At 32.0% G+C, this 72,089-nt stretch overlaps 1 protein-coding gene and 3 long non-coding RNA genes across 4 annotated transcripts; all 4 read right to left on the minus strand.

Annotated features, from left to right (window-relative positions):
* Window positions 1-20,590: 20,590 nt before the first annotated feature.
* On the minus strand, window positions 20,591-23,692 carry LOC127717968 (uncharacterized). The gene is made up of 3 exons (XR_007989493.1): window positions 23,563-23,692; window positions 22,806-22,873; window positions 20,591-22,497 (listed from the first exon to the last, which is right to left on the minus strand). It is a non-coding gene; the product is annotated as an uncharacterized LOC127717968 (long non-coding RNA).
* A 2,076-nt stretch (window positions 23,693-25,768) lies between these two features.
* On the minus strand, window positions 25,769-33,095 carry LOC127718723 (uncharacterized). Its single transcript, XM_052224779.1, has 6 exons — window positions 32,658-33,095; window positions 31,290-31,367; window positions 27,991-28,101; window positions 27,364-27,385; window positions 26,628-26,659; window positions 25,769-25,935 (listed from the first exon to the last, which is right to left on the minus strand). Exons 1-6 carry the CDS (start codon window positions 32,986-32,988, stop codon window positions 25,769-25,771), a joined length of 741 nt encoding a protein of 246 aa, XP_052080739.1. The 5' UTR covers window positions 32,989-33,095.
* Window positions 33,096-33,527: 432 nt separating this feature from the next.
* On the minus strand, window positions 33,528-39,069 carry LOC127717980 (uncharacterized). Its single transcript, XR_007989506.1, has 3 exons — window positions 38,988-39,069; window positions 35,245-35,295; window positions 33,528-33,564 (listed from the first exon to the last, which is right to left on the minus strand). It is a non-coding gene; the product is annotated as an uncharacterized LOC127717980 (long non-coding RNA).
* Window positions 39,070-53,689: 14,620 nt separating this feature from the next.
* LOC127717975 (uncharacterized) lies at window positions 53,690-58,783 on the minus strand. Its single transcript, XR_007989501.1, has 2 exons — window positions 56,239-58,783; window positions 53,690-55,441 (listed from the first exon to the last, which is right to left on the minus strand). It is a non-coding gene; the product is annotated as an uncharacterized LOC127717975 (long non-coding RNA).
* Between the last annotated feature and the right edge of the window lie 13,306 nt (window positions 58,784-72,089).

Raw genomic sequence — 72,089 nt, forward strand, 5'->3', positions numbered from 1 at the left:
TAAAGAAAATAAATGGAAGTAGAGGCGTGGAGTCTTCCCCAGTCGATTTATGGGGACACGAAGATAAACCTACAAAGACAGAAAAACAGGCCGACGTGGAACATGATATTGCAGTTGTAAAAGAATTGTTGAAAAAAACACAAGCATTGTATGAATTAGGCACTGACACTCTTGTTTTCGTCAGAGAAAATAAATAATACAATAAAGATCTGAAGACTAAATTTCTGGAAACAATGCAGTTATTATGCAAAAGACTTAAATCGTTACGTCTGTGCTTACTTAGCAAACAACAAGGGCTTACTAAATTAAAGAACAAAGCAGAAAAAGAGGGATTTTCGGACTGGAAGCAGTCAAAGTACGCATAAGCAATAAGTGCAACAAAAACCAACATCGCACTTATTAAAGAATGCATAGATGGAATGATGAATGTAATCGATAAACTTTGTCAATTTTGCTCCGTTTTAAATGATTCGGAAAGAAATTTTAGATGTGACACTTTGATTACGATGAGCAAACAAGAAAATCTCAAATGCTTGGGGATGATCTCAGAAAACGAATTTATAGAAATAACCAGTAGGACAAAATTCATCAAACAACGATCCGATGATTGGTTTAAAATTCGCAGCCAGGCTAAGGTTACGGCAAGTGAACTGCATCATGCACTAGGACTAGGGACACTACGTCAGCAACAAGATCATTACGATAAAGTCATCTTAGAAAAACAATTGACTGACAAAATAGTAACGAATCAGATGGAACATGGCAAAAACAACGAAATAAACGCAGTAGCAACTATTTGTGGTAAGATCCTTCCAACTTTATACCCAACCACTATTTTCAAAGAAGTTGGATGTAATGTCAATTGGAAGGACGCTAAGCCTTTTGTTGTTGCCAGCCCAGATGGGGAAGGGGACGAAGGACAAACAAAACGTTTCTTGTTCGAAATCAAATGTCCATATGCATCTGAATGGAAAGCACCTGTGCATTACAAAATACCTGATTATTATGTTCCTCAAATCCTTTGTCAAATGGGTACTTCAATTGAAACTTTGGGATATCATGTTAAAGAATCTTTGTTTGTATCTTGGTCGATGGAATCTACCACATCATTTCATGTTAAATTTGATGGTCTTTTATGGGAGATGATGGAGAGAGAAATAATAAAACACGACCTACGAAGAAGAGACCAGAGTCTAAGGTAATCAAAGAGAAAATAACTTCATTCTTGTCGAACAATGTTTCGTTTTTAGGAGAGTTCAAGTCACTAAAGGCCATACCATGCAATGAAGAAAATCATGAAACCAGTTCTGGAATGTACTATTCTCATAAAATGGACATTCAAATCAGGTCGAACATTGATCTGCGTGAGGTACAACTATATGCTGAAGAAACTGAACGTCTCATAAAGGAGCATTTTAAATTAGACACAGAGAGACCAAGTGATATTATAGTTTTTATGCTCAGCGACCTTGAGAGAACATTTGATCCACAAAAACCATATGTATATCCTGTGGCATATGGATACAGCTCCAAAACACTGAAAGTTGACACGGTTAGGAATATGCTCGACTATCTGAGAAGAGAATTGATGTCTTATAATATAAACGTTCAAGTTGAGGCTTTCGATGGACAATTCATCAAATTAGCAATCGACGGTAAAGACGGTTCATCGTTAACTCTGCTTCAAGAAAGGAAAAAACACTGGAAAGAAATTTGCAAAATCACAGCGAATGATTTGGCAAGACCATATTTAGAGGTAGGCAAACTGCCATGTGTCGTAAGAACATTTGATGACGCGTGTAAGCATTTGGAAGTATCAGTTATGAATTTGACCTCATATAATGAAAAGATTACTCATGAACCTATTCATGTAAGCGGAATTTTGCAGCATTGCTATGAAGAAATATGTACTGATATGGCGATAAACTTATTCAGGGAAGCATTGACCGTAAAACTACAAGGTCAGGAATTACAGTCTGCAAGAATTTCCGACATAGATACAGATAGTGAACAACATGATATGGGACTCGAACATGATAATAATCTTCCTACAGCGGGTCTGTATCTACTATGCGACAAAGACTACTCAGAAATCTTGCAATTTCTGACCAAAAATGCTAGCATCCGGAGACAGGCAACGTGGAAGCTTATGGACCTTAGTACATTCAAAAAGTGCTTCGAGACTCATGATTCAATCAACAAAAATTTCACCAAAAATGAGCTTCAATCGTCCTATAGAGTATTTGTTCCTAGAGATTCGGCTAAAAGTCATTCGTTGATTATTTCATCAAAATCAAACAAAGACTCGTACATTGATTTTTTGGCAAAAGCAGCAGCTTGCTCTTCCCATCTGTCACCGGCAAGGACTAGAAGTAAACACAGGAATCCAAAGAAACTCAAACAAATTATAATGGATAAATTTCGGACCATCAAAAATGAGACACTGAATGTGATTGCCGCCCATGTCAGATGGACGGAAAGAAGTCAACACTGGAACGACAACAATTGTTCCCCAATGCAAACGGAGGAACTTAAAAACATCGGTTTTCAATCTAAATACGACTGGTTTTCGACTCCTGACAAAACTGAAGATAAGTTGTTGGTCCGATTTTTAGATCATCACCACTTGTTGACAAATTGCCGCATTCATTGTTGCAAAAAAGGCTACAAGGAAATGGATATCAAACCTTCTGCATGGCATAAGGTTGCAGTTGCGAGCAAAGAAAATGGCTCAGGATTAAATGTAGCGTTCGTGGAGGATCTAGTTGATACACAAAGTAATTCCATCGCACAACTGACATTCAGCACAAAGGTCGAAGAAACCATGCAAAAAAATAACGACATACACGAGGCAAATTTCTGTAAACTCATTCGAGAATGGTATGAAGCAGTCGATGAGAAAGGGATTAAAGCAAAAGATCGAGTCATTAGGCTGCTTAACCTTCGAGAGTTCCTTTTAGAGAATTGTTCCTCCTCTCTGAATAGATTTCCACCACCTGGATCTCACATTTGTAGTATGCCGTCAGGACTGTTTTCTGGATTACTCATAAGTTGTGAAAGACTCATTCAACTTTACCGAATTTCAAAGTCTGGGACATACAATGTCAGAGCCATTGGTAGTCTTGATAACGAGACATTCTTTTCTTCATTTCGTGATTTGGATTCTAGGGGAGCCGGGGTATTACGGACAACCGAAATTCCAAAAGCGATGAGCATAGCTTGTGAAATATTAACAACTCGTCTTAATCCAGACAGGTTAGTTCTGTTTTTAATGATAGAAATCTGACAATAATGTGTAATTGCAAAATAAGACACGTATTCTTCTATATAACATAACTATGCTTTTATGTAAGTTTGAATGTTCCTCTAGTATCTTTCGCCCCTCTTTTTCAAAATCTATGTATGCTGCATAAAATGTTATTCCATTCTCTGAATTCTCAAGTTTATAATACAAGTGTGCCTTATGCATCGTGTAAATTTCAAAGTTCACAGTTTGATGTTTTCAATGGATTTAAGTTCAAAAGCAGATTGTCAACATTATAATACCTAAAAACCACAAAATAGAAAATTAAAGCTGGGCAACACAAACCCCACTACAAAAACAGGAGTTGATCGCAGGTGCACCGGAAGGCTAAGCTGATCCTGCTCTACATATTGCTACCGTTGTGTTGCTCATGTTAGTACAAACCAGTTGATAAGTCTAATTTGGTAGGTCACAACTGCAAAAATATATATAACAACAGCTTCTTTATTTCAAATCAAATATACCTATATTTTAGGGGATTTTATTTCACAACAACAAGGAAACCCCCAGTCTATACTGCTCATTGTCTTGAAGATGTGTGTGAGGAGTCAACTGAACACAGCAAGGACGAAGCAGAGATATTTGGGTATGTTAAAATATACTTGAGACGAAAGCATGAAACAATTGTACTTCAGTTAATGGCATCCTTACAATAAATCCGTTGGATGCCTATTGATTGATAAATTAGTCTAGGCGACATGAACTTTATAAGTTATAATTCGCATTGAACTACCTTTCAGACCTTCGAGTTATCTTACATCTGTACTTTGTGTCCTGTTTTTGTTAATCGTTTTTTGCGTTTTTTGTATACCGAAAGAGGCAGTCTCTTCTTAACTGATTGTTACAGAAAGTTTATATACCGGTATTATACTGTTATACCACTGTCTAAAGTTAAGGGAGGGCTGGGCGTTTAAAACTTTTTCAACCTCGCCTGTGTTAAGTAATTTGATCTATGGTGAATAGTTGCCTCATTGATAATCATAGCATTAATTCTTATTTTTATACTCATATTTATATTTTTTTCTAGGAACCATAAACCATTTGACTTTCCAAGAACAACAACTGCTAAAAGGAAACGTGCTACAATTAGTTCATATGACAACTGTCCTCATGGAGCTCAAGGAATACGTCAATATCACAGAAAAGATGAAAAAAAAATTTTGCCGCACAAGAGAGCCTGCCTGAATGTAGAATGAAAAATGCGTCATTTTAATACACATGATTAAAGGATGAAAAAGACTGCTGCAATTTTGAAATCAATTTATTGTTAGTCAATTTATTAATCAATTATTGTAATTGCATTTGCTAATGTGTCTGTTATAGCTCCTCAACCACGCGTACCTTTTGCCACAGTTACATATCAGTTGTTGTTGTCCGTGTTTGGCCTTATAGTGTTCGTCATTGGCTCTTTTGGATTTAAACAAAGATGGGCATTGGTCACATGCGATTTTATCCTCCTTTTTACAGTCGCTTACGTGACGTACATATGTTGTTCTATATGAAAATGTTTTAGAACATTTTTCGCATTGAAAAGGTTTTTAGTTCAAATGCTTTCTGTTTCTATGTCCCTCGTAGTCAGCTTTATTAAAGAAATTTACATTGCAAATTTCGCACCTAAAGAACTTAGCTGATCCATCATGAACCTTCATATGTCGTCTTAATCCAAACCTCGATGTGAAATGTTTTCCACAAATATCACATATCAATGGATTAAGATGTCCTTGCTGGTGGTCATCAAGGCTCCATTTTTCTGTGAACTTAGAGGGGCAAAGCGAACAAGAATAATGGTTTTCATGTTTTTTCAAATGTCGTTTTCTATGTTTGTTATTTATTGAAGACTTACACAAGCCACACAAACTAGTAAGAATTTCTGGAGACGCACTCTTTTCGTCGACATCATTATTATTACAATCAGTGTTTCCTTCTTTGTCTTCTCGGTTATCGGTCAGCTCTGGTGAGTCACAGTCAACAACAAAGGTACTATTCGTGTCTTCCTCGAAGGATCCATCTAGTGGAATGCAGGTTTCAACATTGAAACTTGTTGAAGCATCTGAAATTGAAATACAAAATATATTAGTACTCTATATGACAATAGCTAAACATGTTAAGTATGCAAAACATTCAAAACCTAACCATGACTGAGTGGGCGGTCAAGATTATCGCCACGGAAATGAGACATGCGATGCTTAAGGTGTAATACCACCATTGATTTTCCCCTATTAGTCTTTGTTAAATTTGCACTTTTCAAAAAATTGTGCAGAATTTATCTTTGTTTCAAATAAAGAAATACTTGGCATGAGTAAAGTTTTATCCTGTCCAGTACTATAGAAAAAATTTCACATAACATTTCATTGCATATAAGAAAATAACCATCACTGGAAGTTAACCAATCAAATTTTCCCCCTTTTTTAACCTGTGTACAAGCTTTAGTAACCATGTAACCTCAAGTTTCCAAAATATTCTATAGAAACCCCAAATAAAGAAATAATGGTGCTTTGAAATACCCAAGGTATATGTTTATGACTCAGAAATGTTTTACTGCAATGAAATGTAGGATCAATTACCTACAACTGTCAAATTCAAGGGAATATTTTTTTTCGACCTATTTTCGTATGCAACCGGATGTGACGTACTATGATTTGGTGGTATTACACCTAAAGAAGACTTTTTTGTTGAATAAACTGAATGTGACTTTTTTCCTTTGTAATACTGGTTATTTCAAGCATTCCTGTCAAGTTTTGTCATAATCAGTTCAATAGTTTGAGAAAAATCTAGTATAATGTAAGACGACATCTACAGCGATTCGAGCAAAATTTCTTCGAAAAATTCAAACCAAGCCGCATCATGATAGAATATAGTGTGGACCAATAAATGATCAAATATTTATCTCATCTGCCTACAAACAGTTGAATATGATACAAAAGATGACTTTAGGATGATAAATACTACTAATGGACCTCTTATTCTTCCTTATAAAGTCTCTTTTGGTCCATTTATACCTCTCATTTCCTCAAAATTTCTACTTTTTAGGCCAATAAATAAACATTTTGGGGTAACTTTCACTCATTTATGATAGAAATGTTATTATAAATGATTAATTGAAGTATTCAAGCTGCTTGAACTATCCGTATAAAAGTTTACTGTCTCCAAGGAGGTTTCAATAAGTCCTTGCGTAAAACTTAAATTTACGCCGCGTTCCAGAGAGGGACATAAAAAACTTCTCTTTTGGTGAATAATTTGTTGTTACTGCTTTAAAAATAATTTCATTTACTTAAAACTATATATTTATTAAAGTATTTCTTAGGAAAAATTTTCTAGTATAGCAGAATATAAGAAATAAGGAGAAAAAGCTCCCCAAGACTCTAAGTATGGCTTGTTCTGTCAACTAATATTCATGGTAAAGTCCTATTTCAAGGAAATTTTCTCATAAAATGTATTTTGGAGACTCAATCCACTCAGAATATTTCATTATTTGTAATATTTCACTTAAATAGCAAGAAATTTTAACACATGAGAGTACTCACAAGGTCAAAGGTGCATGTACAGCTTCCCATATTAGGTGTAATACCACCATTGATTTTCCCCTATTAGTCTTTGTTAAATTTGCACTTTTCAAAAAATTGTGCAGAATTTATCTTTGTTTCAAATAAAGAAATACTTGGCATGAGTAAAGTTTTATCCTGTCCAGTACTATAGAAAAAATTTCACATAACATTTCATTGCATATAAGAAAATAACCATCACTGGAAGTTAACCAATCAAATTTTCCCCCTTTTTTAACCTGTGTACAAGCTTTAGTAACCATGTAACCTCAAGTTTCCAAAATATTCTATAGAAACCCCAAATAAAGAAATAATGGTGCTTTGAAATACCCAAGGTATATGTTTATGACTCAGAAATGTTTTACTGCAATGAAATGTAGGATCAATTACCTACAACTGTCAAATTCAAGGGAATATTTTTTTTCGACCTATTTTCGTATGCAACCGGATGTGACGTACTATGATTTGGTGGTATTACACCTAAAATAGCACTTTACCAAAGGTCATTAACTTATCATAGTTAGTTCGCCTTAAACTGGCCTATAAATCACACACTTTACCATGTAAACTAACCTCGTCCACACTGTTTTGTTAGATGTATTTATATTTGTACCCATCTGCTGAGATAAGCTTTTTTCAACTGATTCTATAGTGTGTTTTTATGTTGTATTGTTACACCATTGTCCGAGGTTAGGGGATAATTTGGGTTTAACCCCGCCACATGAAAAAATAAACAATAAAAGCGCGACATTTTTAGTTGCAGTCGGCCGACGCAAAAACGTCCAATTTTGCGCATAGGAATATTGAGCGCCGCCTAATCACATTTTGGCCATAAAGGCACATCTGGTTGTCCTATTGTAATTGTGTGGTTTTTGTTTGTTGCTGTTGATCATATGCGTTGTTTGTTTATTGTTTTGTATAGTTCTTGTTTTCTTCTCTTGAACCACAGTCCAAGTATTGGGGGAAGGTTGGGCGCCTACTAACATGTTTAACACTGCCACATTCTGTATGTGCTTGGTTGTCGTTTGTTGCTGTGTTACAAACATGTATTTGTTTTCCGTTTATTATTTTGTACATTGTTTTGTTAATTATCCCTTTAGTTTTCTCGTTTGAATTGTTTTACATTTGTCATTTCGGGACTTTTCATAGCTGACTATTAGGTATGTGCTTTGCTCATTATTGAAGGCCGTACGGTTGTTAATTTCAGTTCCATTTGATCTCTTGAGAAGAGTTGTCTTATTGGCAATCAAACATATCTCACATCTATTCTATAAGCCAAAGTTTCAAAGTCATTAGACCGATGGATGGGGCCAAATAATTTTGATGGAAATGAGATGTACCAATGCTACTTCAACTGCATTGATAGAACATCATTGGTTTCCCTTATCAGGACCTTATCTCGAACTTTGAATAGTTTTTAACACCGCCGCCGACGCAACCGCCACTAGAAACAGGACACCTTAGTTTCAGCCCTCGCTACTGCGTTACGGTGAGACAAAAATTAAACTGTTTCTAGCAATATGCATAAGTTTGAAAATCATATCGCTCAATATCAATTTACTTTCCAGCACACAATGACGCCTTATTTTTAGGGTTTTCCCTGCTCATAAAATATATGCATATTCTATTTTGAATAGCTATAAAACCAAGTTAAAAGCACCATTTTCTTCGAAATATGACTGCACCAAGTCAGGAGTATGACAGTTGTTTTCAAGTATTTCATTTGGTTGTTATAGTCGAGCTTTTGGTTTTGAATTCTAGTCCGCATCATTTTCGGGGAATTTTGTTGCGTCAAGTACAGAAAAAAGTCTATCTCATAATTTGTTACAAAAGAACTTTAACATACATTATCATCATAGCACAACCGTTTATACAGAGCTAAAAAAATCAACAATATATACAAGTTGTCACGTTTGCTTACCCATACAATTTTGTAAACAATGATATTGTTCTTCCTGAAATTACACTATTTTTAAAAGGTTTTGTCATGTTATCATAAACCATAAAAAAAAAGACTTTTCTGAAGACATTTTTCTTACCTTCAAGATCTTCTTTCTCCATGAAAACACGCACGTACACACACGTTTGTGTAAGAAGCTATAATCATAAGCACTCTCAATTCATGCTTTTATGGAGGCTCAGCATAACAATTAGAATATTTGTGGCTTTCAAATATATCCATTGTTAAGGCTGATAAGATAAAATGAATTAATGAAAAGATTTCAAGATAATTAAATAGAAACAAAACAAGCCTTTTTAGTTGGTCGTGGGTGCTAGGAAAATGTTTTCAGGGTAAAATTAATATCTGATGTAAACAAAATATTTTCACAATCATCAGCATTAAATTATTTACTTTCAACCTATTTAAGATTTCAAATCAATATCTTCAAGCAAGAGAGAAAAAAAGTGTGGGAAACAGACCGACAGATGGCAAACCTAAAGTCCTCTCTGGCTCTGCCGGTAGTGGACTTATAACATGCATAAAAAACGGGAGATACACTATCTTTTTTCATCGATTATATATGATTTTATCATTAGTGATAGATATAGCATCCCAAGCTTTTTATTATAATGATAACACGGTATAGCCCCTTTCAACAGAGTTTTGCAGTTCTTCTTATGTTGTGCTATTACACCACTGTCACACATAAGAGCGAGCTAGGGTTGAGCGTTTTCAAACTGGTTTAAACCCGCTATCTTTCCAACGTGTCTTAGTTGCTGTCTATCCTATTTAATCTTTTTAAATTGTTTTGTACATAATTCAGGCCGTTTTTTTTTTATTCGTGTTAATTGTCTGTTGGGGCCTTTTAAAGCTTACTATACGTTATGGGTTTGGCTAATTGGTGAATGTTGTTACATCTATGAAATTTGATGTCTGGTTGATTGGTGTCTCATTGGCACTCATACCACATTTTCCTTTTTATGCAAGGTATATGATATATTGGACAGCATTTTGATAGTAATCTTCTCCATTATATGCATATTTACTTATTTCATAAAAAAACAAAATGAACAAAACAGACTTAATTTTAGTCTTCTCAAACTATTATTCCCCCAAATATATGCTAGGGGTCTTTCCTATATATTACACAAATGTTCTGCCTCAATGATCTTGAATATTTGCCACTTTTTCTTCCAACATAAAGAGCACAGAACCAGGACATATGAGCACAGAACCAGGACATTTTTTATAATCACCAGCACATCGACAGGACATAATCGTTTTGCAAATTTCCACGACTTTTGCATACAAAAATCGTTGTATTATACCTAGCGAGGTACGTTTAATGTGCAAGAGAAGAATTACACAATAGATCGGTTGTTTTACTGTCGTTCTGATGCAATGTAAACAAACCCACCAGCACAGAATCAGGACCCACCAGCACCAGTCAGGACCAAATCACCAGCACAGAACGTTTTCTCACAGGACAGCCTTACCCACCGTGTAAATTGTACATTTTATATCTCATCGTATATTGACGCGTTTCAAATAATAAAGAATTTTTATGAAAATAAAAATTGGTATCTATGATTTAGGATTTTCTACTTTAATCATTGAGTGGATGTATGTGTAACTGTATAATTTGTTTTACATTAGCTATATGTATTAATTCCTGGTGCAACAAAAGTTTCCACTCGGAAGTATCTAGAATCCACCATGATGACGGCCATTTAGGGAGCAACCATTTAAATTAAAAGAGGGGGGGGGGGGGTAATTGATTCGCGAACCGCGCTGAAGTACGTCCATTATTCATTTTTCATTATTCAAAATTAAATAATGAATAATGAAATAGTTCATTATTCACTTTTCAACATTTAGTGATGAAGAATGAATAATGAAATAGTTTATATTTCAGTATTCAAGTTGAAAAGTGAAAAGTGAAATAGAAAATTATTTTTTTGACTGTGACACTATATCCCGTATTTCTGAATTCGTCATTTTGATGTTCAATATTCAAATTAATATAAGAAAACAAAATCAAAACACTCTTTGAAATTTCTATCTTTATTTATTTATTTAGTTTTTGAGGATAAACTAGTGGTTTTCCCTAACTATTTTCAACTGAAATTCCTTGTTCGTCAGGACGACCTGAATACCAAAACATATATAAAATTTAAAATACTATACATTGTATTATTTTTATTTTCACTGGACCTTTCCTATTCTTCATCCCCTGATTATAGAGGTGACTTGTCGATTGTGCTGCAATGCCTATTAGAGGGGTTACGGAGGACCTTAATGCCAAAATACACGTGAAAATTAAGAAATAGCCAATTTTGAATAAGGGAATGGATATTTTGAAAAATGAAATGGACTGTTGCGACCCTTCAGCGCCTAATTAAATATATATCTTATACGTCATTCGAAAGCTTTCGAAATTTCTTAATGTTCACGCTTATTTCGACATTTAGGTCCTCTGTAACTCCTCTAATAGGCGTTGTTCCTCTATCGATAAATTTCAAATGGTGTTTAAAGTTTCTCTTTAATTAGGTACTGCAGGGTCGCAGCAGTCCATTCCATAATTCAAAATATCCATTCCATTATTCAAAATTGGCTATTTTTTTTATTTTCATGAGTAATTTGGCTTTTAGATCCTCCGTTTCCCCTCTAATGCGAATAGCGGTGCATATTGGCTATAACCATTTTGTTCCTCTATCGATAAGTTTTCAAATGATGTATAAAGTTTCTCGGTAATTAGGGGCTGCAGGGTCGCAGCAGTCCATTGCATAATTCAAAATATCCATTCCATTATTAAAAATTGGCTATTTCTTAATTAGCATTCGTATTTTGGCATTTAAGTCCTCCGTAACCCCCCTATTGTAACACACACTGATTCTAACAATTTTGTTCCTCTATTGATAAGCTTTCAAATGGTGTATAACGTTTCTCGGTAATTAGGGGCTGAAGGGTCGCAGCAGTCCATTTCGTTATTCAAAATAAGCTATTTCCTAAGGTTCACGCGTATTTCGACATTTAGGTCTTCTGTAACTCCTCTATAATAGGCGTTGTGGAACATATTGACTATATACCTTTTGTTCCTGTATTGATGAGCTTTCGAATGACGTATTATAAGATAAATCTGTAATTAGGCGCTGAAGGGTCGCAGCAGTCCATTCCATTATTCAAAATTGGCTAATTCTTAATTTTTACGCGTATTTTTGCAGTAAGGTCCTCCATAACCCCTCTAAAGGGCATTGCGGCACAATAGACAAGTTACTTTTATATTTAGGGGATGAAGAATAGGAAAGGTCCAGCGAAAATATAAATAATACAATGTATAGTATTCTAGTTTTTATATATGTTTTTCTATTCAGGTCGTCCATACATTAAAACAGGGAATTTCAGCTAAAAATAGTTAGGGAAAACCACTAGTTTATCCTCCGAAACTAAATAAATAAATAAAGAAAGAAATTTCATAGAGTGTTTTGAGTTTTTTTCTGATATTAATTTGAATATTGAACACCAAAATGACGAATTCAGAAATACGGGATATACATTTAGTGTCACAGTCATAAAATTAATTTTCAATCATTATTAACTTTTCAACTTTAATACTGAAATATAATCTATTTCTTTATTCATTATTCATCACTAAACGTTGAAAAGTGAATAATGAACTATTTCATTATTCATTATTTAATTTTAATAATGAAAAATGAATAATGGACGTACTTCAGCGCGTTGCCGGGGTATGGTTTATTGATTTGTTTATATAGCAGTCCAGCATCGATCCCTTACTATCCTGACGGGATACTAAAGTTTTCTGATTTTTGGGATACGGGATTTTAATATCCGTATAAACAAGACACACAATTGACATATATGTCAAAGACCTACAATTTTAACACACACAATCATTTTTACAGAATCAGTACTGCGGTTATATGTAACGAAATAAAATTCACACAAAACAAGGTAGGCTGTATGAGTTAATAATTGGCGTTTAATTTTGTAATCTGCAATATAAATGAGTGGGTTGGGTATATATGTACTTTCGAGGTTACTCCCTTTCCCTTTTGATTGCACATACCAAGGATTTGTATAGTAAGGTCTTCAAACTATACAAATCCTTCGTATATGTAAGCAGAAGGGTAGGGGCTTTGTTTATATGGATATTAAAACAGAAACGTCAGAAATTTTAGTATCCCGTCAGAATCATCATAAGGGTATTTAGTTTAAAAGATGTGTCCGATGACCCCGCCTGTACACCAAGATGACCGACATTGCTATAAATAGAACACAGGGGCAAAAATGCAAGTTTTGTCCATTATTTTGAAAACCGTTTTAAATAGAGAAAATCTGACAACAGCAGAAATGATCAAAATAATGAGCTCTACCAAATGTCTATATACGCCAAAACTGTGAGACGACTTCTCATGGGAGTTTTTTAACTGTTATTGCCCTGAAACGAAAACATTTAAATTTATTTCTTATTTTTGCCTATTATCTTGAAAAACTAATAAAAAAGAGAGAAACTTAAAATTGCAAAAATGACCAAGTTCTAAAAATAAGTCTAATATATATATAGACGAATCGTCTTGGGACTCCTCATTAAAGTTATTGCCCTTTGATAACGATTTTTACAATATTTGTGCGTTTTTTATCTTATATCTTAAAAATTATAATAGATAGACAGAAACTTAAATAAGCAAATATGATCAGCAAGACCGGATCTACAATTAAAACATATGACGGAAAGTTTTCGACGACTCCTTATTGGAGATATTATCCTTTAAGTATTGATTTTTACCATTTTTTTTTGCGTTTTGCCTTATATGATAAAACTGTAATAGATAAATAGACACTTTCAATCATACAAATGAACAGCAAGGTAAGATCTACGAACAAGTCAAATTTTGCCGTTTTAGTTATTAGCCTGTCACTCTTTATAGGAGTGATATCCCTTAAATGAGGACTTTTTTTAACCTCTTTTGTGTTTTGAGCGAAAAACCTATGAAGATAGAGAGAAACTAAACAGTCTAAATGATCAGCAATACAAGATCGACAAAACAGAGTTTTTTGTCTTGAATTCTATTCCCGTCTACAATGTTGGATAATGTCCTTTGTTGATTATTCACATAGACCAAGGTGAGCGACACAGGCTCTTTAGAGCCTCTTTAATTGTGTAGTTGAATTTCCCTTGGAGTTCGGTATCTTTATTATACTCTTTATATTATTCATAAACGGTATTAGAGTCAAGTGAGTGAAACTCTCTCCAATTAATTTGAAGAGTTTGTTTTGATGAAGTGCTGTTACACAACTGTCGTACTATCGAGCGCTAACAATCATAATTAACCCCGCCGCATTATGTGTGTGCCTGTAACATCTGTTCAATGGATTGTCCTGGTTGTTGTTTGTCATAATTGTTTTAATATGATCTTCTTTTTGATTGATTGTTTTATATTTTGTCTCGTCAAAGCCTTTAATATAAGAATAAGAAGATGTGGGATAATTGCCAATGAGACAACTCTCCATCAGAGACCACATGACATAGACGTTATCAACTATAGGTCACCGTACGGCCTTCAAAATGATACCGCATAGTCAGCTGTAAAAGGCCTAGATTTAATCCCGCTGCAAATGTTTGCACCTGTCCTGTCCTAATTCTGGAATATGATGTACAGTAGTTGTCGTCTGTTTATGTAGTTCATACGTGTTTCTCGTTTCTGGTTTTTATATTGATTAGACTGTTGGTTTTCCCGTTTTAATGGTTTTACACTAGTAATTTTTGGGGCCCTTTATAGCTTGCTGTTTGGTGTGAGCTAATGCTCCGTGTTGAAGGCCGTACCTTGACCTATAATGGTTTACTTTTATAAGTTGTTACTTGGATGGAGAGTTGTCTCATTGGCACTCATTCTACATCTTCCTATAACTAGAATTGACATCTGTAACTAACGGACTCATTTCTGCAAAAAAGAAGGAACGAAATAGAAATATTATATACAGCAGATAAGGACAACAACTGAATAAGAGGCTCCTGAGTTGGGATAGACACATACAGAATGTGGCGTGAATAAACATGTCAGCGGACACCCAAACCCTCCTCATAAACTGGGACAGTGGTGTACAGTAACTGTACTATATATGAACAAACTATAAAAATCAGTTGAAAAAGTCATGTGGTCTCTGATGGACGGTTATCTCAGTAGCAATTATGTATCAAATACAATATTTAATGTGGCAATCCTTTAATAAATTTACAACTTGTTGAAAAGTATTTATTTACAGCATATTTTATACAAACAACACCTGTGTAATATCTTGAAAGACATGTTAGATTAATCTTTCTATGTATATCTCATCTTTTCTTTGTTTTGGGATACTTGTCATGTAACGAATGCGTGAAATAGAAACGGAAGGAGCGTTTAGTTATATCAGGGTGCAACTTTATAGAAGGCGGGGAATACTAGAGAAACCAAAGAGAACCCAAGACCTTATTGAGGGAGGAAAATGGTATATCTGGAAATGTTTTGATTTCTTATCTTAGATATACAATTTGTTCAAATTATGTTATTATTTGTAGGGTTTATCCAACATTGGGATAGTGATTGATACGTTAAGTGCTACAGTATAGATATATATAGATATAAGAAGATGTGGTATGAGTGCCAATGAGACAACTCTCCATCCAAGTCAAAATTTATAAAAGTAAACCATTATAGGTCACAGTACGGTCTTCAACACGGAGCCTTGCCTCACACCGAACAGTAAGCTATAAAGGGCCCCAAAAAATTATTAGTGTAAAACCATTCAAACGGGAAAACCAACGGTCTAATCTAAAAAAAAACGAGAAACGAGAAACACTTATGAACCACATCAACAAACGACAACTAATGAACATCAGATTCCTGACTTAGGACAGGTGCAAACAAATGCAGCGGGTTTAAACGTTTTAATGGTACCAAACCTTCACCCTTTATCTGAAACAATAGTGTAACATCGAAACATAGAAAGACACACTATAAAATATCAACTGAAATAGCTTAACTCAAACAAAGGACATATTAACACCATTGAACATACACTGAACAAATAAATTTGACCTATGACACACTGTAAATACAACATAAATAAACTAAGGGAGGAATAATAAAAGTAACATGTTATATCAGTAAGAAATGTTAAACAATTAAAGAAAAACAATATGCTCGAAAAAAATATCAGCCATTTGCAAAAACTTTAAACACAGGTAAATGAAAATAATTTTGTTGTTAGGTATAACCATTTAAATTAAAAGAGGGGGGGGGGGGGGGTAGGGGGGGTATTTGATTCGCGAACCGCGTTGAAGTACGTCCATTATTCATTTTTCATTATTCAAAATTAGATATTGAATAATGAAATAGTTCACTATTCACTTTTCAACATTTAGTGATGAAGAATGAATAATGAAATAGTTTATATTTCAGTATTCAAGTTGAAAAGTGAAAAGTGAAATACAAAATTATTTTTTTGACTGTGACACTATATCCCGTATTTCTGAATTCGTCATTTTGATGTTCAATTTTCAAATTAATATAAGAAAACAAAATCAAAACACTCTTTGAAATTTCTATCTTTATTTATTTATTTAGTTTTTGTGGATAAACTAGTGGTTTTCCCTAACTATTTTCAACTGAAATTCCTTGTTCGTCAGGACGACCTGAATACCAAAACATATATAAAATTTAAAATACTATACATTGTATTATTTTTATTTTCACTGGACCTTTCCTATTCTTCATCCCCTGATTATAGAGGTGACTTGTCGATTGTGCTGCAATGCCTATTAGAGGGGTTACGGAGGACCTTAATGCCAAAATACACGTGAAAATTAAGAAATAGCCAATTTTGAATAAGGGAATGGATATTTTGAAAAATGAAATGGACTGTTGCGACCCTTCAGCGCCTAATTAAATATATATCCTATACGTCATTCGAAAGCTTTCGAAATTTCTTAATGTTCACGCTTATTTCGACATTTAGGTCCTCTGTAACTCCTCTAATAGGCGTTGTTCCTCTATCGATAAATTTCAAATGGTGTTTAAATTTTCTTTTTAATTAGGTACTGCAGGGTCGCAGCAGTCCATTCCATAATTCAAAATATCCATTCCATTATTCAAAATTGGCTTTTTTTTTTATTTTCATGAGTAATTTGGCTTTTAGATCCTCCGTTTCCCCTCTAATGCGAATAGCGGTGCATATTGGTTATAACCATTTTGTTCCTTTATCGATAAGTTTTCAAATGATGTATAAAGTTTCTCGGTAATTAGGGGCTGCAGGGTCGCAGCAGTCCATTGCATAATTCAAAATATCCATTCCATTATTAAAAATTGGCTATTTCTTAATTAGCATTCGTATTTTGACATTTAAGTCCTCCGTAACCCCCCTATTGTAACACACACTGATTCTAACAATTTTGTTCCTCTATTGATAAGCTTTCAAATGGTGTATAAAGTTTCTCGGTAATTAGGGGCTGAAAGGTCGCAGCAGTCCATTTCATTATTCAAAATAAGCTATTTCCTAAGGTTCACGCGTATTTCGACATTTAGGTCGTCTGTAACTCCTCTATAATAGGCGTTGTGGAACATATTGACTATATACCTTTTGTTCCTGTATTGATAAGCTTTCGAATGACGTATTATAAGATAAATCTGTAATTAGGCGCTGAAGGGTCGCAGCAGTCCATTCCATTATTCAAAATTGGCTAATTCTTAATTTTTACGCGTATTTTTGCAGTAAGGTCCTCCATAACCCCTCTAAAGGGCATTGCGGCACAATAGACAAGTTACTTTTATATTCAGGGGATGAAGAATAGGAAAGGTCCAGCGAAAATATAAATAATACAATGTATAGTATTTTAGTTTTTATATATGTTTTTCTATTCAGGTCGTCCATACATTAAAACAGGGAATTTCAGCTAAAAATAGTTAGGGAAAACCACTAGTTTATCCTCCGAAACTAAATAAATAAATAAAGAATGAAATTTCATAGAGTGTTTTGAGTTTTTTTCTGATATTAATTTGAATATTGAACACCAAAATGACGAATTGAGAAATACGGGATATACATTTAGTGTCACAGTTATAAAATTAATTTTCAATCATTATTAACTTTTCAACTTTAATACTGAAATATAATCTATTTCTTTATTCATTATTCATCACTAAACGTTGAAAAGTGAATAATGAACTATTTCATTATTCATTATTTAATTTTAATAATGAAAAATGAATAATGGACGTACTTCAGCGCGTTGCCGGGGTATGGTTTATTGATTTGTTTATATAGCAGTCCAGCATCGATCCCTTACTATCCTGACGGGATACTAAAGTTTTCTGATTTTTGGGATACGGGATTTTAATATCCGTATAAACAAGACACACAATTGACATATATGTCAAAGACCTACAATTTTAACACACACAATCATTTTTACAGAATCAGTACTGCGGTTATATGTAACGAAATAAAATTCACACAAAACAAGGTAGGCTGTATGAGTTAATAATTGGCGTTTAATTTTGTAATCTGCAATATAAATGAGTGGGTTGGGAATATATGTACTTTCGAGGTTACTCCCTTTCCCTTTTGATTGCACATACCAAGGATTTGTATAGTAAGGTCTTCAAACTATACAAATCCTTCGTATATGTAAGCAGAAGGGTAGGGGCTTTGTTTATATGGATATTAAAACAGAAACGTCAGAAATTTTAGTATCCCGTCAGAATCATCATAAGGGTATTTAGTTTAAAAGATGTGTCCAATGACCCCGCCTGTACACCAAGATGACCGACATTGCTATAAATAGAACACAGGGGCAAAAATGCAAGTTTTGTCCATTATTTTGAAAACCGTTTTAAATAGAGAAAATCTGACAACAGCAGAAATGTTCAAAATCATGAGCTCTACCAAATGTCTATATACGCCAAAACTGTGAGACGACTTCTCATGGGAGTTTTTTAACTGTTATTGCCCTGAAACGAAAACATTTAAATTTATTTCTTATTTTTGCCTATTATCTTGAAAAACTAATAAAAAAGAGAGAAACTTTAAAATGACCAAGTTCTAAAAATAAGTCTAATATATATATAGACGAATCGTCTTGGGACTCCTCATTAAAGTTATTGCCCTTTGATAACGATTTTTACAATATTTGTGCGTTTTTTATCTTATATCTTAAACATTATAATAGATAGACAGAAACTTAAATAAGCAAATATGATCAGCAAGACCGGATCTACAATTAAAACATATGACGGAAAGTTTTCGACGACTCCTTATTGGAGATATTATCCTTTAAGTATTGATCTTTACCATTTTTTTTGCGTTTTGCCTTATATGATAAAACTGTAATAGATAAATAGACACTTTCAATCATACAAATGAACAGCAAGGTAAGATCTACGAACAAGTCAAATTTTGCCGTTTTAGTTATTAGCCTGTCACTCTTTATAGGAGTTATATCCCTTAAATGAGGACTTTTTTTAACCTCTTTTGTGTTTTGAGCGAAAAACCTATGAAGATAGAGAGAAACTAAACAGTCTAAATGATCAGCAATACAAGATCGACAAAACAGAGTTTTTTTGTCTTGAATTCTATTCCCGTCTACAATGTTGGATAGTGTCCTTTATTGATTATTCACATAGACAAAGGTGAGCGACACAGGCTCTTTAGAGCCTCTTTAATTGTGTAGTTGAATTTCCCTTGGAGTTCGGTATCTTTATTATACTCTTTATATTATTCATAAACGGTATTAGAGTCAAGTGAGTGAAACTCTCTCCAATTAATTTGAAGAGTTTGTTTTGATGAAGTGCTGTTACACAACTGTCGTACTATCGAGCGCTAACAATCATAATTAACCCCGCCGCATTATGTGTGTGCCTGTAACATCTGTTCAATGGATTGTCCTGGTTGTTGTTTGTCATAATTGTTTTAATATGATCTTCTTTTTGATTGATTGTTTTATATTTTGTCTCGTCAAAGCCTTTAATATAAGAATAAGAAGATGTGGGATAATTGCCAATGAGACAACTCTCCATCAGAGACCACATGACATAGACGTTATCAACTATAGGTCACCGTACGGCCTTCAAAATAATACCGCATAGTCAGCTGTGAAAGGCCTAGATTTAATCCCGCTGCAAATGTTTGCACCTGTCCTAATTCTGGAATATGATGTACAGTAGTTGTCGTCTGTTTATGTAGTTCATACGTGTTTCTCGTTTCTCGTTTTTATATTGATTAGACTGTTGGTTTTCCCGTTTTAATGGTTTTACACTAGTAATTTTTGGGGCCCTTTATAGCTTGCTGTTTGGTGTGAGCTAATGCTCCGTGTTGAAGGCCGTACCTTGACCTATAATGGTTTACTTTTATAAATTGTTACTTGGATGGAGAGTTGTCTCATTGGCACTCATTCTACATCTTCCTATAACTAGAATTGACATCTGTAACTAACGGACTCATTTCTGCAAAAAAGAAGGAACGAAATAGAAATATAATATACAGCAGATAAGGACAACAACTGAATAAGAGGCTCCTGAGTTGGGATAGACACATACAGAATGTGGCGTGAATAAACATGTCAGCGGACACCCAAACCCTCCTCATAAACTGGGACAGTGGTGTACAGTAACTGTACTACATATGAACAAACTATAAAAATCAGTTGAAAAAGTCATGTGGTCTCTGATGGACGGTTATCTCAGTAGCAATTATGTATCAAATACAATATTTAATGTGGCAATCCTTTAATAAATTTACAACTTATCGAAAATTATTTATTTACAGCATATTTTATACAAACAACACCTGTGTAATATCTTGAAAGACATGTTAGATTAATCTTTCTATGTATATCTCATCTTTTCTTTGTTTTGGGATACTTGTCATGTAACGAATACGTGAAATAGAAACGGAAGGAACGTTTAGTTATATCAGGGTGCAACTTTATAGAAGGCGGGGAATACTAGAGAAACCAAAGAGAACCCAAGACCTTATTGAGGGAGAAAAATGGTATATCTGGAAATGTTTTGATTTCTTATCTTAGATATACAATTTGTTCAAATTATGTTATTATTTGTAGGGTTTATCCAACATTGGGATAGTGATTGATACGTTAAGTGCTACAGTATAGATATATATAGATATAAGAAGATGTGGTATGAGTGCCAATGAGACAACTCTCCATCCAAGTCAAAATTTATAAAAGTTAACCATTATAGGTCACAGTACGGTCTTCAACACGGAGCCTTGCCTCACACCGAACAGTAAGCTATAAAGGGACCCAAAAAATTACTAGTGTAAAACCATTCAAACGGGAAAACCAACGGTCTAATCTAAACAAAAACGAGAAACGAGAAACACTTATGAACCACATCAACAAACGACAACTAATGAACATCAGATTCCTGACTTAGGACAGGTGCAAACAAATGCAGCGGGTTTAAACGTTTTAATGGTACCAAACCTTCACCCTTTATCTGAAACAATAGTGTAACATCGAAACATAGAAAGACACACTATAAAATATCAACTGAAATAGCTTAACTCAATCAAAGGACATATTAACACCATTGAACATACACTGAACAAATAAATTTGACCTATGACACAATGTAAATACAAAATAAATAAACTAAGGGAGGAATAATAAAAGTAACATGTTATATCAGTAAGAAATGTTAAACAATTAAAGAAAAACAATATGCTCGAACAAAAATATCAGCCATTTGCAAAAACTTTAAAAACAGGTAAATGAAAATAATTTTGTTGTTAGGTATACGTGTATATATATATATATATATATATATATATATATATATATATTGTCAAAATTACACACCATATAACCATGTTTATGCTTTAAACAATAATTTCAGCCAAGCAAACTGAAATAGGTCTTAAGTTACATTCAAGTCAAGGTATGTTTCTTTTGCATTTTCAAAATAAGTTTTCTTTTACTGATTGATTGATTTATTGATTGCTTGGTGTGTAACACCACTTTCAGCACTATTTGCTTTTTCGTGGAGGTTAAGTTCTATCGACTGAGAACGCAGGAATGTCAGGAGAGACAATCGGCAGGACAACGACAATCCTAGTTCAATAAACAAACATTCTCAGTGATACAAGAGTTGGATTACCTAGACCACTCGGGCCCCTTCATGATGCTTAAGATGTCCAGTGGAAATATCTTTTTTCTTTTCTTTTAAGCACAATTTATATGTCAAATATAACCAGAAGAGCCAAAAAACCTAGTGTACATAAAGAGACAAATGAGGAAAAATGTTTCAACAATATGTCCACTATCTGTACATAACAAATAATCCAATGTTTTCATGAATTGTTATAGTTAAGTAGTAAATAACACAAATAATAAAAACGTGTTTTGTTTTGATTTGCTGAAGGTTCTCTTTATTCTTTTACCAACGATCACAGGAATAATGTTATATCCTTAACTATGCACTGCACTATGGAGGAAAGTCATTACTGCCGCCAAAATACATTCAGTTATCTTCACCTTCACTACTTGACGACGGTAAAGGCTCTGCTCTGATTGAATGATCAATTTCTGAATAAACTGTTCTATCATCATTGCCATGAATAATAAAACGATGTGTTGGATGTTTGACATCAAACGAAACCTCAGCGTACTGCATGTTTCTTCCATTGGTCTGAAAATAGTGATTATAACTAAGAAATCAAAAGATTTTTGCAATAAAAGCAATATTTTGGGAATTATCTATACAAAGTAAAATAATAACTAAAGGTATACAAATGACATGTTGACTAATTTTGAAGCGGACATCACGCATTGGGATTATGTTTTTGAATTGCATGTAATCGAAAAGGAGAAAAATCTTGATTGATTAACAACTATAATGTAAATCCTGATTGGAAAAATTTGCGCTATCTTCTATAACTGAGTAAATTAAGCATAATATTACAACTGTTCATTAAAATTTAAATCAATTATTCTTACCTGTGAGTCGACACCTTGAGACAATTTAGCTCTACGAGTATGTCTAGTTTGTATTGCTGATTCTGTTGCTGAAGACAAAAATAGCATATGGAATTCCTTTTTGATATTTTTTAAATTAAATTCTATCAAGTATATGATGATATATATCTAAATCCGTTTACAATCCTTATAAAATACAATCACCATTTTACCCAGATCATTTCTTATTATTACACTACACACGTTGCCCTTTCTAAATTTAATTACATATGTTGTTGAAAACCCAAACATTACCCTTGATTTACTGAGAAATCGTGCGTTTCAATTTTCAAAAAAATAAAATAAAAATGAATTGATCAAAAATAAAAACATATGCAAAAAGGGATGTGTAAACCTTATACTCAATTCCAAATTCCACATAAAACTATCTCCCAATAACAGCATTCACCAATTGAACCTAACCATTGCAACACACATATCAAGAGCTCTTAAGAATAATTGATTGTTTGATTGTTGCTGTTTAACCTCACTTTCGGCACTACAATGTATTATATGTAGGTTGAAGGAAAGTGCAAAATATATATTTCTTTTTTTTAAGTTTCTCTTTATATAACTGCTTTTTGATTCATGTTAGCTGATAAAAATATGCCAATCAAAGATTTTTTAAACAATCCAATATTTGATCACTTGAATATATGTTCATTCAGACCGTACATGTATGTTATTATTTGTTTGAAATCAAAGCAAGATGAATATAAATCTAAATAGTATATTTTACCGCTGACACCGTTATATCCTTCATCGGTATGTATTTGAGAGGATGACAAAGCTTGATTTCGGCTAATTCTATTATGTCCCTGTCTATTGCTTATTTCAAGAATTTCGGATGCATGGTACATGCGATTTTCAACCGATTCACCTAATTTCAAAGAAAAGAATTAACATTGGTGAATAAGTATAAAATAAAACATGCAAACCTTATTTTTGTTAAACTGTCATTATGTATTGATATATATGGAGATAAGAACACACATTGATAATTTGCAGTCTTCAACAATTACTATTTTAAAGTATATGTGTTGTTCTTTCAAAATGTCTCATTTGAAGAAAAGTATGGTTGTTCAAACTAACAGAAGTCAAGATATAAAAATAATCAAACCACCACTTCTTTAAAAAAAAAAAGGTTCGCATTTTTTCAATTAAAGTTTTTGATTGGAAGCTAAACTCATTATGTATATCCAATGGAACCTTTTTTTTAAATTGAGATTGATGAACAAATTAAAACTGAGTGTTAAGTTAACTATAACTTGATGTGTTGTGGAATGTGAAAAAGCTGCCAAATTTGTTAATTTATTCAAATTTTGCATTGATAGTCCAGACTGTTTACAAAACCAGGCCTATTGCTACGATTTTTATCATCGAATAGAAAAAATGCTACTCTTTAGAGATTCAATACGTATAGCTTCCTCGGGTGTATGACTATCAAATAAAAATTAATTACAATGACAGAGTATAAAAGGAAAAAAAAAAACGATGGCGTATAAATATATAACTATATATAATATTTATTGAAATATTAACTACAATGGAATATATGTTGACTTGTAGGAAAGTGCGTAATATGTATAATATTTTTAGTAAGTTTCTCTTTATTTAACTGATTTTTCGAATCATATTAACTGATAAAAATATGTCAATCAATTTATAAATAATCGTGTTTATGAACCAATCTTAGAAAAACCTATTAATATTATTGCCTATAGGATATTTTAGTTCTTGTCCCATATCGAGTTTCTATAAATATATAGTACCCTAAAAATACTATAACATTTGAAATGTTACCACAGCAAGAAGTAATCGAATTGTAATTACGTAGTAATTATAATTATACAAGGCTAGGGTACCTGATGAGGATTTACGGCCTTGGTAAAAATGACCTAAATGATATCCGAAACACCAGGTGCAGCTTCATCATTTTTAAATCATTGAAAATCGAAGACTTCTACTTGATTACCACACATCATTACAGATGAATAATCATTGCCTATAGGCAAATGAGTATAACCAGGCAATCTTCTCACAGACACACACCTTTCTAACAGTAATTATTTTACATAAGAAAGGTCAAATCAGGCTACGATAGAAGTAACCACAAAATAAATGTATAGTTTATGCAGCATAACATTAGAAAAGTCTGTACAGAAATTATATATACGAACACGATATATAATTCACCTATTGACAAAGGTGTTAATATGTTTTGCTGGGATTGTTAACGGACACGGCTTTTTATAAAATATAGAAACTCGATACGGACAAGAAATAAAATATCCTATAGGCAATAATGTTAGTAGGTTTTGCTAAGATTGGTTCATGGACACGATTATTTACGAAATATAATATTTATTGAAATATTATCTACAATAGAATATATGTTGACTTGTAGGAAAGTGCGTAATATGTATAATATTTGTAGTAAGTTTCTCTTCATTTAACTGATTTTCGATTCATATTAACTGATATAAATATGTCAATCAAAGACTCTCTAAATAATCCAAGCCAGTAAGCTACATACTTGAACATTCGATTATGTTCATTTAGAACGTATGTTATTGTTTGCTTAGATAAAAATACTTTAGATAAATATACTTTGTAACTGTCTTAGGTTAGGATATGGTTGAACGCTTACACATATGTTTAACTCCGCCACATTCTTTGTGTGTCTGTTTACGACAGGAGCCTGTAGTTCAGTGGTTGTCGTTGGTTCGTGTCTGTCATATTTGTTTTCCGTATATTGTTTTGTTATAAATTAGGCCGATAGTTTTCATAACGGAATTGTATCACACTTTACATGTCGGGGCCTTTTATAGCCGACTATACGGTATGGGGTTTTCTCATTGTTGACGAACGTACGGTTGTCTACAATTGCTTACATCCACGTCATTTAAACGTTTGTTATCATTCCACATCTTCTTAATTTTTGTTTATAAAAATATACAATATCTTTTACCGTTCACACCGCTATATCCTTCATCGGTATGTATTTGAGAGGATGACAAAGCTTGATTTCGGCTAACTCTATTATGTCTCTGTCTATTGTTTATTTCAAGAATTTCGGATGCATGGTACAAGCGATTGTCAACCGAATCACCTAATTGCAAAGAAAAGGATAAACAATGATGAATATGTATATAACAAAACATGCAAACTTTTTTTTGTTAAACTGTCATTTGTTTTTCTCAAAATGTCTCATATAAAGAAAAGTTTGGTTGTTCAAATTAACAGAATCCAAGAAACAAAAATATCAAACAAGAAAAAAACCTTCGCACTTATTCAAATAATATGTACACCCAACGTAGCTTTTTCTAATTGAGACTTATGATCAAATTAATACTGAATGTCAAGTAAGCTATATCTTGATATATTGTGGAATGTAATAAAAAGTTGCCATATTTGTTAATCTACTAGACATTTGTCATTGATGGTCCAGACTGTTTGCAAAACCATATTAGGCCTATTACTACGATTTTTATCACCAGAAAGATAAAGAAAAAACAATGTTGTAGGGATGTATTGCTACCTAGAGTGTAAGACTACCAAATTATAAAAAAAACTCTGGTATTGGGCTATCGTTTTAGATACATTCTTCAGCATTTGACTATACTGGCATTAATAAATAAGCAGCTTTTAGCACATTTTACCAAACACAAAATTAGAAAGAAACAAACAAAATATGAAGAATGAAAGAAAGAAAGTAAAATTGGAAGAAATATATGTAAATTTCTAATAAATATGTACTTGTGCCCCTCATACACTTTCTGAATATTAACACGAAAAGGTTACCTTGAGCATTTTCTTCAATATCTTCAATCCAACTGAATGTTCGAAAAAAAAAATCGATACTATGAATCCCTTAATTTCTAAAAATCAGACGGTGAATGGAACACATCATACATTTCTGTAACAGCATCATATTATAAAAACTAGAATCACTATCATTATATAATGTATCTTACATATTGTATGCATACCGTAATAATTGTTTGAATAAAAATAGATAAAAAACCAAAACTGTTATTGAATTATATATTTTGAGGTAAACTTTCTGGAAACTAAACAATATCGCTCACGTTAAATCATTTGAATAATATATTTGTTTCTTAATTCATAATATAAAAGCATGTGAAAACAAACTAGATTGTGCTCATTTCAAACTTTTTATGTGCCTGTATTTATGTGTTTTTATTGAATTCTTGATTGTTTTTAAATGATTTTTTTTTTCAACGTATATGTAATCAATTGTCTTTGGTTTTTCTTAATTTCTCTTCATCCAGATTATTGTTGGCTCAATGTTTTATTTACCATTTTGTAAGTAACTGAAGGTCCATGTGCACTTCTGGTGAACACATCCCTTTTTAAAGCGACCCTTCATGTAGATAGGAGAGTATATTTTTTATTTATATTCAAACACCTTGTATTCCAACAATTTTACTATTGAAATTTAAACTGTATCACATGTTTTTTTTAACTCTTTATTTTCATAGTAAGGAGATTGAGAACCTTGACAGAGAACACATACCTTGTGGTGCTTTCACTTTTGTCTGAAAAGAAATGTGATTTAATTTTAAGTCAATTAAGCACCACTTCTAAAATCCAAATTGTCATGATAGGATTTGATTATCAATTGCATGTATATCCGTAATCAATGTCATATACCACATTGGTTGTCTTAGGATAGCTTGGTGTTTGGCATGAAATCAGTATAAAGTATTTAGACATAGAATTGTGATTCTCTGGACTATCAATGTATAAATTAGCATTTTACCAATCCAGCTATGCACATCGGTTAAGTATAAAGCATACTTCACGTTTGAATTGTTTTATATTTGTCATTTTGTGAGCCTTTTATGGGTTGCTGTCCATTGTGTAAATCCGTACGGTGACCTTTAGTTGCTTACTTGTACGTCATTTGGTCTCTGGTGGAGAGTTGTCTCTTCGGCAATCATAACAAATCATCTATTTTTTCTATAATTATGCATATCACACCAACATCTTCTCGTCCTGATATGCAAGTAATGATTTCCAATGGACGTTAAACATCATTATTTCCATTATGTGATCACATGAATATTTTTATTTATTTATTTGTTTTTGAAATGTTTTCATGAAAATTGTTAAAATCGATATACTGAATTTTATAATTTACCTTTTCTACGCCACAGTAAAATAGTTGTTACTACACCAAATGTAATTATTATAACAATCAGAGGCAACATCCACTCTAGGGACAAGGACGTTTTATCAGGAACCGCGATGCCTATTTAGATAGCACAAATCTATTATATATCAGTAGATAAAACAATTACTACGACGACAGGTACCTACCGATTAGCAAACTGATAGAAAAATGCAATTAATTAAAACTTGCATGTGAAATATAACAATATCAATACTAGCCGCATGTAGCATATCCTGATGTCGTTCGTGTAAGGTGTAAAGTGAAAACATTCCATCAGGGGTCACGTTTAGATGACCTTTTATGCTAACGTTAAGTCAAACAACCATGTAGATTGAAACAGTACCACCTTAATTACAATCCCCCCCCCCCCCCCCCCCCCCAACATAGATTCACATTGACTCAAAAATTACCGTTCTTGCGACTAAAAGTTTAACGGACTAACAATGTTTGATAAGAAATATGATTAAGATGTGATTTTTCTTGTTGGCTTAGTTGGATGTTGGTTAGGGTAATGTTTCGCCGCGTTTAGTTCTGTATATAACACTTTGTAAACTGTTGTTTGTCCTTTCGTCTTTTTTTCGTTTTTTGACTCGGTTATGTTGGTTATGTTTCGCCACGTTAAGTTATGTATATAACACTTTGTAAACTGTTGTTTGTCCTTTCGTCTTTTTTTCGTTTTTTGACTCGGTCATGTTGGTTATGTTTCGCCGCGTTTAGTTATGTATATAACACTTTGTAAATTGTTATTTGTCCTTTCGTCTTTTTTTCGTATTTTGACTCGGTTATGTTGGTTATGTTTCTCCACGTTCAGTTATGTATATAACACTTTGTAAATTGTTGTTTGTCCTTTCGTCTTTTTTTCGTTTTTTGACTCGGTTATGTTGGTTATGTTTCTCCACGTTCAGTTATGTATATAACACTTTGTAAACTGTTGTTTGTCCTTTCGTCTTTTTTTCGTTTTTTGACTCGGTCATGTTGGTTATGTTTCGCCGCGTTTAGTTATGTATATAACACTTTGTAAATTGTTATTTGTCCTTTCGTCTTTTTTTCGTATTTTGACTCGGTTATGTTGGTTATGTTTCTCCACGTTCAGTTATGTATATAACACTTTGTAAATTGTTGTTTGTCCTTTCGTCTTTTTTTCGTTTTTTGACTCGGTTATGTTGGTTATGTTTCTCCACGTTCAGTTATGTATATAACACTTTGTAAACTGTTGTTTGTCCTTTCGTCTTTTTTTCGTTTTTTGACTCGGTTATGTTGGTTATGTTTCGCCACGTTCAGTTATGTATATAACACTTTGTAAACTGTTGTTTGTCCTTTCGTCTTTTTTTCGTTTTTTGACTCGGTTATGTTGGTTATGTTTCTCCACGTTCAGTTATGTATATAACACTTTGTAAACTGTTGTTTGTCCTTTCGTCTTTTTTTCGTTATTGACTCGGTTATGTTGGTTATGTTTCGCCGCGTTTAGTTATGTATATAACACTTTGTAAACTGTTGTTTGTCCTTTCGTCTTTTTTTCGTTATTGACTCGGTTATGTTGGTTATGTTTCGCCGCGTTTAGTTATGTATATAACACTTTGTAAACTGTTGTTTGTCCTTTCGTCTTTTTTTCGTTATTGACTCGGTTATGTTGGTTATGTTTCGCCGCGTTAAGTTATGTATATAACACTTTGTAAACTGTTGTTTGTCCTTTCGTCTTTTTTTCGTTTTTTGACTCGGTTATGTTGGTTATGTTTCTCCACGTTCAGTTATGTATATAACACTTTGTAAACTGTTGTTTGTCCTTTCGTCTTTTTTTCGTTATTGACTCGGTTATGTTGGTTATGTTTCGCCACGTTTAGTTATGTATATAACACTTTGTAAACTGTTGTTTGTCCTTTCGTCTTTTTTTCGTTATTGACTCGGTTATGTTGGTTATGTTTCGCCGCGTTTAGTTATGTATATAACGCTTTGTAAATTGTTGTTTGTCCTTTCGTTTTTTTTTCGTTTTTTGACTCGGTTATGTTGGTTATGTTTCGCCGCGTTCAGCTATGTATATAACTCTTTGCAAAATGTTGTTTGTTCTTTCGTCTTTTTTTCGTTTTTTGACTCGTTTATGTTGGTTTCTCTTCGACTTATGAATTTTCATTTTCCTTTGATATCTTCTGATTTTTGTTTTTTTTTGTAGAAGTCAAGTTGGTGTTTTAAACATTGTTAAATAGGATCGATGTCAAGAAAAAAAGTGAATAGGAGATAAGATCGCCGAACGATATTAACAAGATGCATTTCGCTGTTGTCGTTTTATAGTTTTATACATCCTTACCTGTTACATTTTGGGGAGTTGAACATTCCTGATGAAGGTAAATAAAGAAAAGCGCATCGTGCGCACTAATTTATATAGAGTGTTATTTTCATTTACCTTATAATATTTTTGATAGAAAATAGTTAAAAATATGATTTCTTGCAGAAATGCATGTTATGTGATGCTCAAACGTCACTCAGTATGACTCCTTATGTGATGTCTTCGAATCTTACATCAGCAAAACACAAATATAATGGTGCCAAGTGAAAGATATGATTTAAATTAGATTTATTCGCAGAGTTCGATAATAGTGAAAATCAATATAGACATGTAGTGAATGGTCTACTGTTAAACTCGAACATGAGCTGATCTTCATAAAAGGTTGTAATGTTGCAAAGTTATTAGTTTCTAGTCATAAATTCATGCGGCGAAGCATTGATGCGAAATATTGCCGCGAAGTAATGTTTCAATATTAACATTTCCTACTAGAAATGAAACCAAAAAACATGTATTGTATGAGCCAAAACATACCAATAATTAACGCCTATTTACTCTTTTTTGTAGGATATATTAGAAAAAAATAGGAAAGATACCAACGATGTGTTCAAACTCATAAATCCATGACACAGCGACAGCACCATGGCTAAAAACCGACAAGTACCAACAGACAAACAACAGTAGATGATCTCGGGTGATCCGGAAGGGTGCGCAAATCCTGCTCTAAATGCGACATCCATTAAACATTGCATAACCTTGTATTTTTATTTATTTTTTAATGAAAAGGGCCGTTGTGTAGAATTTGTAACAAACACCATTGAATAAAATGGACAATTAACATTTAAAATTATTCAGATTAATTTAGTACATTTAATGCCTTAGCAAAGGAATTAAAACAATAAGGCCCTTTTCTATGTTTAAATGTTGATTAAACAAATAAAAATGAGCTCTGATTTCACAAAGGAATTTGACCTTAAAATATACTTACGTTTAGTTTCAAACGTGTATGTTTCTGTTTTCGTTTTCTTTCCATCATGATTTACTGAAGACGTATCTCCCATATATTCTGTAATTGGGAATACGTTCTGAACTGTATGATTGCCAATGAGATAACTCTCCATAAGAGACCAAATTACACAGACATTAACAGCTATAGGTCACAGTACGGCCTTCAGCAGTAAGCAAAACCCAAACCGCATAGTCAGCTATAAAGGTCCCCGAAATGACAAATGTAAAACATTTCAAGCGAGAAAACCAACGGCCTGATTTATGTACAAAATGATGAACGATAAAACAAATATGATACACAGCAACAAACGACAACCACTGAATTACAGGCTTCTGACTTGGAACAGACACATACAGAAATGACGGTTTTAAACTAGTTTGAAGGCGCCAACCCTCCGCCTAATCTGGGCTAGTGGTAAACAATACAACATTCGAACAACTATAACAATCAGTTGTAAAAGGCTAAACTCAACAGATGGATACAAATAGAAATACATGTATACATCTTTTCAATATCTTTAGAGCGATTTTGGTCTTGTTTGACCCTTCAATATACCAATCAATGTGCTATTGAATGTATATATTATATAATACATCATTAGAACTTTGCAGTTTGAACCAGATTTGAATTCACCTAATGGACTTAACGAGTACGAAACTTTTGAACGTATAGATCAGGATTATCTGTTTAAACAATTCAAAAACGAAATGTAGATACCACTTTATAAATTTCAAACACTTTTCTAGATTCATATTCCTCAGGAACAATCAAACCCCATAGTTGGAAGCCAAGATGTCCATCTTGATGTTCATAACTACTGAAATAATTGATGTAAACAAACAACCATATGGCATAAAAACGGATGACTACAAAATAACATTTTATAACACATACACAAGCAACTAAAATATCAATAACACGAAAATCATCCGTTAATCTTACTACCACCACAGGAAAGGATATTGAGTCTGTACTGATACGATCAGGACACACATTTTAATTTCGCCATCTTAATTTGTTATATAGTTATAATGAAATAGTGTATTGCAATGCACCGTAATCATATTTTACCTAGTGTTTCAAGGTGAAATAACTAATTTTTACTACTAATAAAGACAACAGTAGTATACCGCTGTTCAATTACTTTTAACATTTGATGATGCCTTATGCTACTAATTCTATTTGTCAATAATGTCTGCTTGAAATATTCATCTGTTTTGTTACATACTGGATTTCCTGTTTTATTCGTAATTGTTCAATATCATCTGGTATCCGCTGTATAAATATCAAAATGTATTTAAGTTATATATATTGTAAGGGAATAGATGGTATGTTAATGTTACTTACTTGTCGCAACTACGTTATATACATTTATGTGAACTGTTTCCGAGCTGATATACTGACACATGTATTTACCATCATCATCTGACATGAAGTTCATAATCTTTAAATAGCACGTGCTATCATCGTATCCACCAAACACCATGTATTTTGACTTGTTTAAACTTGGGTTCAAATCTGTTCCATGTGTGTATGGTATATATTTTTCAGAAGCTGAGGATGGTCGCCTATCTAGACCAGTCCATTGGCCATTTGACTTGTTAAAGCAGGTACAGTTTAATATCAAACTATCTCCAGATTTAACAACCACTGACTGTAGAGTCTTATTACAGGGCATTTGATCTATATTTAGCAAATTAAATTGATAAGCTCAATCAGAACAAACACACTTTCCACTAAAACACAATGAATATAAATGTATCGCTTACTCAAAACTTACTTTTGGTGTATTTTTCTATATCCAAATTTTTCAACATTCAAAAATGTTCAATATAAAGTATGTCCTGTTAATCAGCAATGCTTATATCTGATAATTATCAATCTCAAATAATAATATTGTTTCAAAGCTTTTGCGCAAGCGGCTTCTACATGATGCATATGTAGCTTGAATAACATGGAATAACCCCAACATAGTTATTTGATATTTCAGTATCAGGGAACAATTGACTTTAACTGGACTATTACAAATGCAAATTATTTTTTTAAATAAGGGAGCAATACTATCAGTTGTGACATATAAGACGTTTGAAATTGCTTTACAATTAATATATCTAAATCTAAACAAATGGGTGTTCTCTATTTTTTTTCTTATAGTCCAGTCATATAAAAGTCCTATTAAACTTTAATTTTACATGTGTTATGCCAAATACTTTACTTGGAGTATATTCTGTACAATCTGTATCTATAGTGAATCCTGTGAAAAAGATGCAAAAATGTCATTTAACGAATTTAAATGATTTTCATCATACACATCAAGGCATCACTATTCAAATTCTTTATTGTTAATTTCCAAAAGCGAGGCGGAATATACACAAAGTATATATTCAAACTCATACGTAGAAGGAAAAAAAAAGATAAACAACAGTAAAAAAACACAATATAGAAAACTAAAGAATGAGCAACATGAACCCATCAGAACCTGGGGCGATCTCAGGTTCCCCAGATGTAAAGGCAGATTCTGTTCCACATATGACACCCGTCGTGTTGCTCATGTAAGTACAAATTCGGTGAACTGTTTAGTTTGATGGTGTCGCATTCGCGAAAAGATGACGAGATTGTGATAACGATAATTAGAAAATATCTGTCGTCATCTGTGAAACAGATATTCCATAACGGCCAATCGATTCGTAATAGAGTCCGTAAAATCTGCGAATGAATGACTTCAGCATCACCACTTAGAACCCATTGTTACAAGTTTTCATGTAAGCAGAACATTCGATCAAGGAAATCATGATAGGACATGCAAGTTCTGGAATGTGGTATCAACTGGAAGATGTATACTATAAAAACAGGTGCTGTTGGTATGTAGCTACATAGAAATGGAAATTTCACAATGTGGAAGCTGAAGTTATCCCGTTTGTCATAAAATTTCTACCAACCTTCATTGCCAAAACTCATATTTAAATGAAGCACAGAAGAATCAATTTTTTCAATAATTTGAAACTATTGCAAAACGAATCATTAGATAAGATGATACTTTTGTTTACAATATGTTTTCAGTTTACGTAGAATTTTTTTTTTAAATGATTCACTTTGCCCCTGTACCAGATGATATTTTGAAACATGAAATAATCAAAAGTAGTTAATTTTTTTTTTCGTCAAACCTGTATTCAAGATTTAATGTTTAAGTGATCATGAAAAGCAAGGATTAATACATGTAAGGTATTAAAATTTGAATAATAAAAGTACATTTTAAGAAAACCAGGTTTAATCCACCATTTTCTACAAAAGAAAATGTCTGTACTAAGTCAGGAATATGACAGTTGTTATCCATTCTTTTGATGTGTTTGAGCTTTTGATTTTGCGATTTGATTAGGGGCTGTCCATTTTGAGTTTTCCTCGTTGTTCGGTATGCTTTTTATTTTACTTTTTGATATTGATAGAACGGTACTGATGCAACAAAAACATGTTATAAAGATAATATACGCCATATAAGCTATTCTTATACAATTTGTATAAATTGATTCATTTATTCATTAATATCTATAAATTCATTATTCATCAATATCTTAGAATTCATTTATTGCAGCATTCGCATTAATAAAAGCATCGAAAATGCTTTTAACTTTATGTCCCGTTTCACCCACTTTTCTGTATTTTCCTCCGTTAAATAATAAAACAAGTGTAGATTATTTTTTCATTATCTTACGTTAATTATCAAACAGAATCGTCATCATCAAAACAACAACAGGAAACAACGATATAACGACATAACACGGACGATGATGATGATGATGATGATGTTGGCAATGATGATGAATTTGATGAAATGTATGTGCTTTTTACATATTTAATACCGAAACAAAAAAATAATACTTCGTATTACATAAACGAAAGCTTTACTTAATATTTTTTTTTAATTACACGATCTTACCTGCAATTGCCACTGTAAGAAGCATGGCTTGTAAACACTGGCCTGTCATACCTAAATATAAGTAATTAACAAAATGTGACTAGCCATGCAATTTCCAGTTTTATGGACGTATCTTGTCTACAACATGTACAATGAGCTTATTGTTTATCTTACCTCCTATACATTTCTAGGAGTATGATTGGTTAAAAGCATCCGCGTGGAAACAGTGTATATGTCATATGGGATTAGTAGGCATGGTTTATTTCAATACACAGTTAGTAGTGGTGTTACGTCCCTTTCCAAAAACAACACGTTGTTGGGGAACAATCTGAAAGTTTTCAACAAACGAAGAAATTGATGATGAACGATTGCATTTAATTCATAAAACATATTAAAAGCTAACAAGCTGTTATTGCTGGCATTTGTTTTTGTATAGACCAATGGAAGTAGGTTCTAAATATCTAATACTTGTTCACTTTGGTAGGCCACTAGCCTAAATACCACATATTAAGATAGTCGGTAGGATGAATTCGTTACACAGTGAGCTAGTGACCTAATACGATATATATGGGGTCAGTAAATTCCCTATCACACTATGTAACTAATAATATTCACCAAGTACTAATCAAAGAAAACATCCTGTCAAGTTATGATGACAGATTTGTTGAAACAGCAGTCTAATGGATCTTTTTGTATAATTACATTACAGGAGTGTCGATTCACTTGGCGTCCGTCGTCGTCGTTAACTTTTTACGTTTTGAAATTCTTCAAGAGAACCACTGAATGGAATGAAACTAAACATGGCATGAATGTTCCTTATGAGGTGCTGACCAAGTGTTGTTACTTTGAAGCTGAACCATCATCCAAGATGCCGCCAGCGGGGAACTTTGTTGAGCATAGGACCCTAAGGACAATACATACAAATGTCTTCTTTTCGAGAACAACCGAATGGAATGAAACCAAACAAAGCATGAATGTTTCTAATGAGGTGTTGACCAAGTGTTGTTACTTTGAAGCCGATCCATCATCCAAGACGGCCGCCAGCGGGGGACTTCGTTTAGCATAGGACCTTATGGACAATACATACAAATGTCTTCTTTTAGAAAACCACTGAATGGAATGAAACCAAACATAGCATGAATGTTCCTTATGAGGTGCTGACCAAGTGTTTTTACTTTGAAGCCGATCCATCATCCAAGATGGCCGCCAGAGGGGGACTTAGTTTAACATAGGACCCTATAGGAAATACATACAAATGTCTTATTTTCGAGAACAATTGAATGGAATGAAATAAAATATGGCATGAATGTTCCTTATGAGGTGTTGACCAAGTGTTATAACTTTGTAGGCGATCCATCATCCCAGATGGCCGACACCATTTATATATTATTTTTACCAGGCTTCAACTTATGAAGTATAATATATTTTAAATATACCATGCTAACAAAACAACGACTTTTTATACTTCTATGATAAATGTCTTATATTGATTCTGATCTTTCTGTTTGCTTATAAATGGGTATTTTGGGGATCTGGACTCCTAGTAATTCATCACATATCTTCACGTCTACCGACTTACATTAATTGACTGGACATAGACAGATTGTCGTTTGATTCTTATAATGTTCTATGTCCATTTTTGATAAAAAATAGTGATAGCTATATAGGTTATATCCAGGTGCAATGGTTTATATCCCTATACAACTATAGAACGAGATATTTACATTCTAGGACTTTTTGTCAGACTTATACTAGTTGGACATCGGAAGTTCACAAACAAAAAATATTATAGTGTTGTATTGCCAATATTTTTTCAGATATTACTGCTTTAAAATAATTGTTATAACAGAGTAATACTATGATTATTTTTTTATTATTATTTCAACCCAATCTTAGAGTAATACTCAGCAAATCAATCTTTATAGAATCGGGGATATTACAGAATTAAAAGATCTACGATCTATCTCTAATACAAATATTGGAAATGAAATCTAAAAGATGTTTTTGTATTGTAGTGTTCTTTCTCCACAAAAACGGACGCTTTATATATTTAAGGTGGTTGTTTATTTAAAAACAATTTAACAAAGAGTTGCCCTTCAAGTCCATCAATTTGATTGCTACATATCATTTTTTTTCTAAACCTGAGTCAACTATATATGATATTGCACGTTGGGAAATGGGATTTTTCATAATCATAACATTCACACAACGAAATACACATTCATTAAGTAAACAGACTGATTCTCCTAATGATACATGCATTCTTATAGAAACTAAAATATCTTACATATGTATGTGGTCAATAGCCCTGAAGAGTATGTATAATGGGAAACAGTCTTAGTTTGAAATGTTAGACAAAAACAAAAACTTATAAAAAGTATTTAAAGTTTTTCAGGAATATTATTTGCTAAAACTATACCTGAATGCTGTTGGATTTTTTATTTTTACGACATAATATTGTGATATTCTTTGAAATGATCTTTCATGACATTTTAAAAACTGTATAACCTACTTATTCTGTAAATTAGTAACGATTTTTCCATGTTTGCGTGGACATTTGATGAGTGTTCTACCTACTAATTTCATTTGCTTTAGACTAAAGGCAAGATTTGGTACCCGTTTTTACTAGCACCAGTATGTTCTAAAATAAGATACTTGAAAAGAGATTAAATCATATTCAAATACGATAACCATAAAAACCATTAGGCTACAATCATGAAGGTGTATAACTGTTTTCTTAGTATTGGCTGTTATTATTTAACACTAACATTGTATGGTGAATACATGGTGAGTATAGCATCATTGGTATGGTTTTTAAGAAATAAAGAATGTAGTACCTTTATTACATTTTTAATTGTTATTTCATAACTTTCATTAGAAACAAAATGTGATGTACAATGCACCAATGCTAAAAATCATTTAGAATTTCAATTCAGTATGTTTACAAAATGTCACATAACGTTCATAGTTAACGGCGTTTTTCTCACAACGACGTTATACCACCGTAAGCCTGGAAATATCATGGCGGGTCACATAAGTGGTTCTATTTTGTTTTTTTTAATTTTAAGGTAATAATTAAGTATGTTATATAATCGTCTAAAAATACATCGGACCTAAAAATGACAATATTTACCATTCTTAAATAATTTTGAATAACATTTAATTTAAAGAAACAAGCATTTGTTTGCACCTGTCTTAAGTCAGGAACCTGTTGTTCAGTGGTTGTCGTTTGTTGATGTGGTTCATATGTGTTTCTCGTTTTTCGTCTTTTATATAGATTAGACCATTGGTTTCTGTTTGAATGGTTTTACACTAGTCATTTTTGGGACCCTTTATATCTTGCTGTTTGGTGTGAGCCAAGGCTCCGTGTTGAAGGCCGTACTTTGACCTATAATGGTTTACTTTTTACTAATTGTGACTTGGATGGAGAGTTGTCTCATTTGCACTCATACCGATCTTCTTATATCTATTGAGCATAAGGTACTAAAATCATTTAAGGATAACACTAAATTTATTGTCTTTTTCTTCTGTTTTAAAGTATTGTTTGTACACTTAGATTATTTAGAACTTGTTATATTTTTTTTAGGATTTGTCAACATTAGCAACAGTACATATATTTGTTAATATAGCGTGAATGTATAGTTTGGGTCTTTCCTACATCTTTTGTACTCAAATTTGTACGAGGCACTGTTAAAATTGTTTAATGCAACATTTGTACGAAATAATAGTACAATAAATGATATTTGTAGGGACAGCTTACTTACCTTAGAAGTTTGTATATAGTCTTTCATGATAGATGATCAAGGGCATCATTGCAACAAGTAAACTGTAAGAAAAAAATTAAAATTAATTTACATTTACAGAAAAAAAATAATGTAAATTAAATGCTACAAATCTATTCCTGTCACTATTGCCAAGGAAATCGGAAATCAGCTATTGAAACAATTATATTGTTTAATGACACATTGCCCCTATCAAATATTTCCGTGTACATATTTTTCAAGCCAGATATAAGCACTATATATTTGATAATTTGTATTCAGTACGAAAGTATTAAAAATGGACAGCAAAAATTGGGGTTGTTTATATGCTTATATTAGAATTGGGTTAATATATCGATGAATCTATAAAGACACATTCTGTTTTTTTCATTTTCTACCGACAGTTATAGATTGCCTTAGCCGTATTTGCACATCATGTTGGCATTGTACGGCTTTAATGCTCTTCAAAAAATGAAAAATCACTTTATTAATCATACATCCGAAGCGTGTTTCTGTGTTTACCTTCATAAACACTCACAGCCAAAAATTGTAAAAGCCAAGGATGTCAAAAAACTATCAAAGTCGAAACAACTGAGGAGATTAATGACCAAAAGGACCGTAAATAATATTTAAGTTGAAACCTTAGTTTTATTTATTCAATAATTTATGAATTGATAAACGGTCAGTTGATGAAAGGTTTATTATTAATCATGTCAGTACCGACGTATTGACTACTGAGCTGAAAATACCCTCGGGGACTAATAGTAAACCAGCAGCGTTATCGACCCAGCGATGTAAAAAATGAATACAACACTTTATAAGTTCATGCGTTCGAAACACCTTTCTGGATTTACCTCTTCGTTTTGATTCCAGGGCAACTAGTGCGTCCTATGTTGATGAATGCTCGCCTGACGTAACTAGTTATCAGCTTCATACCTTTGATCTGTTTTCATTATTAAACACATAATCATAAAAAGCAATGCAAGGAGAGACACAGCTGAAACCGACATTTCACAAACAAATAAATGTATATATATATATATAAACATGAGTCATTTTAATATATAAACATGAAACTATCTTTGCGATACCCCAAAAAAAAAATACGTTGATAAGGGTCCAAGATTGTATGAGAATAAAAGTTAATATGATTCGCATGATTTTTTGTCAAGCGCGCGACGTGTCGTGTTTCTAAGCTTTTTATTTCTGTTTTTCTTTTATATAAACATGATAAAGTTTTCGATTATTATGTTGAATAATGTCCTTGCAACTACACTGTCATAAACCTATCAGGAACTGCATCGAAGTACGAAAAGCTAAGAAAGTGGTCGTTCTGAAGCTGTCTCATTGATTTATATCCAATATTTCCTTTTAGTTCACACTGATAGGACGTTCGATTTTTTCTCTGAATTTAAACTTAATATAAAAATAAGAAGATGTGGTATGATTGCCAATGAGACAACTCTTTACCAGAGACCAAATGACATAGAACATGTATAAGTTAACAACTATAGGTCTACGTACGGTCGTACAGTTTAAGCACATTGAGACAGTAACTTCAATAATTTTGCACTATTAGAATGTTAAATATTTTAATAGGTATCGAGTTAAGCATACAATGAACTAGCGGGATTTTATTTTTGTATAATGCTGCATTGGGACTCACTAATCGAAACTAAAAATGACATCTCATTTCTTGATATAGTTTTACAGGAAATTGTAATCACTGAAACCAAACAATAATATTTCACCATCATGTCAAGTGCTGTTGCATAACGTTGCACACGTATCCTCTATTAGTAGGATATGTGCTGCTGTTTCAAATTGAATTTTGTAGTCGCACATGGTGCATCATTAACATATGATCTTGATCTTCTACAGTAATAGCCTGTGAGTACCGCATGTGCATTGCCTTTATAAATGCTTAGGTAGACACCAAGAAAAAAAGAAACAGCATGGAAACCAAAAGAAAGAATAATTTTCAAGAATTGATGCAACTCAATGTTACGAATATCTTTCAACTAAAAGTTACTGTCGTTTACTATTAACCGTTTAAAACAATACAACATAATTGACAGATAGACGAGTCATAAGCATGATAAATCTCTTTTAAATTTATTTAAAAATACAGTCAAAATACATAAGGAAATACCTGTACCAAGTCATTTAAATAGTGGACAAATGTTCCTAATTTGTTCCATAGTCATCGAACACTGCAAAAAAGCAAATATGTTCTGTGTTATACCTGGTAAAGTGACTGCTTAACGTTACACACGATGTTCACAAAATAGAATGAATTCGGATTAAGTGATATATTAGAATACAAAGATTCAAATTAGACTGTTTTAATTATAAAAAGAAATACAATTGTTGAATTCAAAGTTTAGCAATAAAACACTGTAAATTATCAAAACAATATATTAAATGACAATGAGTAAAAGAAATATGTATTACATTAATAGGTCGCTGTGAAAGGAAGGTAACTTTTGACACAAACACTATCCCTTTTTAAATCAAATAAAAGTAAACAGCACGAACAGAGTGTGGTAAACAGATCATTTACAATAGAACTATAGATATAGAGAGGAAAAAATATTCTACAATAAGCTACACAATCAGAGTGCCCATTCATGACGACGATCAAATGTAATAACTTGTATTGATAAGTTCCAAGGAGTCTCTAACAGTTGACATTTCAATTGGAAACACAACTTCAAAATACTGAAGAATTCAGTCGCGGATGATGCCAGGCAATAAATTAAACGCGACAAAGAAGACGAATATACTCTTTTCGAATGGATTAAGGTTGTGAGGTTGTTGGTACAAATCAGAATTAAGAAACTGAATGGGTCTATCAATACCCATGCTACGTCAATCTCTAAACCAAATGTTGCAAAACACTTGTCCTACCTCCATGACAAATATATTGTTTTCCGCGCAGATAAAGCCCCAAACAACATCGTTTCTGTGTGTAAACCTCATTACATAAACTGCTTGATAAATGAATTAGGTATTGATAATTCACTTGAAAACACAACATATACCCCCACGACACTTACTAAAGAGTAAATCCTGGAAAATTATAGGTCTGTTCTATGTTCTTTGGAATTTCAACAAAAGATGAAAAACTGGATCTTCCATCACTGTATTGGATACCTACACTACAGAAGTCTACAACTGGTTTTTCAAAATATTATAAACACATGAACAGGCATTTCTTCTGAATAGAATTTATGTTATCTTCTTTTCCTTGTGGATTCGTTTATTGAATGACTAAAAGTCTATGATATTCTATTCAAATGATGTAGGATAATCACAGTAGCGTATCATTCAACGTGGACTTTCATTATATTATGAATAATACGCAAAAAGGTCAAAATAAGCTGTACGTTGCAGCGCTTTTAAGTTGTATATATAAGGCAGCAGTGCATTAATCAAAGTTGTGCGACCATGCGAGGGCTGTATAGCCAGTGAAGGTCGTTAAACACTTCAATCATCATCGAAGTTGTGCAAAGTTTAGTGTATGTGATAGAGTAGCAAAGACAGGAAATAATTTAATTTATTGTTTTCGCAGCGTTGCTAACGATAAGCATACAAAAACTCACGGGTAAATCACAAACGTAATCAAAGCGGTTCGTATATAACAGAAATTGTTATAGGTTTTTGCCGTATAGATGGAATTGCTACACGACGATATTGTGACGTAATCTATCGCCAAAAAAGGGAAATGTGATCTTATTAAAAGATTTTTTTTTGTTTCAGCTATATATGTGCACATGAACCACTTTTTGTTTCCTCAACAGCCAACTATTCATTGCCTCAGGAATGTTATATCGAAATATTAAGAAATGATCAATTAGATGCTTCCTATGTGCATTTGTATTGGCAAGTAAATTGTCTATAATTAATTATTATAAAAATAAAGAGTATGGTATGATTGCCAATGAAGTAACTATTCATCAAAATTCACATGAAGTGGATGTAAGCAACTATAGGCAACCGTACGGCCTTCAACAATTAGAAAAACCCATACCGTATCGTCGGCTATAAAAGGCCCCGACAGGAAACATATGAAATAATTCAAATGAGAAAACTAACGGCCTTATTTATAACAAAACAATTTACGAAAAACAAATTTGTAAGACATGAACCAACGACAACCACTGAACTAAAAGCTCCTGACTTGGGACAGTCACCTGCATGTGGCGGAGTTCCACATTTTTGTGAGCGCTCAACCCTCCCTTTACATGGGACGGTGGTGTAACAGTACAACATAAGAACAAACTATAAAAATGCTTTACTCATCAGATGGATACAAATAGAAATACATCTAACAAAAACACAAAGTGGACCTGGGCAGGTACCTATATATCTTAAAAACAATAAGACACTAAGTAAAGATCTGAGAGTACTGGCAGTTCCTGACAGCTAAAAAAATCATCATGTATCTAAGACTAAAATTTATGATTGTATTGTATGATTTCACAAATATATTATCGCATTCTACTGTCACTAACTTACTTGAAAGATATAAGTTATGAAATATTTTGAAAAAAAAACATGACGGAAATTATCTTTTTCCATCTGGATAGTTTTTGTTTGTGGGTAAAGAATCGAAAAATAGAATTTTTTGAATTCACATAAATGCAATTTTCAACCAAAAATATTTAAGAGTAAGTCATAAAGGTATATTTTGTCTTTGAATAATTCGATTGTGTATATAACAATTGACATTGTGTCATTGTTTTTTTTAATCAACAAGAGATCTTTCTTGTGTTGTATTCCCTTAAACGTATTTTTATATCATAGTACACTCGACGTATAGAATAGTATATACACCAAAAACGAAATCCGAGAACCAATGAATAAACTTGTACCAATAAAATGCAAAAATCAACCCTTGGGAAATATATGCAATAATGTTCACGAAACTATGGAAATCGTTTTTTTCACCATTTGTATTTGCATTATACATATGAACATGTGATTAAAAAACTTTTCTCCCCATTGTACCATTAACTGAATGCGTGTTAGTCATCTTTCACTGTTAAAAGACCAAATTTGGCAAAAGTAGAAACTTGTGTTATGTGCACTTTGGTGAGTCATACCTTTATGTATTGTGTACTAAAACGTTGAACAAGCTTTCATCTGAATTTTAAAAAAAAATGCCTCCTGTGCATTAAACTCATTAACAGAAATTCATTACAGGGGCCACATGAGGAATAGGACGGATTATCTCTTAGGAGTTTTCTCCCAATTTTTTTGTGGGGTTGATCAATCTTTAGAAAATAAATGTAAACAACAATTTACAACTTTCTTGCGTCCGACGCGTTTTTTCTTGATCTAACTTCATCATCAACGCTCAAAATCGAATACTTGATATCAAGGATTTATAAGATTTAGCTTTCTATATAATGTATTGCTATTGTTGTGTGTCGTTTCCTTTCTGGCCTTGGTATTGGATGTTTTTTTCTGTCTTTGTTTTATAATAAATCATTGCAGCACTTAAATAATTTTTTACAGTGAGATAATATGACGTTATACATGTACGCTTCAACTTCAATCACAATTTTTTGTTATTAAACTATTTAATTTCCGTTTCATAGTCTGTTCAATTTTCACTTCAAAGTCTATTAATATTGAACTTCCCCTTCTCCTCGTGTTCATAAAAAGTTGATTGCTTTGAAATTTGACTGAATTCTAATTTAAAAAAAAATTATTCTCAAAAAATGGTTTGTACATAAATAAATTTAAACAATGCGCTCAATATAAAGTGGATTCTTAGCTCCATATCTGAAACAAAATATTTCATCAAGTGTTTAAAAATGTCAAAGAACTGTTTCTTTTTCATAACTTCAAAAAATCGCCAAAATAATGATTAAAATTTAGAAAACTTAAAACGGTGTCAGATTAAGACAAGGAAAGTGAAATTGACATTCATTATGAATGTAACACGTAATTTTTTTTTTACTAGTATTGTTTTTTGTTTTCTTTGTTTTGTTTTGTTTTGTATTTGTCATGGTTTTTGTTATTATTTAAATGTTTTTTTTCTGTATTTTTTTCGAAGTGCTTTTGACATCGAGAATAGCCGATTTGTAACTGAATGTGAACAGCAGGTGGGTATTCACATATTTGCACTTTTTAAATCATTTTATTAAAACACGGTCGGCGTTACTTATTTGAATAACTTTTAAAAATCATATACTTTATACTAATATAAAATTGTGTTGACATTTAAGTATTTTACTTGTAGGATCATAGTTTCGTTAACATCAAATGTCGCTTGAATCATTGGAAAAGCAAACTAGCCAAAAAATAATAATTAATCTTCAGACATGGCAGAATTTCTTGTGAAGTTATTGATATTATTGTTGAATAATACTAGTATTTAAAGTCATTTGAAACAGTATATAAGTGTACGTGAACTATCTTCTAAAAGAAAATCCTTTATATTATATGAAAGTCTTCTTAAATGTACTGTTTTTCTTTTCTTTCCGTTCACTAATTCGCCGATATTTTCCCGTATTTAGTGACCTTAACTACCAGACTACTCGTTAGAACTTCGGGCCACCGCATAGCGCAAGTGCGAGTGGAAATCCGTGATGAAAGAATGTAAACAAACGCACACTGAAAGGTAAATAGTAATAACTGATTCCTAAAAATACAAAATTAACCATTTAACAACGGTTAAATTACGGAAAAGTATATTCAACAAATAACATTGCATAAAAATATGAAAAAATAATCATGGCTCTTTCAAATCACTTATGTCACCTTTTTCCATGATCACTGTGTCGATTGTTTATCAATGTCACGATCCGATAAACTTCGGCAACAAACTTAAAAGTTAATTAGCTTGCAATCAACAATCACTTAATGAAATATTATTTGTCGATGATACGTTATAGATTCTTAATTGAAACAACGTGCATACAAAACTTAATGTAGTAAATATGCATGCAATGGTTCAATAAATTCGATAACAATAAAATTACAAGAAACTCGTTTCATATGACTTTAAATGTATAATGACACTGATCCGTTGTGGAAAAGGTATTCACATCAATGATGATGATGTTGGATGGCTGCTTAACGTGCAGCGGCAAACTAATATATAGATATAAGAAGATGTGGTATGAGTGCCAATGAGACAACTCTCCATCCAAGTCATATTTATAAAAGTAAACCATTATAGGTCAAAGTACGGTCTTCAACACGAAGCCTTGGCTCACACCGAACAGCAAGCTAAAAAGGGCCCCTAAAATTACAAGTGTAAAACCATTTAAACGGGAACACCAACGGTCTAATCTATATAAAAAACGAGAAACGAGAAACACTTGTGAACCACATCAACAAACGACAACTACTGAGCATCAGATTCCTGACTTAGGACAGGTGCAAACAATTGCAGCGGGTTTAATCGTTTTAATGGTACAAAACCTGCACCCTTATCTGAAACAATAGTGTAACATCACAACATAGAAAGACACACTATAAAATATCAATTGAAATGGCTTAACTCAATCAAAAGACATATTAACACCGGTGATATGCATATTTAGGACGACAACATCATAAAAATGTTAAGGAATTATGAATATTGACCCTGCATTGTACTAGACCGACACGCTGAGCCGGATTTTTAACGTGTTAGTTCACAAAGTAATAGTATAGGTTAAACATTATCTTATTCAAATACATTGAATTGGATTGGGCAACAGGCAAAGCCTATGTAAGCCCTTTCTATAACTGTATGCAGGTAGACATGTCACGTTACCCGGAAACATTATTCTGACTCCGAGCCGACCAGTCTTTGCCCTTACTCCTTAATGACACGTGCTAAGCTGAGAAGCAGCAAATACCAATTTTAATGCCTTTTGCTTGACCCGGTCGGTATTCGAACCCACGAGCCCCCGCACTCGAGGCGAACACGCTACCACGAGACCACCGAGGAGGTATTTCACATCAATGTATGGGCACATATTTACCTGTATCGATCCATTATTTTTCATTCAGCCATATATCATATATGTTATTGTATAAACATAATGATTGGTAGAACAGTACTGACCTTTAACTACAAGCAGAATGCAGCATATCATTAACGGAGATAAGTAGTCATTATGAATTTTGACCTCAAAACATTTGACGACTATTTAAATTAGAAGATGCATCTTCAGGTAGATCAAGTGTCTTTCGTCGTCTTTGTAAAACACAATCGGTGTAGCATATATAGATATTTTGTGAAATATGCTAGTCATGAGACATAAATGCAATTCATTTGTATAATTTTGTACCAATAAAGAAAATTATGTTATACATTTTCTGATAAGACTCTTTTTTATAAATACGTTAATATATTTTGTTTGAATAACATTTTAGGGAGTAGACTCAGATAATTAAATTTTAGTAAGTAATGTTTAGTAGATTTACCTGTTTTGTTCTATGTCATTACACACGTGAATGGTTGCCCGAAAGGTCTTTTTTTGTTTGTTTCATATAACCACAATGTAAGAGCAATCTGTTTATGTAAAAACATGATACTTTCAAAATGTTCTGTGAGTCATAGTTTCAGTATATCATGTATATATTGGAAAATTCCATGATATAAAGTTCATTTTGGCAAAGTATTTAATTTTCTTTTTCGTTACATAGTAAAACATAATAAAAAAATAACGGGCTTTGAGGTCGTAAAAACTCGGAGTGTTAAAACAAGAAAGCAACCAATCAGAATACTGGATTTGGTGTTTCAAGCACCAATTTTGTACTCCGAGTACTGATTAGAGTTTTATGATTGAAAAGCCAGATTTATTATTAGTGTACCTCTAGACGTGCATATCGTCTTATAAGACTAATCAGTGGCGCTCGCATTAAAAAGGCCATATCAAAACAAAGTTGAAGATCATTGGAAGGTAAATGACTATGGACAACAATAATTCCAGCTGTCAACATGAATATTTCACGACTGGGTACATGTAAATGGTTCATTTATAAATCACAATGACTAACGTTTAATGATTCCGTACAGGATGAATGCTACAGACGGAGAGGCATGTTTCTAATGTTACCGAAACTAATATTTTGAAAATGTATTTAAATGTTGGACGTTTTTATAATTGTATTGTAAGTGTAGATTGACATGTTTTTTGTCTTTGGCTCCTTGATGGTATGCTACATGTACATTAGATTATATGCAAGTTAACTTTTTGCATATTATAAGAATCACGCATTGTATTACTTTAGTTGTAATGAAAAATTAAATCAATAACGTAAATTAAGATTTAAAAAACCCTTTCTTTGGTAAAAAATGCAATTTCACTAGTACTATTGATTCATCTGTATAGATCATTACTCAGAACACTGAAAATGTGATATAATGTAACAAACAAATCCATGCAATGAATCGAGAACCACAAGATATATCTTTATTTCTGTACTTACATATAACTTAGATGATATAAAGGGGAGGACAAACATGACCAAGAGTTTAATTTCTGCTTTATACATTAGATATAATGTGTCCATAATTCGTTAGACTATGCACCGTTTGTGTCCTATGTAGTCAGGTTTTTAAAAGATTAGCACTAACGCTAATGTTTGAATAAATAGACCGGAAAACACTAACAAACACAAGAGATACGCTAAAAAAAGACGAACTGTATTCTCAAATTGTAAATTTCCCTTTCAAACTTTAGTATATTTTATGTCGACTGATGATGGTGTTTTTATTTTAACATAAATTGTCATTCATTTGTGTGTAAATACATTGTTTCTCTTGTAGAGTAAAAATACTGTCATCAAACCCAGTTGGAATCGCTTTGGGGGTCTTGCTCTAAGTTGCAAGCATAAGCACGGATTGTCGTGAGTTCAACATATGCAATGCTCACCTTTGTAAAAATCAAAACCTTTTTTTGTATTAAGTTAATTGTACCACTCTGTATTTGCGATTTTTATTAAAGCCAACTTTGAAATTTTGTTTAATTAAAATGTGTAATCATCCAGTGAGTTACAAAGGGTGATGAAATATAACATTAATATCTTTTTTCGTTTATCCATGGTGCTGCATTGAGATTCATTAATTCTAATTCAACATTGAAAATATTATACTTATGCATGGTTGATTTTGAAAAAAAAATTTTATATATTCTTTCCCGAAAAAACCTGCATTAGAAACATTTTGCTTGCTCTTGCAAAGCATCCAAGATGTCTTAGATCTCAAGTAAAATATGTGGCTTCCGAATTTATGCTTCAGTTTGAATTTGAACTTTTTTTTTTTTTTTAAGAATTGGATATGCTGTGTTCATAATATACGATAATATAAGAATCTTTACATATCATGTTCTTCCAATAAACAATCTTCAGTCTTGTTTTTTCATTCATTTATGGGTTGATTTTGAAATAATTCCATACCTTTGTGGTATACATGTATGTGTTGCCTTGAATATTTAGACATATATGAAAATAATTGTGTTTGTTGTTATAAAAGTGCAGTAGTACGCTAATGTTTGAAGTTCCAACCTTATATCTCTGTGTCACCTGTGTAACTAGTATGTAAATGGACAGGGGCAGCTCTATTACAGCAAGTTTTGATAATATCCAATAATGGATGCTCTACATTTAAATCGACATTGTCTATTAATGATTGATTTCATTTTCCATTTATACTTTGTTGTAAGGTATGAACTCTTTAAGTTATCCGTGGAGATATTTAAACAGTAGGTAAAATAATGGGCACCAAAGTAGTAGCCATTATATATTGATTAGATTGATTATTGAGTCATTATTATTTCATGTAATTTCTGCCATCTGTACATCTATTTTATATGACATTCATTTTACATTGTAAGTGAAATAGATTGAAATTGAACAACACCAAGAATACAAATATGTATTTCCTTGTTGTCCCAACCAAGGCACGCGTTTTGGGATTATTGGAAACTGAGATTTTCCATTAATCACATCAAAATATAAATTTCTATCAGAAAATATTATTCTAACAAAACCTATTTCCCCTCAGCAACCTATATTACTCAAAAATTGAGAATCCAATATTTTTCGAACATTTATAGATGACCTATATCTTTGAAGTATTATTTTTCTGTCTTTCCGGAATGTTTTTTTACATATCAAATGTTAATTTTGGTGTGATAATGTAAAAAAAAACACTTTAACCAGGAAATGCAAAATATGTACAACATATACATATGAAGTACATAATAAAACAAAATGGGGTATGATAAAAAGAAATATCAAATTGTCCCATTTATCATTTATTAGATAATTATAACGTAGACATATGACCTAACTTTTGCTACTTTTAATGTTAAAGACAGCTCAGATAAGTTCATTGTTAGAAACATGAACATTGAAAATCATGTCAACCACATAAAAAAATAATTTTCGCCCTGAAAAAAAGCAAGTTTAATTTTAATTGCTACTCCTTATTGGTTGCTCATTGACACCAAAGCTGATAACTTTATTTCATTTAACATTTGTGAGTATTAACATGATTATCATGCATCTATTTCTTCTTTTTGTATAATTGTAAAACAAAAACAAAATATAGATTTTCGTTATAACCAATTTTTAAATACACAATTAAATTTATAAGCAAAAATTAACTGCATGGAAACCAAAAGAAACCACAGATGTTCTTGAATCGAATACAAACTCACTGTCAAAACATTATTTCAGCCTAACAATATTTTCGTCTACTTATTTGTTATTTTGTAACAAAAAATCCGATAAACAGACAGCTTACAACTCACTGTCATTGAACGTTTATTGTCTTGTTATTATGTCAGAAAACACTACACTTTTCGCCATTTTGTGTTCTAAACTAAAAGAACTTACTTGTATTAAGTTGTTGTCTGCAGGTGAAAATATATAATTCACGTTATTCTATGAATATCTGACAATAAGATGAAGAATAGAATCTCTGGTAGTAAAGAATAGGTTACTTATATTCGTAACCAGTGAATAATATAGCTATTTGCTTTTTGTCGCATTGATCTCTACCCAATATTTTACTTCTATTTATATATATTGGTTTGTGCAGATATGATTTTTGACAAAAGTGGACAACAATTTAGCTTTTTTAGAATTTAAATAATTTTGATTTTCTGAAAATTATAAAATCTAAAAAAAAATAACCGTGTTAGAAAAGTATTCATGATATTAAACAACCGTTTCGTCTGCTTGTATATACCCTTCTACACATCTTACCTCCAATACAAATTATGATTATGGTTTAAACTTTATGTTTACTTTAATTTTTATTTCATTGGCTTTTTAAGGGCGTCATTAGTTGCGCCCTTGATCTGCTCTATCAACATACTATGCATATCTCGTTTCATATATTTTACTCTCGCAGTCATTGTAAGGTTAAACGTTGTTTTCCCTTTCTTACTTCCATTCCTTTTAATTGTTGATGACATTTTTACTAATCACGTACACTTGTACACCAATGCAACTTTTGTTGAGATCTTTGAAATGATACAAAACCTTAGCTCAATAACTAATGGCAATTTTAGATTTCATTAAACTGGTGTTTTACATTTCGGAACCTACTATATTCATGTTCGCTGTGTCATTATCATATTATGTACGTTAGTACTGTATATCTATATAACGTCATTTGTAGGAAAAGATAATTTTAAGGTATGTTTGTTTTGACATGCAGAACAGATCAACCTGTACCGTATACGGAGTATTCAACAGTATTGAATGATATCGAAAAGTATAGACGCTATTAATTCTCATGACTTTGTTTAATTTATGAGCTCTGTAATGACATAAAAAAGGAGATGTGGTATGATTGCCAATGGGTCAACTATCCATACGAATCCAGATGAAGCGGATCGAAGCAACTGCAGGTGACCGATTGGCCTTTGACAATAAGCAAAGCCCATACCATATAGTAAGCTATAAAAGGTCCCAACATGACAAAATGTGAATCAATTCAAACAAAAAACCAATGGCCTGATTTAAAACAAAGAAATATACAAAAAACAAATATGACAGACAGCAATCAACGACAAACAATGAATTTCATCAAACAGTAGACTATATAAATTATCATACATCATTAAATGTTATGTTTTACATGACCATTGGTTGCATACTTACTCCATGTGGTAAACAGCATCCCTTAGGACTGATAAATTTATAAAGATAATTGATAATTTGAATTCACATTATACAATATTATTTTATTATATTTTGCAAATTCAGAAACATGCAAATGCTATTGTCATGTAAAACATAACATTTAATGATGTATGATCATTTATATAGTCTATTCAATTCCTCTTTTAATACTTTGTCTGAGTTGTCATTATAGACGGTCCGAGTTGACTTTATAGACGGTCCGAGTTGACTTATTAGTCGGTCCGAGTTATCTCCGGGCCGAGTTGTGCAACACTCGTTAAATTGCAACAGCCAATGAAATCCGTAATTACAAATATTACCCAGAATGCAATATTATTGACTATATATTTTTTACCACATCTATATATAAAATATTGCACATAATTTTTTTTTATTTTTGAAATATATATTTAAAAATATTGCATGTATATTTGAAAGTTTTGAACCTAATTTTTCATTTTTTTTAACATATATAGAAAAATATTGCATATATATTTGTAAGTATTGAACATAAATAGAAAAATATTGCATATATATTTGTAAGTTTTGAATATAAATAGAAAAATATTGCATATATATTTGTAAGTTTTGAACATATTTTTGTTTTTTAATCAATACTTTTTTTTTAATATTGAAACGTTTGACGTGCCAAAGTCACCCTCCTTGAATCAAAAAGTAAACGACAATTGCCCAAGGTCATCGGCTAAGTACATGTCCGTGTAGAAAACCTGATGACTTGAGCACTTGATATAAAAAAGGGGTTTTTAACATTTTCATGACCAATTAACAAAAGGGACTTGCACTGGTTTTTGTGTTTCATACATGTATCATTATAAGGATTTATAATGTTTTACAAACTTTATACTACTTATTTTTTAACACATCTAACCCTAACTCCGACTCATAAAGAATGTAATGCTCATAGATGACAGGTATGTGTCATGCTCTAGATTAGAGGGAAGCAGTTTTCCTTTCATGCGTAGCTAGTCTGTTGACTATCACTCTATGGTAGCAAAAATATTCATTCTGATAGAAAAAATATGTATTGTTTAGAAACTCTTCACGTATCACTGTCTGATTAAAATTTCCAATTGTCAGAGTATTCATTCTAAAAAGTCCAGCCATCAACCATTCGTTGAGTGGGTAGCTCATTTAAGGGATTGGATTCTGTTTTTCAAATAGTCTGCACCAAAAACGGAACGGTTGTTTAGAAGGGCATTGTCCATGTTGTCGTTTTATTTTGAATTTTTAATTTCATTTTATCTATATTACCTCCTTTCTTTTATCGCAAATGTTGATTACGTTTTAGTAAAATATTATCTTTGTATTTTAGCGAGGTTACTCTTATTTGTCTTTCTATATACGAAAAAAGTAAAATGACAAAATTACCGAAATCCAATGAAAATTCAAAACGGAAAGTCTTTTATCAAATGGCAAAATCAAAAGCTCTAACACATCAAACGAATGGAAAACAACTGTCGTATTCCTGACTTGGTACAGGCATTTCCTTATGTAGAAAATTGTGGTTTTATAGCTAGCTAAAACTCTCGCTTGTATGACATTTGCATATAATTTTATTATATTGAGAACAATGTGTGATCAAAACAAACAGACATGGTAGGTAAAAATGTAAAAAATTGGGGTACAGCAGTCAACAGTGTGTCATAATCTTAATCACTATAAAAACGAATCCGTTAAATGTGTTTTCTCCTTCTACAATCCATGTGACAAATTACATGTAGGTTCAAATTGGTCCTTTATATTACAAATAGTTCTCAACCCCATATGTGGAATAGGACAATATAACAACGGTAAATGGAAATAGCAATGTTTATGTTTTCATAATGACGAGAGATTCTAAATAATTTAGTTCAAACTTTAACTCCCAACTCGACTTTCTAATAATCCAATACCTTCTTCCAAATAATGACTCCGTAATGAAACATTTTTCATAATTCAAAACAAAACTGGAAATAAATTTACTTGTCTCTGTTTGCTTACAGGCTTGTGGCCAATATTTCATGCATTTATAAAGGCACATAAATTAACAATACATTCAATTGAAGGGTTTTGCAAAATATGCCAACCAGTACAAAGGGTTAAAACTTGAAACTGTTAAAAAAAGAAGAGTATTCTGTTTGTTGAAGACATTCTTCCTTTCATAAGGTCACATACAGACCCATAAAAGAGTTGTTAGGAGAGTTCCGTTAAGTCATTCTCTCTACACTAGGCATCTGATTAAGAAATCCCATTCCAAACCGGACTACCTGCGACATTAAACACCAAAAGGAACATATTTTACTGCTAGATGGAAGGGGTTCAGATAACAATATGTCTATACCCTAGTCGGCCGGTTTTGTCGTTTATGTATTGATATAGCGATTCGACACAAATAATTTGCATTTCCATACTGAAGTTATTGATTGTATCTTATTTACAAATTCACATTTAAAAATAAATTAATGAGAATCAAAGACTTAAACATCAGGTACAATGTATATTTTGAATTATCAGAAAAAAAGAAAAATTGTTTATCAAACGTCATAAAGACAATTTAGAAATAATGTCTCCGTCCAAGGAGAGTTTAAACGAATGCATCATGTAAATCGGGAATCGAATTGGATCCGTGTTTATTATTCCCATACGTTCGTCGAGTTAATTTATTACAAGTGTTACCGCCACGCCTTCAAGGGTAAGAAGGAGTGCATTAATTGTCTGTTTCGAGTTCTTCACAAGAAAAATAAGTTTTCTTGTTTATGTATTTACAAAGTTTTTGTTGTAAATGATTAGCCATGGATCTCTTTTTTTATCGTTTTGAATAGGATGCTCAATTTTGTTAGTACGTATATTTTTATGAAAAACGGTAGTGTTTTGATACATATTTGACGTTATGATACTATATGGATGCATTTCAATATTTTCATTGTCAATCGTCTCATAAGGATTTTCATATTCGTCTTTATTCAGCAGTAGATTTGATAGACTGGGTACCGAACTTCCCGAAGAGGACATGTTTTGAAAAGAAGATACATTACTGTTGGTACTTTGTGAAGCTGGTCTGTCGGCACTAGTTACTGCTTCTTGTAAATGGTTTAGTATGCCTTGGATACTCGCATTGTCATCATTGATGGATCCAATTTCATAGTATTGACCTTCAAGTGGAATTTCTAAAACAATTCCGGAATTTTTCCTACGTTTCAGTGAGCAATAAATATTCACACAAATGCTGACAATAAGACTTCCTCCTAAGAAACTACTTGCTATCTGCCATATACGATTATTATACTTCTCGGAGTTGCAGCTACAGTCTAAAATGATAACGATTTCGTAATCAATATTCATTACGGAATTTTTTTATCATAACTACAACATGTACAATGTATGTCTTTATAAATCATTTAAATATACAATTACCCATTACGTTCAAACTAAAGACAAGAGAAGTGTTGTATTATTCTAATTTAGACAAACCGTTATTATAAAAATATGGAGATGTTATATGAATGCCAATGATCAACCATTAACCATTAAACATTAACCGCAGAATACAGAAACACGATATAAACAAGTGCAGATCATCGCAAGGCTTGAACAATTGCGAACCCATACGGTACGGTAGGTAATGAAAGAGTTCAGGTTTACACACTCAGGTAATATAATTTCGGTAAAAAAACTGATGGAGTGTTTTTTAAGCTAACAATACTTCACGAAAGGTTATCATGACAAACGGCAGACAGCAGCAACAACTAGAGTACAAACTCTTTGCTTTGTAAATGCAATACCTAAGTGTATGCACATATAATAATGTCATGCACCGTAGGTGAATTTCAAGGTCTGTTACCATAATTAAAAATATATGTCAACAATATTATGTACTCTTTTTCCCTAAGTTTACTTTATTAGTTTATAGTGTTTTATAAATTATTGGTTTTTTTTTTCCCTTTTCGACACTTCTTTTCTTTTCATCAAACTATTGTCTGTTTTTTAAACGTATAAGTTTCGTTGTGCCGTTGGTAACTTCGTTTAACAAAATACTCATCGACGTATTTTGTGTATGATTTGAAGTATAAAAATGTAACTTTAAAACCAATCGTTATATGCATACCTTCCATCTCTACAAAAAAGATGTTTGAGTAATTACTTTGTCCAACAAGATTTTTAGCATACATCCGTAAGTAATATTTATTAGCGATTAGTACATATTTTAGTCTGTACTCTAACTCTCGGTCCATTGAGAGGTTTGATTGCACTATGGGTCCTACAACCTCCCATTCTGGTTTTGTTTCCGGTCTATACTCAATATAAAATCTTTGAGGAATTCCTCCATGAAATCCAGGATGCCAATACACCACAAAAGTGGTAGAATTCAAAACGGCTGACAAATTTTCAGGAGGTTCAGGATTATCTGAAAATAGAAACCAAGGAAAGTTTTATCAATATTTCTGTCTTGATATTTCAACAGATACATTTAGGAAACATTGATTTAACAAAACTTCATAAATACTTTCAGAAGATTTTCATCAATGTAACAAACCAAAAAATGGGAGCCGCAGTGACTCCAAAAAAAGTCACAAGTATCTCGGTTTGTCGGTTTTTCTAAGATTTATGAATCGCGATTTTTCAGCCATGTCGGTGCATATAATCGGAGCGATGTCAAGGAATAAAATAATTAAAAGATAGAATTTTTAGACTACATTCGAAAATGTTTTTTAGTTAACCCAACAATATTTGTTGAAAAATACGAAAACATTGTGAATGCAGCAATTTTATTGATAGCTAAAAGGTCACTGATCATAACTTTTAATGGAATATTATGTGGATATTGCACGGACAACAAACCAATCTAACGGTATTAAGTAGAATATCTGACTTAATCATATTTGGACGCCAAATTCGACTTATATGAAAAGAATATGAAGACTTGCAGAATTATAAGATCTTAACTAAAACAACATAAGGTTCTAGAAAACAAGAATGCTACCAACGAAGATCATCAAACTCGGTATTTGGAAGGAACATAACTCTGAAACAGACGTTGTGACAAATTTTAAATCGAATATGACCTTCTTTTTGTGTAGAAACTAATGTTGCAAAGTAATTATATGCTACATATTCACGAACTGTTTTTATTGATATAAAATCGTTTTTTTACGATTTTGAGATAATTGAATGATCAAAATCACCATTGGCAACAAAATATTAAAAGCTGAACATAATCTGTTTGTCACAGTAGATATATATATTCAATGCTTGAAAGTAATTAGGTCAAACACAAAAGCATTACATGATACGGAATCCCGTTTTGATAAATTAAAAGGTAAATATGTTGTATGGACAACGTAGTAACCAGGTAACAGTAAACGTCCAACCTGCAAAGTCTTTTCATTTTAGTTAGACGACCATGACTTTGTAACAAAATGAACAATGAAATAATAAATAAGTCAAGAGACATAAGGTAAGCAATATAAATGTAGCAAAAACATTTCAAACGTGCCTTTATTTTATTGTAGGAACTTAAAAAATATATTTCAATGTAACACTCAAGCACGAACTGAATTCATCATAGGACATTATTTTGCCTTTGTTAATTTTTAGAAAACTTACGGTCTAGAGTTCTAGAAAATTAGTCGACATTTCAAATTAAAATAAACTGAACTTCATTTAAACTTATATCGTTGCAAAGTAGTTTCTTATGACTCCTTAACTTTCAATGCATTTCAACAGACTCCAAGGACATACTCGATCGAATGATCGTAGTGACTTTAGTAGGAATCAATTGTGACGTCAAATTTATGCTGCGAGTATTGCTGAGAAGTTATGTTTCAAAAGTAGAAGTTCTGAATCAAGAAATAACATAGTACCAAGAAGAAAAGTGTCAAACAGCTGACATTGATTGAGTAACACTCCCCGTCCCCATATGTTAGGGAATTTATAAATGACACAATACATTACGTTGAATTTCAAAAGTGCTTAAAATTTTACTGAATTGTGTGAATGTTTCCAACACAACTGAATACAATGGAAAATCAAAATGTAAACTAATGACAGTTTAAATAATGTTAAAGCTACTAAATGAACTTTGGTAGATAGTTGTGTCATTGGCAATCATATCACATCTCCTAAATTTTATAAACAAAGACAACAACTTACACATAATAATGCAGAAAGGCATGCGCAAAAGCAAACATAAAAAGTAAAGAAAGGGAAATATAAATGAATTAATCTAATGACGTAGAGACTTACATCAAGTCATTCAGAAGGTAAGAATATCTTTTTTCATACAATATGCAACGTATAGTTCAATGGGTACAAGTCAAATTGGCACCTGGTCAATTCGGCACCTATAGAAAACGTCAAATCGGCACCTGGTCAAATCGAAATCCAGTCAAATCGGCACCTATTTAAAGTCATGTTGGCATTTGGTTATTCAATATGTCACCAAATATTTTTTTACCTTTTTTCTTTTTGTTGCCATTCATCTTTCCGATTTTATAAAAAAAACTGGCTCCTGATTTCATCCATGATTTTTTTCAATGTTAAGACAATTTTAAAACAGAAAATTATCAAGAAATTCTTTCCAATTATGTTATAAAAATGTATTGGATCATTATCTCTTGGCATCATTACCAAGTGATATATATATTCATATGGTAACAAAAGCTACGTAGACACTAACATAAATTATATATTTTGACTGCTATTTAAAGCTTTAAAACGTTATTTCAAAGCATGATGTAGATTAAATGGTATAATGGTAATTCTTTCAAAATAACAAATTAAGACCAGAATGCCCCTCAAACGACCTCTTATAAAAGAATTTGAACACAAAAGATATTTGCCATGACACATGAACGAGCACACGATGATCTGTTTATGAACATAAAATGCAAAAAGAAATTTATGTTTGTGTTTGATGCGCCCAAGGCGCTTTTCTGGATTAGCCTTCATCAGGAATGATATAACTAAAATTATAGAAACCAATGATGTATACAAACTTGAATACGTTAAAGGTTAAAGGAACAAAACAGACTTAAAAGGAGTAGCCGTATTCATCCAATGTCAACTTTGCCTTGAAGAGTTTGAACCTTATTTTCTCAATAGTTAATCGACTTTAAGTTTAATAAAGCATGCTATAAATCCAGTTAGCACCGGAACACTGACCACCGAGCTTAGGACAAGCCATAAAGTCGTTTTTGAATTTTCATCAGCAAGTTTATACAAATAAAATAATTATACCTTTGTCAAGTCAAATATCCTTTTATCTTTTTTTAAACGAGTGTAGATTTTGCATATTACTGATGATTCTGATTAATCAAAAACACAAATATATACGATGTACGTTGACATATATCTGAGAATGTGTTATCAGTCAGGGGCATAACTTAAACAAGTAACTTTCAAAATTACCTATACAAGTTATATTGAAAAAGAGGCTGTTTTAAATATTACTTATAAAAGTAACTTTTGTAAATAATATTTTTATAGGTGTCTATTCATACAGATTTTACTAGCTTTAACAAATTTTCATAGACATCTGGTTATTTTTCCCATGAAATATAACACCTAATCCTCCTGAAACACTAATTGCCTTTCTGATGCACTTATATTTCATATTTCATATCGACGCTTCTGGGTCAAAGATTGGTCTCTTTGGACTATCAAAATATCATTTACCTTGAAAATCTTAAAGGCAGACAGATATAAATAGATGGAAGCTTGCGATTTCAGTAAGCCTTAAAGTTGTTTATAATTTGTAACCAAAGACAATTACATATGTTCCTTAAATAATTGTAATTACTAATTTTTCAAAGATGTATAAAATAACTTATACAAGTAATATTTTTGTCATTGTTTTGAAAGTAACATTTTATCTCTATACTCATCTCAAATTTAATAAATTTTTAATTTTATGTAATAAAATGATGTAAAAATTCGTTGAGTCGATGCTTCTATTGAAATTCAAAATAACTTTATTGAGTAATTCAACAATTAAAAAAAAAAAAACCTAAAATATAAGTAACTAAAAAAATAACTTGTTTAAGTAACGCCCATGACTGGTTATACCAAACGATTTCTTGTGGTTTACTTTCAAATAAGATCATATTAACTAAAGCTTTTAAAAATAAAACACACTAGACGCTTATAAGTAAAGCTGAATGCCCTCAGAGTATATATATATGTTAATAATGACAGCAGATTTCTTTCTTCCGGTACACGGAGAAACAACTATTAATTAAACAATACAATGGAATCATACGAATCGAATTTTCATGTATTTCGTTTGCAAGTGAATCACCAATTTAAAGGTTTAACAAATTGTTTTGTTAAAGATTGTGTGTAAACTTTGTCAAAACTACAAAAAAACAAGTACAAATGTATTCACGAAAATACCATGTTTTTTAGTCAACGAAAATAAATTAATAGCAAAACATGTTGATGATGTCAAACAACGCTCTGTCCAAACACAAAAAGACAAAGAGGAAAATACAGTCCACAAAACATGTAAAAAGAAAATAAAGTTTGAAAAACACTAACAGAACAGAACAAGAAAAACAGAGGTTGAATTCATGCACATTTGAAAAGATGTCCTGCTCCACTAGTGGCATATGTCGAGTCGTTCACCAGATATCCTCCTTAAAGGAATTAATCATCGGAAACGCAAGCCTAAGATGTCGTTTCAGCTAGTGCATGAGTAATCCAAAACCAGTGCTGCTGGAATGTTGCTACGTAGAAATTGTCCTGCAATAATCATTCTACAAAAGCACGGTATATGTTATTATGCATGTACTTCTATAATCAGAGTAAATCTCTAACCCTTGCCATCTCAAATTGTATATTATCATTAAATTAGTGTACATAATATTTCAAATAATAATATTGTTTTTAAAGGTTACTTTGTGGTTTGGGACGGCTGCTTCCGACGTAATATAGCTGAAGCATTTTTATTTTTGGCTAGACTTGACAGCAAATTTTGCTTTCAACTGTGTGACCATTTAACCATGAAATTTTCACTGACAGCTACATATTTTTGCATATATATTTTTGTTCACCTTTTCTGTGCTCTTGATGCACATCTTTTTTATAATATTCAAAAGTAATGATGAAATAGTTACAATTCCAGTCAAAATTACGATTTCCAAATTTTTGTTTGAAATTTTCCCATTTTTTTTTCATTTGTCTCTTGAAGTATTGTGTCACTCATTTCATTTTTTCCTTTCATTCCATAGTTGTCCAATTTCATCTATCCGTTGTATTGAAGGTGTCTATCAGAATGCATAACATATTTTTTACTTACTTTTTATTAGCTAAGTTCACTTACTTGTCGCAACTATCTTGTATGCATGTATGTATATTATGAACTGTTCAATATACTGGCACATGTATGTACCGTCGTCATCTGACAAGAAATTCGTAATCATCAAACGGCATTTTTTAACATCATATCCACCATAAACCATGTATTTTGATGTGTTTAACTGTGGGTTTAAATATGTTCCTTGTGTGTATGGTATGAAATTACCAACCAACGATTCTAAGGGCTGTAGCTTGTTTGGACCACTCCATTGGCCATTTGCCCTGTTTAAGCAGGTACAGTTTAACATCAGACTATCTCCAGATTTCACAAACAGTTCCTGTAGAGTCTTAAAACAGGGCATTTGATCTAAATTAAGCAAATTGAATTGTTAACCTTGATAAACATAATAAGAACAAAAATACATAAAGTATATATTTTTGCTAACCCAAAACTTATTTTTGAGGAATTTGTTCATATACCAAATTAATCACAATTCACATATGCTTCTCATAAAATGTATCCTGTCAATCAGTTATGTGTTTATTTAATCATTTTCAATCTTAATAATCTTGTTTTAAAACGCTTTGCCCACGCGCCTTTTACATGTTGTATATGTAGCTTCAATAACATTGAATAACACGAACATAATTATATGGTATTTTAGTAGTATCAGGATGCAATTGACTTTTTATATACATTTTCACTGAACTAGTACACATTTTTGTTTAGAGGCCAGCTGAAGCCCGCCTCCGGGTGCGGGATTTTCTCGCTGTGTTGAAGACCCATTGGTCGCCTTGGGATGTTTACTGCTCTTTGGTCGGGTTGTTGTCTCTTTGACAAATTTCCCATTTCCATTCTCAATTTTATGCAATATACAAACTGTATTTTATAATTATGAAAGGCATTTCGCCTTAAAAGGCATTCGTAATTGCTTTATTATTTACGTCATCTTTTAATATTAATGTATTTTTTTTAGTGGTCCACTCATAACAGTGTTAACTCCCTTTAGTTACATGTGTATCTGCCAACTACTTTACCGGGAAGATATTTTGGACAATCTGTGTCTGTAGTGAATCCTGTGAAAAAAAAAAATAAAAAAAAAAATATCTTTTCAGGTACTTTAACTTGAATTGGTCGGACACATGAAGGAATACGTTTCCAAAATCTTAATATTAACTATCAACTTCTTTACCAGGAAAACTTACACACAATAAGTCTAGGTGTTATAATACGTGTAACATTTTAAACTATTGCTTAATGTATTATAATACAAGATCTTAAGATCTATTTAAACGGTTCATTTTGCTTCTGTATCAAGTATTATAATGAAAAAGGAAATAATTTAAGTAGTTACTTGTTTAAGATAGTATATGCTTAAGTCAGAAAGACTGAACGAATTAGATATTAAAGTTAAAATATCAATTTTATTATATTGAAACAACGGATTGTATTTAGCAAACAAATAGTATACACATATATATAAAATACATTGTGCATAAAAAAAAATAATAATATAACATCTACACACGCTTAAAACACATGTATTATGTCTTATCTAGATTCCTCTTACGTGACAAGGGAACATTACGACTACTGAAGTTATATTTTAATATAGCGGATGTGGTCAAGTGGTCTAGATCGCTGGACATGAGGCTAATAATAACAGAAATAACAAAATTACACGGATGGTGATGGTGATGATGATGATGAGGTATATGATGTGATTTTCACATATTCCATATCATGCAGAAAATTATACATCATATAACATAAAAGAATGCTTTACCCTATAAATCATTTAATTACACAATATTACCTGTAACTGCCACTGTAAGAAGCATGGCTTGTAAATACTGGCTTGTCATACCTAAATATAAGTAATTTACAATAAGAGTTTTTATTTTTATCTTTAGCAATTATTAAGAGTTTTAGATAATCGACTCAAACTCAATCGTGCCTGAACATGAAATTATTTATAATGCAAAAAGTATCTTCAAAAGCATATATTTGTTATCAATGGAATCTTATTTTCCCACCAACCTCCCTCATGTCCCTGTCTCTAGATATTGTTCTTTCTTGGTTTTAAGACATAATTTGTATTGTGAATGATAGATGAATACCATCGAAGATAACATTGCACATATAAAACCTTAAATGTACTCAATTTACTGTTGTATTGTCAAAATTAAAAGAAACAACTATCAACCATATGGTCCTAAACTCCTTTTAGGGTATCACTTAAATTTTTGTCGATTTCCTTGTTTTCAGCATAACTGGTGTAGACTTTGGACATTTATAACCTCCTGTACTGTTTATTTTGTAGGGCCTATCAGTATCTTATTTTGGTATTTAGCACTGATTTGTGTTTCCCTGCATCATTTTGTTTCGATAAATACGATGTGATGTTTGAATTATTGAATGCAAAATTAGAATGAAGTGATTATACAACAAATGAGCTTTACAAGGGTTGTAAACAGTTACTTGCCTGAGAAATTTTTAAATATTCTTCCATGAAAAAAGAAAATGCATAGTTGTAGCAATAAAAATGGATGAACACAAATAAAATCAATTCACATTTAAAAAAAAAAATCTGTTTAGATAAAAACTTCAAATCATGTCCTGTCAATCATGTCAAGGAAATCGGAAACCAACAACATAAAACAATCAAATTATTAGATACTCTATTGCCCTATCAAATACGTTTGTGTTTATATGTTTTTTTCAATTATAAATGCTTTAGTAGGGCACTATGTATATGCTCAGTTATATTTAACAGGAAAGTGTTGACAATAATAATAGCTGTTTATATGTATATATTATAATGGAGTATATGTAAATAATGCGTTCTGTTATATTATTGTCTACTTTCTTGCCTAGTCATATTTTGCACAATGTTTCGTAACAAATGACAACAAACCAGATTAACCAATAAGAGTTTAACTTGGAAAAAATGTCTGCCAAAAAATTAAATTTTAAACTAGAAAATTGTTTTCACTTTATTTTTAACTACCTACCTGCAAATAAACTGAAAATGTTGAAGTGAAAATTAATTCACTTCATTCTACCATGCAAATGTTTCCCAAATTGATCGCCCTGAAGATCATAAAAAACATTTCATTAAAATCAAATGTGTAAAAAAGGGTTTTGGTTTTTGTAAATATTGCCAGTATTTGTAATGATTATTCCGTTAAAGAACAATTCCTGGCTATTTTGATAATACTGAGCTACCTAGTATTTAATATGTTTACTACAAATCTACCCGGAAATATGTGTTTACTTAGAGCGAAGTGTGTAAAGATGTTCATATCAGTGACAATACACCTATGTAATGAAATTGCAGTAATTCCGAATACATTTATGGCCCCAGTTCCCATGTTATAACAGGAGACCTTAACATCGTCCATGACCGAGAGTTGAAATCATTCCTCAGTAAAGGACCTAAACAAACCCCCCCCCGTCAATTATTAATTGGAATGAGTGTCGTAACATCATCCACTACTCACTCCGTACTAACTTCACGAAATGGATAAAACGAGGAAAAGCTGACAAAAAATCGTTAGATTCTTTCTCTAATTCACTGCACTTGAATTTTTACTACATAACATTTTTGTTCGCTATGGAGATCCCGTATATCCACAAGTCATCGGAATTCAAATGAGGACTAACTGTGCACCACTTATTGCGGACCTGTGTCTGTAATGTTATGGGTTACAATTTATGACTAAAATCAACAAAGACCCATCCAAACAACATCTGATACAAAAATTTAATAAACTTTTGGATGATATTTTGGCTCTCAATAATGACGACTTCAGTATGTACACTAAAGAGATTTATCCTGCTGAACTGACTTCAGATAAAGCTAATACTAACAATAAACACTGCCCTTTCCTGGATCTTGATATCTATATCTTTAACGGGAAGCTTAATACCAAAATCTACGATAAAAGAGATGATTTTTCATTTCCTATTGTTAATTTTTCAATTTTAGATGGTGACGTCCCCTTGTGAGGTCTGGAGCTGGCATGTCAGTAACTGCTAGTAGTCCTTTGTTAATGTATGTATCATTGTCAATTTGCTTAGTTTCTTCTGTTACCTATTCTGACATCGGACTCGGACTTCTTTTAAACTGGGTTTTACTGTGCGTTATGCTGTGTGTTTGTTTATTCTACATTGGCTAGAGGTATAGGGGAAGGGTTGAGATATCACAAATCAATGTTTAACCCTGCCGCATTTTTGCGCCTGTCCCAAGTCAGGAGCCTCTGGCCTTTGTTAGTCTTGAATGTTTTTTTAATTTTAGTTCATTTATATGTTTCGGAGTTTAGTGTGACATCTATTTTCACTGAACTAAATTACTAGTACACATTTTTGTTTAGGAACCAGCTGAAGCCCGCCTCCGGGTGCGGGATTTTCTCGCTGTGTTGGAGACCCATTGTTGGCCTTGGGCTGTTTTATGCTCTTGAGTTGTTTTCTCTTTGACATATTCCCCATTTCCATTCTCAATTTTAATGACTTACTAGCAAAATTGAGAATACTGTCAGATAAAAGATGTAGTCATTATAGTATAAAAGAAGACTATGATCACTTTTTCTATCTTGCAGTTACAATACTGATTCTATATCTAAAATATTAGACCTGCTAAATTTCTTAGGTTTCAGTAAAAACATTCTAAATATGGAAAATCTTATAGTTGGATAAAAGATAAATGATGAAACATATTATAAAATTAACTGCCTTTTGACAGTAGTATTTTTTTCCACCTACAAATCATGTTATATCTCTGAATCAAAAAGAAAAAAAATAGATATTTTTAAAATATTTAAAGTAGAAATAAAAAATATTGTTGAAGTTAATAATGTTATTAAAGGGGAAAATTGCAAATTAATTATTAAAACCCTCAATTACATAAAACAATTATGAAAGTTTTAACTCAAAATATATACTGAAATATATTTATGTATTATCCAAAAAACTTGTAGAGTTGTCACATGACTCGAGCATGTCAGGTGACTTATATATGTACTTTCCCACACCAGACACATGTTTAAAAAAAAATTATAACATTGTAGTCATATACTTATTTTTTTTTCTTGTAATTTTGTGTTGTATACTTTGATGTATGTATTATCATGTCTACCTGGGTATTTTGTATACTTAAACAGAACTTTACACTTGAAAAAGTTCATTAAGTTTACGCTCGTTAGATTCCAAGATTATGCAAGACTTATTGCTGATATCAAAATCAATCGCATGAGCTTTTTGTGTTTACGTTTTTGTTAGTTTTGCATTATTCCTTTTTGTAACATTGAATATGTTTTTCATGAGTGCATTAAATAAAGCACTTGCAAATAAACCTACACAAAACTGAATCGAAGAACGAGAGGTCTTAAACATAACTTTAGAACTGGCAGTTTCTGCTTTTTGAAAAGCAAGTGGTTATGTAGTCATTTGGACGTTGTGCTATCTCATTGACTTATATCCAACATTTCCATTTTGTACATATGTTAGGGAATTTTAGTCTTAGCACACTGTGACAGTAACTTCAATAATTTTAGGCTATGATTGCTGAATTTTCTTAAAAGTATAAAGCCACGCATACAATAGACCATTGGGATCTTTTTTTGTGATGATGCTCTTCTTGAATTCATGAATCTTAACTTGAGATATTTTATAATTTCTGGATTGATTCTTTAATACCTTTGAATAATTGAAAGAAAACTATAGTATTCCACTGTCATGTGATGTTACATAAATTTTTACACATAACCTCTTTAGCAAAATATGTGCTTTTGTTTCCAATTGTATGTTTAAGTTGCATCATTAATTTATGTTAAGTTTCATTAATTGCATCCTTGATATGCTGTAGGAACATATTGTGAGTATTGCATGTATGTATCCTTAACAAACGGCAGATATTGTTATGTTTATTTATTTCTATTTTCATTAATTTTCTCTTACTCATGCAGATATTTTGAGATGACTTATTACTTATATTCTTGTACCTATGCTCCTCTTTGGGCTTTTTTTTAGATATACCCAACCTTATTCTTGTTCTCAGAATAAATCAGAATCAATTAGACTTATATAGTAACCTCAAAATCCTCTAATCTTCATTGACTGTTTCTATTTTAAAAGAAAGAAGAAGCTGCGTTATCAATATTATCGAAGAAAGTGTGCTATTGTCTGTTATTTTGTAAGTTTTTTTAAGTCAATAAAAGAAACAAATAAGAATTCGAAGGTGTTGGTCCTGTTTCATTTGTAATATTACCGTTTCTCTGCCATAAAAACCATCAAAGACACAGTCATATAATCATCAATGATATCAGTACAATGTACCGAAGCTATGAACAATTTGAATTTTGCTGTAAGATTAGAGCTCTTTAATTCATAATTGAGACCATTTTACAGGAGGTCCAAATATTAGACTTCAATGAAGGCGGCATTTTATATAGGTTATGTCAGTTTACTAGTGCAAGCCAATATATTTTGCATTCAATTCTTATGTAGAACCATCTTATATAATTCTTTTTTTATGAAATTGATTAATTGAAAATGACATGGAAAAACAAGTACGGATGTCTTATGAATATTGAAAAAGGACTTGTTTAAATCACTTCCAAAACATCAATTTAATCGATAAATCTCCTGTTTTATATAATAATTTTGATTTCCCTTCGGCAACTTTTATCTAACAAATTCATGCGAATCTATTATTTTTCGAAAATAACAAAATAATCTAATAGTATGTTGAATATGAAACTTTCACCAGCTGTCTTTCCGGTATGTTTTATTTTTATTGCATATAACATTTGTTGTTTACATGTTAATATTTAAGGGAGTACAGAACACCTAAGAAAGATAACTCTTACTCATAGTTTGTTTCATTGCAGCGTTTTTAAATCACATGCAATATACAAGAATTTAAAAGATCCAGATCAGAATGTTTACATTGTTGCTAAGAGCAGATGTACACCTATTGTTATTCGTTTAATCTTTTAATCCATTCATAGTAACACATTTTCCATAAATGAATCTTCAAAGAGACCAAACAGGAAAATTTCAAAGCAAAATAAATGTAAAAAAGAAAAGCAGGAGATCAGATTTTTTTTCAAATGGGCAAATGAAGGGAAACAGAAGGACCCAGACGTATTTGGCAACTTTAATGACCACTACAACTATATTCATAACTACATTGATAAAGCAGCAGGGACTGAAGTTACTGATCCCCTTTATGGGAAACCACAGTCCTAGGTTGTGGGGAGAAGAATAATTGAACTAGATCTGCTTGCATCAGGCATGTACTGTTGTATTTGCAAGTCCCCTCATCACCTATCCAATACAGTATGGGGAAAGTTATTTGAGCTCAGCGGCGTTTTAATGATCTCCCTCACGCCTAGAAAGGAAAAAATGGGCTCACGAAAGAGAAATGACCTCGTGCGGTCTATAACTAATCCAAAATGTATGCCTGTGTTGTCTGAAAACTTCTATCAAATTACCAGAATGACTTCAATCAGAGATCTGAGTATTCTATTGTTATAGTTACTCTGAATCTATTACCACGTTTTTGTTTTATATACGCAGAGAGGGTACACAATACTACTCGTGTTTATATCAACAGAAAGTAAAACCGCCTAGTAATAAAATTATAACCAAATAAACAAATAAACCAAGGACAATTCTGATTCTATTCGTACCAAATTGATTAAAATCAAACCAGAATTGACTCCACGATACTTTTTTTGAAAACCGAAGTTTTGAATGAAATACATTTAGTAGCGTAAAATTGTAGGTTACGAATAATTTATATATGACATGTGAATTTGTGTGTTGAAAAACGCTGGAATTTTCGTTTTTTATGCAGTTGAAAATTTTAGGACATGATTTATATTCATATAAATAGTAAAAAGATACCAATGGGATAATCGACCACTAGTGCATCATTTACAAGTCGAAGAACAAAGACAACAACAACAACAAAAACCCATCAGATTCAGTCCGAAAAAACATTACACAGAAACTAAGAATTAAGCACTCTAACATGTATCTCAATAAGAAAAAAACTATGTCATTCAACTCTCAGTTTTCAACTTTATCCTGACAGGTTTAGAATAAAAACAGGTGTCTTCTATTCCGTCCGCATTTTTTGGGGAAAGTAAAATCTAAATTCAGAACCATGGTTGAAACTGAAAATACACATGTAGGATAAAAATAGAACATGTTATCTCTGCTTTATCAAATTCTTATTTCGAAGGAATAGCGAAATTTTGTTTCTTGTATTGTGCTTTTGTGTATCTTTCCGAAGTAGTGAATGCAATTTTGAAGTAAAGTTTTTCTTCCCAAGTCTCAATTAAAGATTATGGTTGAATAGAGTATAAGGGGGCCAACAAAATAATGTGACACATGTCACTGCAATTTGATATTTGGTGGAATGAGAGGTGAAATGAGTTAAGACTCTTACATTTTGATAGCATTTTAAGACTCATTTGTTTTAATCTAAAAACGAAGTGTATCCAATCTTCATAACCTCTACAGAAATACTGTCAAATTCTATGTTTAACAAACTTGACTATACATGAGGATCTCGCACGGTCAGCTCTATTCTATCACCTAGTTCAAATTTCCAGGAGCCATGGTTCTTTGTATGAATGGATTAATCGTTCATTTTTTGAATCGTATATCATTTTTTTTTTTAAATCTATGGACCAACAAAATAGAAAATCTTGATAATATAAAAATATCTGCCGATTTTTACGATTTTTACTTATGTATCCTTTGCATTTTTGGCGTCTTATGCTGATAATTTCAACAGCTAGTATCTCATAAACGAAAACAGTTACTCTTTTTTTTATTTTATTTTCTGGTGTACTTTTACCAGCAGAATCCGTATGTGAAATTAAAAAAAATATGTGGAGTAGTTAATTACGTACACTTTGCCTTAATATAAACTATACCTTTTTTAAAATTTTTATGGAACTACATGTATTTTTTGTCATGATAACATATAATTTATGTATTTTGTATGCATGGCATTTGTTGATATGTCGTAATGTGTGTCTATATTGTTGTATGGTCGATTTAAATAGCTCATTAGATCTTGTGTAATATGTATTTGTTTACTAAATATTGACTCTAAATAAAACTTTGAATTCAATTGAATTGAATTAATAAGCCAAATATCTCAGGCCTAGGTCAAAAGACAACAAGTCATGGCCTGCTCAAATGTTTCTTGCCAACAATACATTTATCGTCCTCAATGTCAAAGTTCAGGGTCACACAAAGGTCATAATTGTAAGGGGCATACCAACTCATGATGATACATCCACATGCCAAAGATGTTAGGCTTAGGTCAAAAGACGAAAAAGTTATGGCCTGGTCGTGTTTCTTGTGAAAAAAATACATTAAGTTGACCTTGAGTTCAAATTTAAAGGTCACATGAAGGTCATCATGATACTAGACACTTAACCTCATGATGATACATCCACATGCCAAATATCTAAGGCCTAGATCAAAAGAAAAAAAAGTTATAGCCCATATGTACTATCAGAATGGATCTTGCTCTTATTTATTGAGGGTGGGGTATATTTTAAACTTTAATAGAAAAAAATCTGGTGGTTAAATTTTTATAAATTTTTGCAAGAATAACAGACTGATAAAGCACTACAAATGGCTAGTTTTTAAAAAAAATTAAACGACATATTTTTTTTCAAATTTTCTTCTTCAAATACTTGACCCATCATAGTCACTTGTGGGGGCTGAATCAGAGACCCTCTTTTTTTTAAGTTCGGACAAAACTTTAAATCCAGAATAAAACACTTACAAGTAAAGGGTATCGGTGAACTAAAATTCGTCTCAGTTATCACTATAAATTATGTTATTGTCAATTAAGGATTAATTTTTAAAAATATCAACATATAAACCCCTATACCCATATTTCTGAAACTTCCAAGCTTGGCCGATATTAGCATAAAAAAAGATGCCATATTTGAGTTGCCAAATCTTTTAAACCAATGGTTCAAATCTTTTGGAATTTTTATAAGATGTTTAGCTAGGCCTAATTTGTCAATGAGAGAAAAACAAGAAAAATTAAACGACAGGTTTTTTTTGGGGTATAGTGTTGGGTACCCCCTTAATCAAAATTGCAGAATAGATCACAAATAAATGTTAAATATGGATTATGGAGTATACGTATAAATTGTAAATAAAAAATAATCAAAGTAAAAGTTATGATAATTGTATATGCAGGTTACCTCAAATAGACAGAAGGTACAAAGAAGAAATTACGTAAAAATAACATAACAAACTAAAAAACCAACAAAAGAAAAAGAAGAAGTCTACCAAACACTATAGAAAAAATCAAGTCTGAGAAAAACACCAACCACAAACAAAAATAAGGGATAATTCCCGGTTTTCCATACCTAAACGCAAGCTATTTCTTTGTGTTGACACGTTTGTAATCCAGTTAAAATATTTAATGGCGCACAGGATATTTTAAAATCTTTTTTGGGATTAACTGGCACCAGAATGACGTCAAACATATTGTAGCCTTTTCATCAATTTCTCTGCCCATATTGTAAATTTGGATATGTATAATGGCTCGTTTCAAAGCTAAGACATTTTCACACTTTCGGGGTACGAAGTTTGATTCATTTTCCCGTAATATA

Source organism: Mytilus californianus, unplaced genomic scaffold (assembly GCF_021869535.1).
Source record: "Mytilus californianus isolate M0D057914Y unplaced genomic scaffold, xbMytCali1.0.p SCAF_10, whole genome shotgun sequence".
Classification (NCBI taxonomy): Eukaryota; Metazoa; Mollusca; class Bivalvia; order Mytilida; family Mytilidae; genus Mytilus; species Mytilus californianus.

Excerpts from the sequence above, each read along its gene's own strand:
- LOC127718723 (XM_052224779.1), bottom strand. The coding sequence starts at position 32,988 with ATGCCCTGTAATAAGACTCTACAGTCAGTGGTTGTTAAATCTGGAGAT. Across the intron at positions 28,102-31,289 it reads ATACACGTTTGAAACTAAAC|GCATCGCGGTTCCTGATAAA; the intron begins GTAAGTATATTT and ends CTATCTAAATAG. Across the intron at positions 27,386-27,990 it reads TTTACTGTGGCGTAGAAAAG|ACAAAAGTGAAAGCACCACA; the intron begins GTAAATTATAAA and ends ATTTCTTTTCAG.